Source organism: Zingiber officinale, chromosome 2B, assembly GCF_018446385.1.
Source record: "Zingiber officinale cultivar Zhangliang chromosome 2B, Zo_v1.1, whole genome shotgun sequence".
NCBI classification, from domain to species: domain Eukaryota; kingdom Viridiplantae; phylum Streptophyta; class Magnoliopsida; order Zingiberales; family Zingiberaceae; genus Zingiber; species Zingiber officinale.
In genome coordinates this window covers 63,817,817-63,889,905 of record NC_055989.1, presented here as the reverse complement: position 1 = coordinate 63,889,905, position 72,089 = coordinate 63,817,817, and the positions used below count along the sequence as shown (strand labels likewise).

Genomic DNA, 72,089 nt, shown 5'->3' with positions numbered 1-72,089 from the left:
GGCCGTGAACGGTTTCAGCCGAGCACATGACCGGGAATAGCCCGAGCGGACCAGTACCTTCGTCCGGTCGGACGTGATGGGACTGGCGAGCGGCCGGGAGCTAGGCGTGGGGAGAGAAAAGACAAAAGGACAAAGGAACAGCTTCTGACAGCAAGCATGTTCGAAGACCAAGCCATGCACAGAGTCTTAGGACGGAAGGCTCTACTGTCCCATCAGAGAGGTGCTCGGACTGTAGCAGTATGGTGTCAGGCAAGCTCCTCTGACAAGCTCATACTGAGGTATGGTAATAGGACACGTATTCACCTCGGTATGGGTGCATGAGCCTCTTCACAGCTCTATATAAGGGTCCTCACACTTCGCCGGAGGTACGCATTCTCTGATATTCGAAGTCACTTCCTAGTTTCCTCTTGCCTGACTTGAGCGTCGGAGGGTCGTCGCCGGGAACCCCTTCCCTGCCCGACTTCCTTGCAGGTTCGCCGGAGACCCCTACGACCGGCCAGAGATCCACGTCATCAGTTCAGAGAGCGCCACGTGCCCAGCGTCCGTTGATTCAGCGTTCGGACATGATCAAATTGGCGTCGTTTGTGGGAACGCACCTGCATCCGAGCGGAAGAGAAGGACGAAGCTGGACGACTGCACACCGTGATGCTCTCCCAGGAGGAGATCGACGCTCTAATCGAGGCAAGAGCAGCTAAGCTCGTGGAGCAACAGAAACAGAAGGCGCAAGCCGAGCGGATGGAGCAATAAGCGACGTCAACGGCAGGAGGCCGAGCGGCATCAGAGTTCCGACCGGAGAATATCTCAACATGGGGCCGAGATAAAGATCCCGTCGGCATTCAAAGGAAAAGAGGATGGCCAAGTGAACCACCTCCAGCCGTACCGAGCTGGGTGAAAGGTGCGCCGATGTAATTCATTTTATGTATGTCTTGGTCGCCTGTGTCCTTTTAATGCAGGAAGCAAAGTGATAAAACGCATTTTGGAATTATTGGCCGAACGGCCGACTACACGAAGACCACGTGCCGCTCGGACCGTGTTGAAATTAGCCTTGAAGGCCGTCAAGCTCCGACATTAAAAATTGAGAGTCGCGCCGGCGACTATAAACCCTCCGGCCGGAAGACCGTCGAGCTCCGACGTTAAAAATCTAGAGTCGCGCCGGCGACTATAAACCCTCCGGCCGGAAGACCGTCGAGCTTCGACGTTAAAAATCGAGAGTCGCGTCGGCGACTATAAACCCTCCGGCCGGAAGACCGTCGAGCTCCGACGTTAAAAATCGAGAGTCGCGCCGGCGACTATAAACCCTCCGGCCGGAAGATCGTCGAGCTCCGACGTTAAAAATCGAGAGTCGCGCCGGTGACTATAAACCCTCTGGCCGGAAGACCGTCGAGCTCAATGTTAAAAATCGAGAGTCGCGTCGGCGACTATAAACCCTCCGGCCGGAAGACCGTCGAGCTCCGACGTTAAAAATTGAGAATCGCACCGGCGACTATAAACCCTCCGGCCGGAAGACTGTCGAGCTCCGACGTTAAAAATCGAGAGTCGCCCCGATGACTATAAACCCTCCAGCCGGAAGAAAACAATATAGAAGTCGACTTTTAAGTCGTTTGGCCGATCGACCAAGTAACCAAAGGTACTTCATGAACATCTGGCGGAAATCCAGTTTGCGAAACAGGATATATTCAGCCAAGCGGACCATCTATGCAAAATACTTCGTAAAAAACCCCTTTCGAACACAAGAAAGGTGGGATGAAAAGCGAATAGCGAGGGGAAGTGAAGGAACATGAACGGTAGTTGGCGAGCCGAACGAACATCACTCGTGTTGATTAGCAAAAGAAAAAGCAAGCAAAAGCATAGCATTAGAGAAATTATGGCCGAACGGCCGAATTACAAAACAAGGATAGTTTTTGGCCGAGCGGCCGAATTACATGAAGACTTCTACTCAAGAAAATCATAAATGTCCTTTGGGATGGTGCCGAGGAGCGTCGCTTGAACTTGGGCCGGGATGATGACGGAGTCGGGAAGATGACCCTTGGACTTTAAGTAGGTTGTGGTGGCATTCATAGCAAGCTCGAAGGCAGTGTACATCTGTTCGCAGACTTTTTAGGAGAATTCGACCGAATGGATGTAATTTTGCCTCAAGGCGGCAACCCGGCTTGGCTCAGCCTCCTGGTATTCTTTGAGAGTCGCTCGAGAAGCATCGGCAACTGCCTGATGTTCTTGCAAGGCAGCCTCAAGCTTCTTCACTTCATCCGATCGGGCCACCTTCTCGCCAGCCAGATGATCCATCAGCTCCTTAACCTTTTGCTCCAGACCCCGAGCCTCGACATTCTTCTTCTCCAGATCGGAAATTGCCGTTTTCTTCCGCTCGGTGGCGAGGTTTTTCTTCCGCTCAAGCGTCTTCACCTGCCTTTCAAGTTCTCCCAGAGTGTAGGCCTGATTGGCCGTCTTCTTCTGCTCGGCTGCCAGTAGATCTTGGGTCTTTTTGAGCTCCCTCTGCAGCTCGGCGTATGATGGACCCTGAGAGGGCGCGCCACCCGAGCTCCTTAACCTTTTTAGCTCCTCATCCACCATCGCTAAACGGTTGGAGACGGCGATCTCCTCCACCCATCTCTGTCAATAAATAAGATCAGTAACAGCCGATCGGAAGAGGCGTATAAAAGACTTGAAGAAAACAAACTTACCCCCGTGGCCTGTTGCATATGGCTGTTAGCCAGATTGTTGAGTGGAATCAGGGCGACGCGCGCCCGAGCGTCGGCCCACATCTCGGCTAGGGGCCCCTTCATTGTAATCATGTGCTCGGGCGCAGTTGGCCGATCGGACTCCGGCATCAGCTCTTCGGTGGGGAGATGCAAGGAAACCCGGATGGTACGGTGCCGACCGAGAGTCGTCTGAGCCGAAGCGGGAGACGGATCGGAGGCCGGTGCAGAAAATTGCGACAAAATGGCTGAGCGTTGGACTCGGCGGGAAGCGGGCGGAAGAACGCTGACAGGAAAGGCCTCGAGGGGGTCCGCGGACGCGTCCAACTGGGAGGGGGTCCGATCGGAAGAGATCACCTCCACCACTGGGGCTTTGCCTCGAGAATCCGCGGTGGTCCGCTCGGATGGCTGGACCGCAGACGTGGCCGATCGGAGGGGTGTCTCCACTCGGCGCCTCTTTTGCCTGAGCGGACGCTCTTCCTCCTGAGCCGAGCCTTGCTCCCGGATGGAAGGCTCTCGACTAGCAGTTGCGCCAGCCGTTGGCTCCGGGAGAGAAGCCTGAGCGGCTGACTCTCCCGCATTCGTATCGCTCTCCCCCTCATGCGAGCCGACCGGCTCAATGCCAAGCGTCTCCATTTCTTTGGCAGCTGCGGCCTCGAGCGCCGCCGCTTTCCTCTTCAAAATGTCGGCCATCACGGACTCCATGACGATGCCCGCTGCAAAGGAAAAAAAGGAGAAAATCAGTTAGCAATCAAGACAAATGCATAAGTAAAATTCTTACCGAAGCCGCTTGGAAGGGGGGTCCTGATCGGACTCAGGCCAAATATGTACATCACCCCTTCAGGCAGGAACTTATTGATGTCAAACTTCAGACCGGCTAACATGTTGGCAGCATGCAGATAATCCGGTCGGGTCTTGAACCTTTTGAGCTCTGGGGAGATTGGCTGTCCGACCTGCCACTAGGTTCGGAAAGTGACCCGCTCGAGCATACGAAGGTAGAAGTAGAATTCTTTCCAATGCTTATTGGAAGAGGGCAGCTTATTGAAGAAAACTAAACCGGGCCGAGCCTGGAACATATATGTGCCCAGCTCGGACAGTTTAGGGTAATAAAAATAATAGAAAACCTCCGGTCGGAGGGGGATATTGTGGATTTTGAACAAGACGACGGCGCCACATAAAAGGCGGAAAGTGTTAGGGACTAGGCTTCCAAGCGGAATGCCGAAAAAATTACAAACTTCAGCGATGAAGGGGTGAATTGGAAATCGCAGACCGGCTATGAATTGGTCGCAGAAAATACAAAAAGCTCCGCGCGGCGGTTTGTGTGGCTGAGCGGAGGGGGAGGGTAGGATAATTTCAAAATCAGAAGGAATTTCGAAAGAGTCCATCAGAATATCGGCGTCACGCCGATCGAAGCGCGACTCCATGGTAGTATACCACGGGCCGAGGGCTCGGTCTTGAGGCTGAGAGGAAATAGCCATTGTCCGAACGGACGAAACCAAAAAAAAGGCGAAGAAAGGCAGAGGAGAGAAGAAAGAAGATGGCAAACGAAACAGAGCCCCGAGGACCAAAACTCGGGAAAAGGAAAGGCGAAGAAAACGCAAGAACCAAAGATAGAACAGAAAAAGAGCCTTACAGAAAAGAAGAAGGATCGACGAAGAACGCGGGATCGCCGGAAAAAGAGAACCGAAGCTGCCGGAGCACTGAAATGCCGAAGGAAGCTTCTGGGCACGAGAGAGCAGAAATGCGGCGAAGGCGGAGAAGGCGAAGGCTTTATAGGGTTGAGCCCGAGCGGCCTCCACCGTCGGATTCAGGTCGCGAGAACCGAAGCACGCATCGCGTCGTCTATTTCAAGCCGCCTCGGTCTCGTCACCTGCGGCGCCGCCGCCGTACGATGACGGCAGCAATGCCACGTGGCATTCCACCACGGGAGAACATTTAATAAGCGCCTTAACGAGGCACAGAGCGCGTGCCTGGCCTTAATGTCGAAGATTGGCACAAATTCCGAAGAGATTCGAGGAATATTGTCGTTGACTGAACGTCGTAGCTACTCACGTGGGGGTCGAGCGGAAGATAGTTTCACGGAGACGCCGCCCCGCGCAACTAACGGTCTAGTCAGTCGGACTAATCGCCTTCTTCGACTAGACTTGAAGGGGAGGCAAGTGATCCGGCAGTACAGACAGGGGACCCCTTTGAGGGAAGTCAATGACACGTAGGGGTCAAAAGTCTAAGGGCAAGACAAGGTTCGGCCGATCGGGTAAGGGTCCGGTCAACCGGCCGAACGGGTCAGAACAGAATTCAAGACAGCCCGGCGGGGAGTCGGGTTTCCGACGCTCATGGTGAACAAGGTCGTCGGGCCGAGCGGGTAGCCCGCTCGGCCGAGGCATACGGCAGCAAGGCCGTGAACGGTTTCAGCCGAGCACATGACCGGGAATAGCCCGAGCGGACCAATACCTTCGTCCGGTCATACGTGATGGGACTGCCGAGCGGTCGGGAGCTAGGCGTGGGGAGAGAAAAGACAAAAGGACAAAGGAACAGCTTCTGACAGCAAGCATGTTCGAAGACCAAGCCATGCACAGAGTCTTAGGACGGAAGGTTTTACTGTCCCATCAGAGATGTGCTCGGACTGTAGCAGTATGGTGTCAGGCAAGCTCCTCTGACAAGCCCATACTGAGGTATGGTAATAGGACATGTATTCGCCTCAGTATGTGTGCATGAGCCTCTTCACAGCTCTATATAAGGGTCCTCACACTTCGCCGGAGGTACGCATTCTCTGATATTCGAAGACACTTCCTAGTTTCCTCTTGCCTGACTTGAGCGTCGGAGGGTCGTCGCCGGGAACCCCTTCCCGGTCCGACTTCCTTGTAGGTTCGCCGGAGACCCCTACGACCGGCAAGAGATCCACGTCATCAGTTCGGAGAGCGCCACGTGCCCAGCGTCCGTTGATTCAGCGTTCGGATAGGATCATATATATATATATATCTATATAAATTAAATATGAATATTAATTTAAAACATATGAGTATGGATATTAAATATTTAAAATTATGGTTAAAATAAGTTTTAGTCTAGATTTAGTTTTAACAGTCATTTTAATTTTTTACTAGCTAAACTATATTTGGTCAAAAAATTTTAAATTTTCTATAGATTAAATTTGGATCATTTTTATTTTTTTACTCGTGTTAGATTTAATTGATAATTTTAATTTTTTATTATTAAAATTATATTTAGTTGGTAATTTATTTTTTTTATTAAAATTTAATTAGTAATTTTAAATTTTTTAATGATAAAAATGTAATTTATTAATCAAAATTAAATTTGGTCAATAAATTAAAAAGATTTATTGGTTAGAGCATCCACATTGGTGGGTGTTATAACACTCACCATCTCAACAAAAAGTGTGGGACCCACATGCCACATATATATCATATTAACACATCCATTCTCTCACATTCGTTTTAACAACCACCTTCATTATTTGTGGGATCCGCTGTCCATTTATCTTTATTTTTATTATAATTTCAATTATATTTACACAATTTAAATAATTATTATTTAAAATAATTAATAATATTATTTTAAAATATATTATTTATGTAAAATTAAAATATATTTATTTAAAATTAAAATAAATAATAATATAGAAATTAGACTAAAATATTTGGTTCATTGAAAATTGCAATAATAAAAAATTAGACTTAGTGATCAGTACAATAATTGAAAGTTACATTAATTGAAAAGTACAATAATCGAAAATTACCTTAATTGAAAATACAATAATTGAACATTACAATAAATGAAAATTACATATTCCATCTCCCCTTAATCTCTTGGCATAGATGTTCATGGATGATTAATTGCTCCTCTGTCATTTGCGAAGTGTCCTTTGAAAGGATTGCATATTCTTTTAATTGAACTTTGGCTAAGGCAGCTTTTGCTTTCATCTCGGTAGCGTTTGCTTTCATCTCCTCAACTTTGAGTTGTTTTTTCATTTCAACTTCAGCCATTTTTATGCTTGTATACTCAGTAAACTTTGCAAACATATTGTCCAAATTTGTTGTCATACCTTCAATGTCTGATTTCATTTTGCCTTTCCCCTTTCTTTTTGCTGCCTTCTGACCCATTGGATGAGTTTCTTCTTCATTTAGGTCTACATGCTGACCCATTGGACAAGTTTCTTCTTTATTTAGGTCTACATGTAGACTCGCATCTTGGTTAGATGAGGTATTGCTTGCCGCCGACTCCGAGGTCCTTGCCTTCTTCGTGCCAACAAGGTGATCAACGGACTGTGGAGTAAAGCTTGGACGATCTTTTATGATTCTCCATACATGCTCGAGATTAAATGCAATGCCATTATTTTCCTCGCGATACTTTTCATATGCAAGCCGTAATATGTCCTCATCACTGTGGCCGCTACGATACACACTATAAATACTATTGTAATTTGCGTTGAAGCGATATACCTTTTTTTGTATGGTATTGTGCCAGTGCGATCGTATGACACTAGCAATTCTATTGGGTGTACCTGGAGGACGATTCTCATTGTAGCAGCTTGCAATACGTCCCCAAAAAGCATCCACCTTCTGATCATTGTCGATGATTGGATCATCACTGATAGTAACAAACGATCTTGCTAAAACCTCATCTTCAACCTTACTCCATGTTGACCGCTTTCTTCTACCTGCAGTGTCGGAATCCACCTTCTCCAAATTTACGAGCTCAATTGTGGATTCACGGTCAGACAGTTGAGTCTTTGGAACAAAAGTCGGATTAAACGGCTCATTTTCCGTCGGAGATGTAAAAGGCATACCGGTTGCATGTGGAATAGATGGATAATTTTGTGGATATGGATTATACGGATAATTTGGTGGATATGAACCGTATGGATTTGGTGGATATGGATTATGTGGATAATTTGGTGGATATGGAAAAAAATGGATAATTTGGTGGAATTTGTGAATTGTGAGGAGAAAGATTTTTTTTCTGGCAAATTTTGGTAATTCACAAAATTTCTAAAAAATTCTCGATTATTTTCATCCATTTCGGAGGAAAATAAGAGAAGAATTTTAGAGGGATTTAGGTGTTGAAAGATTGAAATAAGGTGATGAGTATTTATAGATGAAATTTTATATTTTTTTAAAAAATTATCTGTTGAAATTTGAAATAGCCGTTGAAAATAAAAAACTATCCATTGCGTTGCCGTTGTTTCCCAACGTCTAATTGATTTTTTAAATTTTTTTAATAGATTATATATATTGTAGAATAAGTTTATGGTGGGTCATAGAGATAATAAGTTTGTGGTGGGCCATAGGGATTTTTTTTATTTTCCTCAACGTTATTTCCTCTCTCTAAAATGCTTGTGGTGGGCCATAGGTATTAAAAAAATAAAAAAAAAAGACATTGAACGCGTTCATGCCTTTGTGTGGGCCCAACCCAATTAATTCCTGCGCTACACTGGTTTTAACGTTCATTGAACGTTATAACAGTCCATGAACGCACCAATGCAGGTGCTCTTACACTTAATTTATATATATATATATATATATTAGTTTTGATAGCCTACGGACCTTCTCCTATAGAATGCTACAGATTGATTAGGTGGAAAAATCCGCGTCACTTTATTTTTTTTTTTAATTCCGCGTCATTTTTTTTTCTTCCAAATTTGCTTTTCCTCCGCCGAACCCTCCTCCCCACACGCGATTCCTCGCTTACGCTGCACCCTTCCCTCCCTCGGCTCGACGCCATCTCTCACTGCGACGCCGCACCCTCCTGCGAGTCTAGGTTTTCCATCCGTGCCCTGCCCTCCCTCACCGCGACTTCGACCGTCGCCGCGCCGAGCCTCCCTCCCTCGCCTGGAAGAAGCTAGGTTTTTCCTACACTGCGACGAAGCTAGGTTTTCCCTTGCTCTTGACAACTTGAATTAAATGCTTTTTTGGGGGGTTTGTGTTTGAGCTTTGTCCTTCCTTATCATCATCTCCTCATGTAACATTATTCAACAGATACACACCATTTTCTGGCTTCTATGGGATTCTCTCAGGTTTTCTGGTAGGCATTAAACAAATTTTACCAGATCAGGAGATTTTGAAGATCAAAGCAAAGGTAAGCTTTGCTTCATAATTGACCAACTTCTTTTATCTTCCTAGTGATTACTAACATTTTCTTTTTAATCTTCGCTTCCAAAGTGGATACCAGCTCTTTTTGGCTTGATCTCAGTTGTCACAAGCTTCTTCACGACAAACTCTGTCTCTCATTTTCCAACTTTATTGTTTGGCATGTATATGAGTTGGATATACCTACGGTACTTCCAAAGGCGGGTAGAAACAAGTCTTAAGGGAGATCCAAGTGATGAATTTTCTTTCTCTCTCTTTTTCCCTGAATTTTTACGATAATCTTTGTGTTTCAATGGTTTAATTTTTGGACCTATATGTTCTAATCTAGAACCAGGATCTATGTATTATACACGCAGGCCAATTTTGGATCCTATTGGTTCTCTATTTCATTTGATTTTTTGTGGAAGAAGATCCAATAGCTCTGGTGAATCAAGAGGTTATGAACTTGATGACTCTCCATTGCCTGGTTCTGATTCAATTGAAGCAAACAGGCGGAGGTTTGCTCTGTGTTGTTTTTGATGGGAATTTGGTTACTTTCTGTTTTTTTTTTACGCCTGTGGTTGATTTTCCAAATATTTTAAATCTCTATATAGTATTATACTAAATGGAACTTTGATGTTAGAATTCAAATCTCCTTGTTGCTGCAGAGAACGGGGAGCACGGGCACTCGAACAAAGATTAGCTTCCGAGAAACCATCTGCTGTAGAAAAATCAGATGGAGCTATTGAATCTGTGTAGTTTCTGAAAGAAGTCTGTTGCCGATTAATGTGCTTGTTATTTGTAGAATGTTATATTTTTGTCTGGGCAATCCTTTAATCTTTCAAGATTACTCAAGAACTATAACGATTCATATTGCAACCATGAGAGTTAAAATGAGAATAATTTTCATCGACCGTTTGAAACTCAAAGTGCATAAAATTCTAGCTTTGTGCTTCCATGAGAAGGCCTTGTGCTAACAGATGGTTTGTTATTCTTTACAATACTATTTACAATGCCCGGATTAGTAGCGATTACACTTCTATGTCCAAATAGCAATTCCTCGCTACTAAATAGCAAGAGAAACCTCGTTCGATCTTGATTCAAATGGTGATATCCAAGCTGCCATGTTATCCAAACTCTCATGCTCTCAATACATCTTTTACTCTCATTTATAATGATTATTTATGATTTCCAGTGAAAACTTACTTTCTTATGAAGAATGAAAGGGCAACGCCTTCTCATCAGATATAAATTATTGAATAATCCATAGTGTAACAGAAAAAACTTCTCTAATCATCAACTATATTTTTATTTCCTAGAATATGAGATGAAGTTTGCCTTTCAGATGATAAAGTTTAACCGATACCAGAAATCTAAGAAGAAAATTAACTACAAGAAAATTTTCAACCCAGACATAAACTTGCATTACTAAGCAATGTACATGGAGACCAGACTCCGGCTTATTGTTGATATAGTTATTTAATTAGCTTAGAAGTCACAATCAAATAGCATACAAATCTCAACAACATGTTAAAGATCCTCTTCTGGAGATTTAGTTGCTAAAACAAAGTAGATTGGAAGAGGAGCCAAATGCAACTACAGCCCATGCATTCCAGAATTGTGAACAGGTAGCCCAACCTGCGAGCACAAATGAAGACAAGTGCATAAAATTTTGCTATTCTAATATTGGAAATGCAACCAAATCAAACACCATATAATAGATATTACCAGATCATCTAAGTTTGAAACATTTGAAAAGAGAGTACATTTCAGTTCTTTTCCCATATACCGCATGCAAGTTGTAAGCAAGTCATTGAAGTGTATTTCAACAACTAAATATCAAAAAGTAAAGCACCAGTTATCTACAAAAATTAAAAAAGCAAGTTAGTAATTATATTTGCATTACTGAACTAGCTCAATAAAAGAAAGATAAAATGTACTTTTCAATTGTGCAAACAAAGGAAATAGATAATTACCGGTCGTCATAGATAATTACAAATATCTTACTGCATGTTGTTAGAACCTGCAACCATAAAGATAATTATTAACTTCATTTTCTCAATGATCAACTATAATTTAATAAAATAAAACCTTGACAATACCAGCTCTAGATGTCAAATCTACTTCATATGTGTCGTCAATGCTGTTATGATAATTATCTTCAGTTGATCTGACAGTCGACACATCGTCATATTTACAAAATGTAATATAATAAAAAGAATTTGAGTTTGCAAGTAAAATTATAATAGAAATGCAGAATTAATTGACACATACCTTTGCTGTAAAATTGGGCACTTGCGCTTGTCATGTGACACACCTTGATGTCCACATCCACGACATATCCTGGACTTTGAGATTGACTTCTCCTTTGATGATTTCAATCTTTTCCCACATCCCTTTGTTCTTACTGAAGAAGGATCAATAATACCAAGACCTTCATCCATGGATTTCTTCCTTTTACTTCCACCACCGCATGTTTTACTAATGTTTATCTCTTGAATTTTGTTGTAGATACAATCGAATTGTTCATCCAAGAAGTTTGCCCCCTCAGCAGTCAAAGATGCATCATCAATTAACACTGAAGCTTTATAGGATAATCTCGAGTGTCTCAACATCAAAAATCTTTCTGGATCTGGATCATTGACGAAATTCTGCTTCCCCAAAGCATATATTGCTCCAACCTTTGCATCTCGTGTCCATCGTTTGAGTATATACGTATCAGGCAAATGAAACACTTGGTTGATATGAAAAAATGCTAACATATGTCTGCATGGAATGCCCTCAAACTCAAATTTCGTGCAACTACATGATATATAGTCCCTTTGTTTGTCATGCGTAAGCATCCTTGGTTTGGAAGAAGAAGAACTTTGAAATTTCATCACATGATAAACCACTGAGTCAACTCCTGTAAATGCTGATTGTACATAATAACCATGACTGTCGGTCATTTCACTTTGAAACTCCAGCCATTTCTTTTTTGTATACAACTTAACCATTTGAGTTTCCATTGGCCAGTTTGTCTTAATCTTAGGACGCTCATTCATATCAATATGGTCTGCAACTAACTCATAATGTCTTTGGTGTCTCAGTGCCCGATTGAAACGGGTGATAAAATCCATCAATGAGTTCTTATTTGAAATATATCTTTTGAAAAATGAATGCGAGCTTTCAGATCTCTGACTACTTGACATTCCAGCACAAAATACATGCCTAAAATATACCGGTATCCACTTGTGTCGCAATTCATACATCGAGGATAACCAATCATTTTTCTCCAAGTTAGCACACTTGATAACCTCTTCCCATGACTTCTCAAAATCTTCAAGTGTTGTAGAATTTGCAATGACATTCTTTATGTTTTAATAATGATTTTGAAAAGTCAAAGGGTCTAATTTATCTGGAAATTTATTCAGTATGTGTCACAAACAATATCGATGCACTGTTTGTGGGAAAACTTGTGTAATGACTTTTGTCATAGCAGGATCCTGATCAGTGATGATAACATTTGGTGGACCCTTAGGCATGACTTCTATGAACTTCTGAAGTAACCAAACAAAATATTCAGTTTTTTCATCACTTAGAAACCCACAATCAAAAATAATTGTCTGATTGTGATGATTAACTCCTACAAATGGTGTCAAAATCAAGCCATATTTGTTGGTGTTATATGTTGTATCAAAAACAACTACATCACCAAATACACTATATGCCCTCCTTGATACATGATCAACCCAAAAATACCTACTAAATTTGTTATCTGAATCAGTCTCGTAATCAAAGAAAAAAGATGAATTCTTCTCTTGCTCAGATGTAAATAACTCGATCAGTGTTTCGGCATCGATACCCTTTTGATCATCTCTTAGGGTTTTCTCAAAGTTTCTAATATATCTTTCTGTGCAACCTACCCCCCTCAGGCCCTCCATATTCTATCTCTAATAATCGTATTTGTTGACAAGTTGGTACATTGGCCTCTGAAAACTGTTTAGTTAATGTTTTCTTTGCTGCTGAAACATTACGATGTGAGCGTAACAAATGCACCTTTGAGGGAGTCGAGAGTGGATGATTATGGATTTCTACGAAGTTACTGACAACCCAATTAGGTCCGGTTTGTTTCTTAACAAACGCAATATTTGACTTACAACCTGTTCTAACTGTGCCACGTGCTCTTTCCCTTATCAGTTGATCAGTTTTTGCATGTTTAGCATTCCGCATTAGATCAGTATGCCCTTCTTTAAAACATACAATTTGTTTCCACATCACTTCGTTTGTTATCTTATTTTTCTTGCTTGTGTTTATCCTTGAACTAAATCCGGCTTCTCGTGCATATTGGTTATAGAATGAATATGCTTCCTCTAGCGATGAGAATTTCATCCCAATTTTTTGCTTTTTAACATCTGCAACTTGAGGAATGAATTCCTGATCCTCAACTCTATTTTCGTCCATTTCTAGAAATGTCACATTATATTTGAGAGCAAATAAGTATACAAATAAATAAAAAATATAACTTATTTCAATTTAGACTCAAAATTGCAAATTTCAAATCATTTGATAAAAACTAGTTTTTATTTCAATTTTAATTTCTACCATTTTATTTTTTGTCTACTTTGATCAAAAATATATCTAATTAGTACCACTATCGGAATTTCAGAAAATGATGATCAAATCAAATCAAATAGTCATAACAATAGCTTGGTGGATCATGATATAGAAGGAAATGTTTTACAAATAAAATTGGAAGAGACTGAACCAGAAAAAGGAACATGATATATAATTATTCAATCAAATGCTTCTCAAGTCATACTCTTTTTAATCAATACTTTAAATATATTTGTAAATCAACAAACATGTTGTGTGTCTAAATCTACAATAGATTGAACAAGAAGAATGGAATATATATGTATGTGAATGGAATACAACCAAAATTATGTAAGTATGATTAACATAGTTTACACCATATATATATGTTGGACATAATATGACAAATCCATGACTGTGAGTATTCTGTGTGAGTAAATGTAAATACCAGGTTAAGTATAACTAGTTTCTCAGAGAAGAAGTTAAATAGAAGCAAGAGGAACATATGATTCGATACCAAGTTATGCACCATAAATAATAAAACTACTAGAACCAAGAAATTTAGAGATGAATGTCTGTTAAGACTTACATAGTTATACAGTTTTGTTGCTGTCACTGGTTGAGAGATGAACCAGAATTAAGATCTTCATATCAAATGCAATACCAACACTACTATAACCAAGAAATTCTCATTGGCTGTGAGTAAATAAGAACTCACGGTGATGGAATAGAAACGCCGTCAGGTTTCAAGAACCTCAGAAATAGAAATGCCGGCAGGAGACGGATCGGCGAGCAAGGGAAAATGAGAGACAGAGTTTGTCGTGTAGAAGCTTGTGACAACTGAGATCAAGCCAAAATGAGTTGGTATATATCCACTTTGGAAGCGAAGATTAAAAAGAAAATGTTAGTAATCACTAGGAAGATCAAAGAAGTTGGTCAATTATGAAGCAAAGCTTACCTTTGCTTTGATCTTCAAAATCTCCTGATCTGGTAAAATTTATTTAATGCCTACCAGAAAACCTGAGAGAATCCCATAGAAGCCAGAAAATGGTGTGTATCTGTTGAATAATGTTACGTGAGGAGATGATGATAAGGAAGGACAAAGCTCAAACATAAACCCCCCAAAAAAAGCATTTAATTCAAGTTGTCAAGAGCAAGGGAAAACCTAGCTTCGTCGCAGTGTAGGGAAAACCTAGCCTCTTCCAGGCGAGGGAGGGAGGCTCAGATGGAAAACCTAGACTCGCAGGAGGGCGCGACGTTGCAGTGAGAGTTGACGTCGAGCCGAGGGAGGGAAGGGTGCGGCGTAGGCGAGGAATCGCGTGTGGGGAGGAGGGGTTCAACGGAGGATGGATCACGTGTGGGGAGGAGGGTTCGGTGGAGGAAAAGCAAATTTGGAAAAAAAAATGACGCGGAATTAAAAAAAAAAACAGAGTGACGCGGATTTTTCCACCTAATCAATCCGTAGGAGAGGGTCCGTAGGCTATCAAAACTGACTTTTGAAAGTAAAAACATATTCAATAATGTTGTATTATTTCTTTCTTAAATTTTATTTTTCTTTCAATTTTTTTTAATAATTCACCATTAATATTTTCTAACTAAATATTTTTGAATAAATACATTTTATTAATAATTTATCAAAGTTAAAATTGATAAAAAAACAGCTTAGTTCACGAAACTTCCGTCAATGAGAGATTTTGAGGAAGAATCTATTATACATAGTGACTATATCTAGTATTCGAACCTATTTCCTCTAGGTCACACAATAATTTTATTGTTGTGTCGAGACTTTCCTTCCTCAAAGTTAAAAATGATTGATACTTTTTTAAAACAAATTATAATTAAAATGTATATTAATAGTATTACAATAATTTATTATTGTTTCTAAATTAGATAACATAAAATATTTTTTATTTTTTAAATTTTACTAATAATAAATTAGTGAGGTTTGATATAAGATAAAGTTATTAGTATGTGACCTAATTGTTCACTGCTTCTAATTGTATAAATAATCATTGGTAATATATGAAGCTGGCCTTTTAAATTTTACTAACAAAATTAAATGTCACCCCCGGGATATGGTTGAGTTGCTAATACGGGGTAGATATTGTTACAATGGGCAAGGTGTCGAATTTCAGCAAAGTCAAGAAAAATGCTCTCCTCGCAATGACGAACTGTAGCTTCCTGATTTACCTCCTCATAGATGGTCGTAGGATCGGTCTTGTTGGGCTATTAGGATGATAAATTTCACCTTTTACTATAATTAATAAAATTAAATGTTTCTAATATTTATTTTAAAAAATATTAAATTCTTTTTTTCGCCTAGGACCTCAAGAATGATTAAGACGGCCCTCATCTAGTGTTACCATTCTCTCTTTATTTTCATTGCAAATACATGTTAACACAAACAATCGGTTCACCCGCGTGTTAGTACAATCATTTCTAAGTGGATGTCCAGTTCCTTGTTTGCGCCATAAGGGAGCGGATCAGCGGTAATAACATCGCAGGCATCTTCTAAAGTTAAGACTTCAGAATCTTCTAGAGACCCAGAAACTTTAGTAGCGTAGCTGGAAAACAACTTAAATTTTGGTTCACAAGCCAAATTGAGCCATTACTAAGCCCAAAACTGGCCCATCAGCTGCTTTTGTTCCGCCGTACTACGAATCCCTTCTTCAATATATTAAATTGAGAAACACCTACCGCTCTCCGCCCTGCATCAAGGATCCGACGGTTACAATTCAATTCGAATTAAATGACATCCCAGAGGGGGTTACCATCGACCGTACCCGGACACGTGGACGTCAGGAACGCTGGGAGACGCGCGTGTAGAACACGGGTATTAGGTCGCCGAGTGAGAGAGAACGGTGTTCGGATCCGGGTCGCTCCCATTAGCTGCCAACGTTATATCTGACCGTTAAATCTCCGCCCTTCCTCCCTTATCACCCCACTCTCGCTATCCTCCTTCCTCTGCTGCTTCTATCCATTCACCCTCTTCCTCCCCTCGCCACCAATGGCGGTTTCCTCTCCTCTCCGGCGAGCTTAGATTTCATCTCCGGCGTCATCTGCGTCCTCTCTTCGCTTCCGCTGTGAGCGTCGCCGAGTTCTTCAGCTCATGGCGTGCTAATCGAATCCCCCATTCGCTAATTCGAGATTGGCTACTCTGCGATTCCTAGATAAGTTGAAGGAGCGGGCGGAGCGGCGAGTCGGTCGTCCTCATGGCGCCCAAGGGCGGTCGAGGAAAGGGCAAGGGCGAGCGGAAGAAGAAGGAAGAGAAAGGTTAGTGCAAACAAACGATCTATTTCTCCTCGTTCTCTCTCTCTCTCTCTCTCTCCCCTTCCGTTTGATTTCGATTTGATGACATAAACTGTCGATCGATTTCTTGTTGTTCTCGCCCAGTTCTTCCTCTGGCTCTGGACGTCCGGGTGAACCTTCCAGATGAGTCTCATGTCGTTTTGAAGGTCGTCTTCTTCTTCTTCTCCTCTCTCTGCTTAATTCGCATTCAGATTTGAATTTTGAAAAGGTAAAGACGCAAACACCGAGATATTTCTGAACCTCAGCCGGATCGAAAATATGCTTCTCAAGAACACTTGATTCCGCGATAATGTCGGCGCTCTGCTATCGAACAACGAAATCAAAATTAATTTTCCCTTTTGTAAAAAAAAACAAAATCATTTAATAATCCTCCTGCGTGAATCATTTGCAGGGAATCTCCACTGACAAAATCATCGATCTGCGGCGGTTGCTCTGCGTCAACACCCTCTCTTGCAGTATCACCAATTACTCCTTGTCCCATGAGGTAATTAAATGCATTTTTTTTTATTTTATTCTCTTTTTTATTTCTTATGAAATTCAAAAAAGTCGGAGATTAATTGGAAGTACATAGGTAGCGTATTTGAGAAAATCACTTAGGAAATTATCAGAAAAGAAATTGAACGGTCGATATAATCCGTTTGACGGAAGACGGCCTAGTTGAACAAGCATTACATATCGTTGTTGAACAAAGAGTAATAAAAATTTATATTTTACATAAATATGCTACGGTTTAAAAAAAAAAATCAATGCCAATCAAATCAAATGCAAGATTATATATTTTTTTAAAAGTTATCAAAATAACATTTCGTCTATACCTGAAATAACCTTTTATATTTAATAATTTTGATCAAAATTGTATCACTTTAAACCAATTTTAATCAAAATTCTTTCACCTTGAAAATACACTAGGACGGATCCGGGGATTAGAATTGTCATAGGTAATAATTTTTCTTTTTTGTCAGACTTGAAGATCCGTCTTTAAAATACATGAATAAATGTTGATCAAATTAGGCAAAATTATTTTAAAATTAAATAAGAAAGTACTTTAAAGCACTGTTTTTAATAATTTTTGAAAAAAATATATATTTAAATAAATATTTTTTCTTAAAACTAATATTCATACGGAGCACAAGTACCATCGACGTCTGGAACCACATCGTGTGGCTCTCTTGATGTGCATCACGTTTGTTTGTTGTGGGAATTAATTGTGTTTAATGAAGTCGTGTATAGTCTCTTTCAAAGTCTTTCTTTTATTTATGTAGAAGGTCCCCTTCATGATCTACACAGTCACCTCACAGTACGTAGAGATGTAAATCAGAAAAATCAAGTAAATCATTACATATATGAAAAGGTATTTTCATAAATTTTATTGAGAATCGATGCTTCTTAATTTTTACAAATCTACCAACTCGATAATGGCATGTAACTTTTTCAAAGTCTTTTATAGTCTTTCTTAATTTAACAAAATAGTACTATCGAAATTAATGAATAAAGGGGAGTTTTTTTTTTTAATCAAGATTGACAATTTTTCTTTTATATTTTATGTTCGGGTAGCATTTATGATAATTATAGAAATAACACATGAGTAAAATAATATTATTATATTTCACTTCTTAGTCACACCACGCTTTTTAGTTGTATTTTACTGTTCGATAAGAGATAATTTGACAGACAAAAAACTTAAAATAGTTCATCGAAGAATCAGATTAAATTAAATTAATCAGAATCATAATGGAATGTTTTCTGATGTCAGCAGACAAAATGTTTGGATTTTATTTATATAAAATTGGAACTTTGCCCATGCACGTGTAATTTGTCGTACCCTAAACTTGGAGTAATTGAATTTCTTATATACCGTGCTGTTTTTCCTTTTCAGGTGAAAGGATCAGACCTGAATGAGTCCGTGGATGTCGTAGCTCTTAAACCATGCACTCTCACATTGGTCGAAGGTAATTCAAATATGAACATTCGAGTAATGATTATCTATAGTTAGAGGCGTAGAGTTGTCAATTTAGTTGGGTTCATCATTTAGCCCTTTATGTTAAATAATTTAAATATATTGAATTTAAATTTTATCAATTCATTTAAAAATATATATAAATGGATCAGCATGTGGATTACGGATCTAGACAGACCGATCTGTAGCATACTTGAGTTGGTTTAAAAAAAATCTAAAACTTAATATTAAAGTGAAAATTTTAATGGACTCATGGATCGACTTGCCTAATCTATAACTTAAACTTAAACTTAAAAATTCTAATATTTTTTATATTTTTTAGTAGACTTGTGAATTGACATACCTAACCCTTGATTTATCTTGGGCTGGATTAAAAATTTCCAAGCTAAATCGACGGCCCGACCTACCCTAGTTCATCAAATGATGAATTTTTGACGGACCGTTCCATCCCGTCCCGTCCCATACTCCATATGAAACTCTATTTGTAGGCACACAAAATGCCCTTGAGATGTATAATGCCAAATGCGTTCTAGTTTGGCGATACCTCTCGACCATCCATTAAATATGCAAGTTTCTAATTATTGTTAATTTTGAACTAAAGTGGGAGGCAAGGAATACTATCTAAGAATGAAGTCAATTAACTACTTCCCGCGGACTTCTTCATTCAAGAAGTAGTTCCCTCTCCTTTGCCACTGTTACATTGATGGGTGTGAGAGTCGGCTTTTCCCTTGTCTCAACCGTACCTTAGGAAATATATTGTTACACTAAAATTAAGATAATTAAAATTAATAATAATAAGAAGAAATACCATGAAGATAAATAACAACATAAAAAATGCTAACACACTTCATTAACATGTTTAAAGACTCCATTCCACTTCTATACGTCCCTTCATAAGGATATTTACAATACCATAGTTCTTTCGAGCTCCAACCTTTAACCTTGTCAATGCCGTTAATGTATTAAGTTAACTTATGTATAGAGATTCCAAAAGTGTTTCTATAGATTTGTACCAGCTCAAAGCTCCCGAAAGCTTTTATAAAGAGCCCGGTAATGATTCTGTTTTGCACGTCTCTAATCAATTATACCAACCTCTAGTCGAATAATCAACAAAATTAATTGTATATGTATACAATAAATGCTGTCTGAATCATAAAAAGAACATCATTTTTCATTAATCATCAAAATAACATCTCCCCTTAAATTTGATCGGTCTAAGTAATCATATATTATAGCAGTTATCAACTGTAACTATTATAGTAATGCTGTTGATTTAAATTGAGCAAGATCTTACCTATGCAAATATTGTAAGATTTATAGTTTATTTTTACTTTTTTTTTACAATTATTTTTGACTGTGTTTTTAGGTGTTATGTGTCTAAACACCTATCATTTTATTTTCAACCATTATCCTAGTAAACTATTTAGAGTAAACATGCCATATTATTTTATGAGTTAAAAATTATTATGTTATATTTTATTAATAATTTTAACCATGTGAATAATTAGGAGATCCAGGATAAAAAATTTTAAACACTCAATATATGATGGCGATTTAAAATATTGAGGGGACTTTTTAATAAAATGGGCAGAGGACTACGACGAGGAGCGTGCCATCGAGCACGTGCGGCGCCTTTTGGGCCTTGTCTCCCCCACCACCTGCTTTGGCCCGCCTCCGCCGTCGACGTCGCCGTCGCTGTCTCCGAGTGATGCCGCCTCCGGTACTGAAAAGGATGGGAAGAAGAGCCTCAGAGGCCCTGACGCTGCGGGAACCCGGAAGACCTCTTCGGAACATCAATGCCAAGGGTCACCAAACTCTCCCTCATCCTCGCCGCCAGCCAAGGATTCGTCGGATGATATGGAGGCCGAGATGAGTGGCGCTTGCCCTCGGCTGGGAGCCTTCTACGAGTTCTTCTCGCTTGCCGATCTCACCCCTCCCATCCAGTGTGAGTTTAATCTCTTCCCTACTTGAATTTAGAATCAAGCTGCTTCCTTTTTTGTTTTCTTCGGCCTTTCTATGGTCGATTACTATTTTGCAGTTATAAGACGGACGACAAGTCTTCGGAAGGATGAATGCCCATCCTACGACCATCTCTTCTTCCTCGAAGTACGTATATTTTTTCCCCCTAACATGCTTCTCTGTTTCGAATGATTTGATCCATGTTCATTTCGTTATTGGGCTAGGTGAAGCTATGTAACGGGAAGCTTGTGATCATCGAGGCTTGTGCTAGGGGATTTTACAGTCTCGGGAAGCATCGCGTCCTTTGCCACAATCTTGTCGATCTCTTGAGACATCTCAGTAGAGCATTTGACAGTGTCAGGCTTTCATCCCTTAACAGATTATATTTGATCTTCAATAATTTTTCTTCTACTTTATTCATTCCTGGCAATTAGCTGAAATAACAATGCTGGAGATTTTTCTCCCAAAATAATGCTAGAACAGTTGATTTTGACAATTTTTAACATATTGTGAGTTATTTCTTATGCGTTAGTGTTACTTCTAACATAGTCATCATCCCAATGGTGTGTTCTTTGCAGGCTTACGGGGATCTCATGAGAGCCTTCATAAAACGTAATAAGGTTGGTTTATTTTCTATCTTGGTAGATTCAAGTTTTTTTTCCCTAAAAAGTTCCAAGGAAATATTTTTATCGTTTCTTTTTGTATGTTTTGGTACTTCATTGTTCTAGTTCCCTTTCCTTTTTCTGAAATGATGCACTATTACTTCTTTTCATATCAATTTGTTGTATGATTAAATTTGTGACTCACAGTTTGATTGTGGTGTCCTCTTCATTTATGATACAAAATATTTTTCAATGTGAATCTTGACCAAAAATAAGCAAATCATCAGGTTTTCATACATAATTATGTTTGAGAATCCCTGAGTTTGATCCGTAGCTATATCAACTTTATTTCCCTGTTACTATAATGTGCCTGATTACTGTTCGGGACCTCTTAAAATTTAGCTGACTCTCATTTTGAATTATGCTTGCAACATTTAGACTGTAGCTTATGTACATTTTTTTATTATATGTGTCAATCTTACAATTTACAATGCTTTATTTTAGCCATGGATATAGTATTGTCATTCTTTAGCTACTCTATCATCTCATTTCAGTTTGGAAATCTTCCATATGGATTTCGTGCAAACACATGGCTTGTACCTCCAGTTGCTTCTCAATTGCCATCTATATTTCCTTCCCTACCCGCTGAGGATGAAACCTGGGGAGGGAATGGAGGTGGATGTGCAAGGGATGGCGAAGGGGAAACTATGCCTTGGGTAAAGGAGTTCCTTTTTCTTAAGTCCATGCCTTGTAAGACAGCAGAAGAGAGACAAATACGTGACAGAAGAGCCTTCCTTCTTCATAGCTTATTTGTTGATGTTGCAATATTAAGAGCTACTGCGACAATGAAGCAACTTATGGAGAAAAGTCACGACAAACTTTCACTAGGGGAAGATGAAATACTGCACTTTGAGACAGTGGGAGATTTTAGCATCACTGTCACCAAAGATGCTTCAGATGCAAGCTGTAAGATAGACACAAAAATTGATGGGAGCAAAACTACTGGAATTGATTTCCAGAATCTTATCCAGAGGAACTTGCTAAAAGGAATTACTGCTGATGAGAATACATCAGCTCATGTAAGAGAACTTGTATATTGTTAGTAAATCTTATGAAACTATGCAATTATCTATTTTGGTTTTTAATGTTTGTTGTCAATCAACAAAATTGTGGGTTTTGACTGCAGGATATTGCCACTTTAGGGGTCGTTACTGTGCATTACTGTGGTTACATAGCTGTTGTGAAAGTCAATTACAATGAGGAAAGTGAAGTAAATTTACCTTTCCAAGGTGTTGAAATCAAGGATCAACCTAACGGTGGTGCAAATGCTTTGAATATTAACAGGTTCTTGTCGGTATATAGATGTATTTGTTTCTTTGTCTGAACCCATTTTATATGTTTACATGCCTAATATGTTGAATCTATTATCTGTTGTTTCAGTCTCAGAATGCTTCTTCATAAGAGCCATACATCACGAGAGAAAAGGGATCAAAGCTCAAAACAGGAGGAACTCTCTGAAGCACAAATGTTTGTGGAGAAATTGCTGAAGGAGAGTTTGGTTAAGCTTGAGGAAGAGAAAGCTGGAAGCAATGCCTTCATGAGATGGGAACTAGGGGCTTGTTGGATTCAACATTTGCAGGATCAAAATAATGGCGAGGAGGACAAGAAACAAGCAAGTGGAAAAAGTGAAAAACAAACAGGAGAAACGACCAAAAATGAGATAAAAGTGGAAGGCCTTGGGAAACCTTTTAAAATCCTCAAAACCCCTTCAAAGCAACCACATCCTGATGAAGAGAAAAGTTCAATTGTTGACAAGAATTTAACAACTAAGACCCTTGACGGGAAGCAAAACGTGAGCTTGCCATTCAGTGAACCTCAGAAGGAAAGCAGAGAAGCTGAGAAAGCTTCCATGCTCAAAGATTTGCTACCTGAACCAGCATATACACGGTTAAAAGAATCTAATGTTAGACTTGATATGAAGGTATTTATGGGATAAAGGATTTAGGGTGGCTTTTTTTATGTCAACTTTTTCATTTAGCTAAGAATTCCTGAAATTATCAACCCTAGACATTAGAGTTGCAACAGAATTTTGAGAAAATTTCTGCAATATTGAGACAATAATGCTTCTTTACATCATTAATTATGATTTTTGAGTTTTTATCGTCAATGAAATGTTCTTTCTGCTCAATTCTCAAGCAGAAGAAAAGTGAAAATAACTTTAACTGGAAGTTTGACATTCATGCAAAATTCAAATTCTTGTTTACCAATCAATGTTAATCTCTATGATGTATTCCTTTACTCAAAATATTTAAGATCAGCAAGACTTCTGGAATCAATTTTCAGTATAGCAGAATTTGTGTGCCATTAGATTTCTGTACTCCTATTCTGGCCTTTGATTTTATTTTACAAGTATGTTTTTTTTTTTCACATTTCAATGAGCATGCATCACATGCAAGTTCAGTCTGATTATGCTGTTCTGGGAGCAACAGATATGAATAAAGTATCTCTATTTAGATTTTATTTGATTTTACATGAATGAATTGTATTTTTTTTTTATCTTAAATTCAATTTATGTGGAAGTTCAAAGAAGACATTATCCAGTCAAACTGACTACTTATCTAACATTTAGATGAAAGGTCAGCTTCAATGGTATAGCATTTTGAGGTTTTGGTTTTAGGTAGTGGTTTATCCTTTAACTGATTGGAAATTAGAGTCTTATTGGCTGCAAGCCTGCAACAAGCAACAAGTTGTACTATCATGTGCATTGTTTTGTTAACCTATCTCACTACCATGTAATAGAACTTTTGTGACTTCCTACTTGATAACTAGTCTTTCATTCACAATTACAAATTGGTTAGCCTCAATCAGGTTGCTACTTTGAGAGAACTTGTGTTGCTTACTGTATCTAAAAGTATAACTCATAGGAAGTGCAGAGCATGCCCCTTGTTATCCTGATGTAGTAAACTAATCAGCTAAGTCAGTTTTAATTTACTACTGATAAGGTTAGGATATTCCCAATTCTGGTATAAACATATGGAAGGTCAGGCATTATGGTGATGTTTTATTTCTTGAATGTGTTCAATCTTTACATATTCTCTTTCTCAATGATTTAGAATTCAAGTTAGGGTAAAGAATATTTTCCTATCTTGTGTCCTTCATATCACAAGAGAACAATTTGAAGTATGACAACAAATCCATAGAGGAATAGATAACTTGGGTGCCTTGAGTTTGTCTCTATTAACAATTTAACGCCGAGCAGAATATAGATTATTCTGGGGCGTGAAGTTACAGAGGGATTAAAAAAAAACAAAAGAGAAATAACGAAATAAGAAGTAGCTCAAGATAGGTTTAAAAAAAAAACCTTCTTGAGAAAATAAGAGTGGGAAATAAAGAACAAAAGAGATGTAGCCGTAACGTGGCTTAAGCGAAACATTGATTCAATATCAAAATAACTTGCCCCCAAATATCATCTAAGCATAGGTTTATATAGCTCTTAAAACCCTCAAAAAAATCTAAACAGAAAAATAACCAACTAGACTTATTCCCTAAGATTTAGGATAAATTTACTATCAAGACTCGGTTCCTAAGATTTAGGACAAAATTAAATATAAAAAATAAACTAAACTTAATTAACGGATAACTACTTAAAAAAATCCAATTTTGGATTCTCTCCTGCATCAGTTGCTTGGAGTTGAAGAGAACTCGTCCTCGAGTTTAGGGTGGGTGTATCCGACTCTAGAGCACAATGACTTAGGTGTTTTACATTAAAAACATCGGAAGTTTTTAAATGGTTAGGAAGTCCAACCTGTAGGCATTGTCATTAATCTTTTTTAGTATCTCGCAAGGTCCAATCTTTCGATCTTTGAGTTTGTTGTATTCACCAACAGGGAAGCGGTCACGAGTTAATACAACCCAAACCATATCACCAATGTTAAAAAGAACCTGACGTCGATGCCGATCTGTCCTGATCTTGTATTCGGTGTTGCTTTCTTGAATAGCTTGCTTAACCTGCTCATGAATAACTCGAAGATGCTCGGCCATCTCCTTAGCCTTGGGCCTAGTTTGTCCGGGACGCGGAATAGGGACTAAATCCAGTACCCCAGATGAGTTTCGTCCATAAACAACTTCGAAAGGACTTAAACCAGTGGTCCTGTTCTTTGATCTATTGTTTGCGAATTCTGCTTGAGGTAAAACTAGATCCCATTGCTTCGGTTTGGTTTCTGTGAGACATCTCAGAAGATTTCCTAAGCTCCAATTTACTACCTTGGTTTGACCATCTGTCTGAGGGTGATAGGCGTTGCTGAAGTTTAGCTTTGTCCCTAACTTTTCCCATAAAGCCTTCCAAAATTGACTGACAAATTTAGTATCATGGTCCGAAGTAATAGTTTGAGGAATATCGTGTAAACGTGCAATCTCTTTAAAGAAGAGGGTGGCAATCCGAACAATATCTATAGTTTTTCTGCACGCCACAAAGTGAGCCATCTTGGAGAATCTGTCCACCACAACTAGAATAGAATCAACATTGGTGAGGGTTCCCTTAGATTGCTGACAAACAAAACAACGGTCCACGAAATGAGCTACATCACTTGTTAGCTTGGTCTAATAGAAGTCGAAAGAGATGAGGGCTTATGTCTTGTCTCGGCCAAAGTGTCCTTCGTTATGCAATTCACTGATAATGTGCTGCCTTAAGGAACAGTTTGGAATGCACAATCGTAGTCCACGAAATAGATAACCATTGTGCAAAATAAAGTCGTTGTGAAGTCCATTAGTTACCTCCTGAAATATCTTGCTAAAGGAGGGATCACCAACATACATATATGAGAAAGATCCAAAGCCGGTAACCTTAATACTCATGGTAGTAAGTAGGGAAGAGACTGCACAAGGGCGCATACTCTCACGAGTATAACCTTGTCTCAATAGCTCCACAACTTGTCGTTGTAGTTTTTCAGCATCCTTAGGGCTAACATAGTATGCCGGCTAGTTAGGTAAGATTGACTCCGGAACGAGGTCAATCTGGTGTTGAATGTCTCTCCTAGAGGAAAGTCTCGGAGGAAGGTTTTCAGCCATCAAATTAGCAAAGTCGGATAGGAGTTGTTACACCAAGTCTAGGTCTATTTTATCGCTTTTGTAAGGAAGCAAAGTATAGACCATGTCTTCGTGCTTCATCTTGTTCAAAAATCTGGACATAGAAGGTAGTGTAGAGTTATTAGTTACCAAATCTGAAGGGATTCCATCTCGCCCAGAATCCGAATAGAGTGCAACCACATCAGAAGACCACGAACTCATCATCTTCCTTGTAAGTAGCCTCGATCGTCCTTCTTCTAGATTCAAAAGGAAAGTTGGTAGCTTTATTTTCTTCTCGTAACAAATCCAAGGGGAACATAGCCATGTTGGATGGTACGAGATGATTGTGTCACTGGATGCTCCTGCATCACAATTGAAGATATCTGTGCACCTTTCTCCTATGTTCTAGCATAAATTTTGTAGACAGAATGACCTAGGGACGAAAAAGGAAAAAAAATCCAACATCATTACCTTTCTCCATCTATCATACATCATGAATTTTGTTTTGTTTCAATCATTTGAGAATTACCAATTTTGCATAGTCTTTTAACTAACTTATTCATTTTTTCATCATCAGTCTCCACAGGAATTAACTGAGATGGCAACAAGATATTACAATGAAGTTGCTCTCCCGAAGTTGGTATGTTCATAGGATTGTTTATTTCACATCTGTTGCATGCTTCTTTTTTTTTCTTTTGTTGATGATTTTAACAAGTATGAATTGTTCCTTGATATGTGCTAAAGGTTTCAGACTTTGGATCGTTAGAGCTTTCCCCTGTTGATGGTCGAACTCTGACTGATTTCATGCATACAAGAGGTCTACGAATGCGTTCACTTGGTCAAGTTGTAAGTTACCCATTTAGCTTGAAGAGATTCACTATACTTACATTTTCCAGATGTATTTCACTGCTAAAATTGTTAAAATACATTTTTTATTATGTTCATTGTTCAGGTCAATCTTTCAGAGAAGCTATCTCATGTGCAATCACTCTGCATTCATGAGATGATAGTAAGATCCTTTAAGCATATTGTACGGGCTGTGATTGCTGCTGTTAATGAAACCAGTGATTTGTCTGCATCCATAGCTGCAACTCTTAACTTGCTCCTTGGGATCCCTGATGCTGGACTTTCACATTGTTCTGTTCATGTGCATTCCCTGGTCTGGACATGGCTTACACTATTCTTGAAGAAGCGATATGATTGGGAACTTACAATCTCAAACTATCAGGACATACGAAAGTATGCCCTCTTGAGAGGGTTATGCCATAAGGTAATTATGATTTCACCTTTGGAAAAGTTTTGCATGACATATTGTTTTCCTTTTTATATTACCTTCACTCTTCCTAGGTGGGGATTGAACTGGCACCCAGAGATTTTGATATGGATTCAGCTTCTCCGTTTGATAAATTGGACATCATCAGCCTTGTTCCTGTTCACAAGGTAAAACAACAAAAACTGATTATCAGCTAAAAATGTTCCATGCAATGGAAGGCCTTAATTTCTTTCAAATCTTCTGCAGCAAGTTGCATGCTCATCTGCAGATGGTCGACAACTATTGGAATCTTCAAAAACAGCCCTTGACAAGGGAAAACTTGAAGATGCAGTCAACTATGGGACAAAGGTCATTTTTTTTGTAACATACATTTATGTATTTCCTTCTAAACCAAGCCTTGGTTTATCATTTTCTCGTGCCTTAAAGTGTATATGGATGCAGGCTCTGGCAAAACTGATTGCAGTTTGTGGTCCCTATCATCGGATGACTGCTGGAGCATACAGTCTTTTAGCTGTAGTCCTATACCATACTGGTGATTTTAATCAGGTGCATTTTTACTTTATTTGTGCAACTTAATGTTATGTTTCATGGAATTTGAGTATCTAATTTGTTTTGTACTTCATACTTGTGACTATTTATTAAGATTTTCAACCTACAATCAATCTAACACATGTATATGCATGTGATCTATACTTTTCTTTACCTGCGTTAATCCTTCATTCTCACTATGCATGAGGAGCCAGATATCATGATGAATGCATGTGTCTATTGTATTCTGTCAAAGAGATTGAACATTCATCTGAATAAAAAAAAAATACTGCAATGCTACTATATTGACAACAAGTCCATGGTATCAACCTTTCAAGAAATGGTGAACATGAATTTGTATTTATGCAATTCAGACTAGATCATTGATTTGGTATTGACAATATATAATTCTATTTAATCAAAATAACTCATGCATCTAGTTCCAACTATGGTCTTTGAAGCTGCTTGTGTTTGGTTGGCATTGAGACTATAGGGTCTACACAGCCCCGGTCCTTCGACTCAGGAGGCCCCGGGCGAAATAATAAAATAAGATCCTAAATAAATTTTTAATAATATATAATTTATCTACAATGACTTCTTCTAACATTTTTATTTGTAAAATCTTCTATAATATTATCAATTTCAAAATTTTTCAAGATGTCTTTCTAATACATAAAATTATCAATTTATTTAATTTTTCTTGAGACATTGACAATTTCATATATATTTTTAATAATTTTAATTTTAAAAAACTTCTTTTAACCGATGCTACTGTAACAGACATAATTAACAAAATTCTATAAACAATTACTATATTTGAATAACAATCTACACCTTGAAAAAAAAATTAAAGAAAACAAAAAAAAACACAGTTCGCTAAGATCTGAAAATAAAAAAAAAACAGGTCGCTAAGAAAATTCTGTAATATTTTAGAGAGTTCCCACCTCTGGAATGTGCGGTGGAGATCTGAAAATAAAAAAAAAAAAGAAAATAAGCAAACATCGCTGGTGAACTGAGACCAGAGGAGAGCTCCAAGTGCAGCAAAAGAGTTCTTCTACTTGTTAATAAACGTCAAGGCCTTCGACCATAGGAAGAGCGTGAGCAAAGAGATGATGAGGCCATGGGAAATTAAAGGAAGTAGATGGTAGCAGACGAACTCGGACAGAATCCAAATAGCAGTGGCACCAACGAGTATTCCGGCTAAGATCTTCTTGAGGATACCAAAATGAGTTGGATCGAAAGGTAGTAACGTACCTTGGCCACCGCCGAGGACGTGGTGAACGGACTTCTCCCTGCCGAAGAGGCGGAAGACCTTGGCTTTCTCAGGCAGCAGGCGGCGCCGCACGGCCGCAGCAAGCTTTTCTTCGCTCAGGCGGCGGCAGAAGCAAAACGGAAAGCCCTAAATCTGATTTTAATTACTGATTTCCTGCACTACACCTATTAAACTTAAGCATAATATTTTTTAAAAAAATTTGGACCCCTCAAAAATCTAGGCCCAGGGCCATCGCCCAGGATGGCCCTCCTCCAGGGCCGGGCCTGGGTCTACAGCTTGCTTCACCCTCTTGGATAGTATATCTGCATCCATTTTCAGTCCCATGTGGTTAACTGCACTCCACTTGGTGATTCATGAGTGCCAGAAGGCTTCCTACAAAGTGCATTGACATTTTTGGTTGGATTGGACTTCCATCTTGTGCCTTAACATGGTATCAGTGCCACCTACACTATTGACCTATGGCATGTGGATTGAGTGATCAGGTTATTGCTCCTGTCCACTTGAGGAGGGTGGTTGAAGTGCAAGAGTTTGCACCTCATTTTCCATCCAGGAGAGCAGGATTTGCTCCTATATGGATTCACTAGGTTGATGGATATGCTTTGTGATAGATCTGAAATTTCTTTTCTATTGATATATTAAAGCATTATCAATAAAATTAAGTTTAGGTATCTTGAATATGGACCACTTATATGAGAGAGCGTAGCACATGTGATATAGAATGGTCAAGTGTGTGTTGTGTACAACTTTACATATCTTGATTAAGAGATAAACACAAAATGTTCCATGAAAATTTCCTCTTCAAACCTGAATAATAATGGCTCTGTTTTTTTATCCATCATTGTTATTATTTGTGTATCACTAAAATATACAACATGGTAATCGTTTATGATTCTGTTTTGACACATCACAACTTGTTCTCACATTTTTAATTGGGAGTCCACTGAGTTTTTTTGCAACATTTAGGCTACAACTTATCAGCAGAAGGCATTGGATATAAATGAGAGGGAGCTTGGTTTGGATCATCCAGACACAATGAAGAGCTATGGTGATCTAGCTGTATTTTATTACAGACTTCAACACACTGAATTGGCACTAAAGTAAGATCCAATTTTATCTCTTTTATACTTCATGGATTATTTGCATTCTTCCTAGTGCCAAAGCTTCTCTCTCTGGAAGTATAGTGGACATTTGTATCCTTTCTTACAAATACATGGCTTTAAATGCTGGGTATCATATCTTATGACACATCATATCTGTGTTGTCAATCAGACTTGACAAAATACTTCTTAGCCTTGGTTCATGTTCTGAATAGAGGGAGACAGAATTTCAGTAGTGTTCATTAAAACTTTTGAACTAGGTTATCTGCATGAAATAGTACTTCCCGAGTTATAACACAGGAGTAGAAACCTTAATTTCAGTAAACTAGGATAGTGCATTGGTAAGATATTCTTGATATAGGGCACTGCAAGGAAGAAGTCTTTCTTTGTAATGTGTTGGAAAGAAGTACACTAGCAAACAGAATATTGAAGAGTGTAAGTTCATCAGAAGCTATTGAACTTAAGATATAAGATTTCTACTATGGCAAACAATGATTTATGGTACAAAATCTGCTTGGTTTGAACAAAGATCAGAGCTATACATGTAAATTTTTTTAACTAAACATATTGCCAAAAAGAACCTAGAAGAATGTAGATCCCAATAGTTTGGACTTATTATGAAAGAACAGAAGAAAACTGTATCCTGGCTACAATGAGGATGAAGTCTTTGCCTTGAATGTTCGAGTCAAGTTCTGCTTACTTCATTTAAAGCTTTGCTAGTGTCAAAGGGTTCATTGAACATGTTGATGTCATAGATTCTTTCATTTATTTTGGGGCATTATAAAAGAAAATTAAATGTATCTGAATTTTGGCTTTTTCTTTGAGAAAGTAGATAGCTTTATTCAGATCAAATGACAAGCTATTATGAAGTTTAACAACCATCATGAGAAAAGGAAACTTAAAAGTTAGCACTTATTCTCCGATGGTTGCAAAGTTGGTCCTTTGTCATAAATCTGTGGTCTGCCATGGTTGTCAGATTGCTAGATAAGTTGAATTTCTTGTTTTCCCTTTATTCATGAAAGGAAAATTGTCTACATATGTTGATAAAGGATATTAATAAGTACATTGTCTATTCTTGATGTTTGTCATTATGATCTGGCTTGAATACTCAGTACTTTCGTCATTCTGTTCATTGATGATGTATGGTGGTGTTATGCATCCAGTGAAAGTTGTTATTTATCTACTTCAAGTATCTAGACATAGTTGCTAAATGAATATTCTCCTTTTAGTTAGGTCAATGTCAATGCAAGTGTTAAGATTGATGCAGAAAAAGGTCATCAGTTTTTAAAATATGTTATAACTTGTACCGGCTAATAGATTTCAATAGGTTTACTAAGAATGATATAGGGTGACCATGCTCCAGAACATGTTGCTTACTATCTTCCATAAATTATTTTGTTTAATTGTAATCAGGTATGTGAAGCGTGCGTTGTATCTTTTACATCTCACTTGTGGACCATCTCATCCAAACACAGCTGCTACATATATTAATGTGGCTATGATGGAGGAAGGTCTGGGAAATGTCCATGTGGCACTTAGATATCTTCATAAAGCTTTGAAATGCAATCAGAAGTTACTTGGCCCTGACCATATTCAGGTTTGTTCTTGTTTTTAATTTTTCTCTTTTGTCTCATTTTTTTTTTGAATAATCCGTGTGCACTTACTTTTCATTTGGTAAAACATTTGGTTGATGTAATAAATCCCACAAATAATTAGTAATTACTTCTTTCTGGTTCAGTTGGTACTTACTTTTCATTTGGTGTTAATAGAGCATGGTTCGTAGGTTTAGGTGGTATCAAGAATGGAACTTAAATCAGAAACTTGATCTCCGTCAATACTAGTAGGGTAAATTCATGTTAAGGTAGAAAATTCTCTTCCTTTTCCTTGATTCATGAGGGATAGTGCTGCTCATAATGTGGAATGACCAAACATGACCCATAGGTTTCAAAATGCCAAAATAAGGCCCCTTTCATTTATTTGGGCTAAAATACCCTTCACTTTTGAGGATGACAATTTATTTAAACTAAGCTATTTGGTGAAACAACTTGAGTGGCTAAAGAGGATTTAGAAAAAAATAATAATAGGAAGCAAATGCCCATTTAATAGGTAAATTTAGTGTTTAGTTTTTAAGAAATATAAAATTAGTTAACTCCAATTAGTCAAGTTGTGCAAGTGAAATAGCTTGATTAATTGAAATTGGTTATATATTTTTTTCTTTAGTAATAAATGCCGATCGATTTAAATGTTTTAAATTAGAATTATTTCAAAAAAATGAGAGGGTTCGCATTTTGCGGAAAGAATTGACGTGGAAAATTCTATCTCATTCAGAATGGGAATACCCATTATTATATACAAAAATTACAATAGAAGAGAGAATAGGAAACTAATAGAGAATAAGAAACTAATTCTTCCTAAAGATATCTCTCTAACTAAATCCCCTGATTTCCTACTCTGCTCACAGTTGTTTATTTTTGTACAAGTTGGAAAATTGGTCACAGCTGTTCGGCATAGCTATTTATTTTTGTACAACTGTGAAAACTGTTCACAGTTGTTCAACACTCCCCCTCAAACTAAGAATAGATGTTTTCCATTCCCATCTGACTATAAGATCATGAAATTTAGAACTGTTAAGTCCCTTTGTTAATACATCAGCCAGTTGTAATTCTGAAGGGACATATGACACACACTAAGCGAGTAAAGTCCCCTTGGCTTTGGTTACACCCAGAGTTCTTCATAACTTTTGTAAATCTTCCAAATCATGCCCTCGGAGATTCTTTTAACCATAAAGAGCCTTCCTCGGTTTACATACTCTGTTACCAGTATCCCCTACAAATCTTGGTGGGAGGTTCATATAAATTTCTTCATCTAAATCTCTATGGAGAACTGCATTCTTCACATCATATTGTAGAAGTTGTTAGTTGAAGTGTCCAACCAAAGATAGTAGAACTTTGACAGTATTCATTTTTGCAACTGGAGCAAAGGTCTCCTCGTAATCTACCCCATAAGTCTGCGTATAATCTTTTGTCACCAACCTAGCTTTATATCTCTCAAGAGAGTCATCTGCTTTATATTTTAGTGTGAAAATCCACTTACAATCAATAATGTTCTTCCCCTTTGGCTTCTCAACAACCTCCCATGTCTTATTCCTTTCTAATGCATTTTCCTCCCTCATGGCATCCCTCCATTCGCTTTTTGACAATGCCTAGTCATGGTATTTAGACTCACAATGAATCTTTTGTGAGCTTGTGATAGATGTTTAAGAGAAACATTATGAGATAGAGATAGAGGGTAGAGAGGGTATTTGGTGCATTCTCTGGTACCTTTTCTTACATCAATGGGAAGGTCAAGGCTATCTGTTAGGTTAGTGGATGATTCAGTAGGTTGTAAAGGTGGGTCATATCTTACCATGATCCCAGCATCAAGGTCGGAGGTATGTGGTTGAGGTTCTTGGACTTGTATCACTTCTAGAGCGGTCTTTCTCCTTGAATACACTTGAGGGATACTTGGAGTATCACAAGAAACACTTGGAGGAGACTCACTAGATTAAATAGGAATAGAAGGTGATTTGGTACGGACTTGAGTAGGAGGAAGATCAAAAGCGTTAATGGGTTCAAATGACTCACAAGTGCTATCTTTTGTCACTAAAATCTCCCCCTAGGATAGGACTTGAAAAAGAATGGGGTATGTTCAAAGAAGGTAACATCAACCGAGATGTAAAACTTTTGAGATGAAGGGTGGTAACACTTGTGCCCTTTTTGAGTGGATGCGTAACCAAGGAAGACCCATTTGATGACACAAGGGTCTAGTTTACCTTGAAGTGGATCGTGGATATGGACAAAAGCAGTGTACCCAAAAATCCTAGGAGTAAGTCCATTTGTGGTTTGGAAATGAGGATAAAAAGCGTTGAGGAGTTGCATGAGACTCTTGTTATCTAGGACACAAGAGGGAAGTCTGTTTTTCATGTATGTAGCATTAAGGATAACCTCTCCCTAATATGATTTAGGGACATTGTCGTGGAAAAGAATAGCACGAGTAGTGTTGAGTAAATGCCCAATTTTCCTTTCTATTATTCCATTTTGTTGGGGTGTATAAACACAAGACAAATCATGAATAATCCCCTAGCATTGGAAATAGAAGGGCAATGTTTGGTTAAAGTAATTCTAGCATTATCAGTTTAACGTTTTTGATTTTCACCCCAAATTGATTTTGAATCATCGAGTAGAAATTAGGAATAATAATACTGACATCATAATTTTTGTTTGAGGAGAAAAACCCATGTAACCCGAGTGTAATCATCAATTAAGGAGACAAACCATCGAGTCCCAAAAACATTGGGAATATTAGAAGGACCTCATATGTCACTATGAATTAAATGAAAGAGTGTAGAATTTCTTTTATTGCTAATAGGAAAGGGTAAATAGAATGTTTTGCCAATTCGCAAACATCACATTGAAATTTAGAAACATCAAATTCTTGAAAAAGTTGAGGAAACATGACCTTTAAAACTCTAAAAGAGGGATGATCAAGATGTTTGTGATACAACCAAATGTTATCTTTATTGAAAGAATTGTGAAAGGACAAAGAAATTATTCTTCTCAGGGGATTCAAGGTAGTAAAGACCACTATGTTCTTTAGCAAGTTCAATCCTCCTCCTCAAGTCCTGATCCTGGAAAACACAATAAGAAGGGGAAAAAAATGACATGACAGTGAGTAGCTAATTTTTGAACGGAAACAAGGTTGGCAAATAGTTTTGGCACATGGAGGACGATTTTAAAGATAAGACTAGAGATAAGGTGAACATTTCCAAAACCAGCAATAGTAGCTGAACATCCATTAGCTATTATAATTTTTCTATTACTTCGGCTGAGGTTATAAGTGTGGAAAATTTGAGAATTGAGAGTCTTGTGGTCTGTGGCATTGGAGTATATTATCCTTGAGTTATAAAAAAAAATTGCTTGAGGTATTCATATAAAAAGGGAGTGAGGGGATACCTAAGAGAGTCAAAGAACACACGCCAGACGGTTTATCAAGAGAACCCAATAATCCTCAAAGTTTCTCAATTTCTACATTGTTGAATCCGCCCAGGATTGAGCTGTCTTTAGTATGGGATTGCTTGATCAGGTGTACTTAAGGTTTGTGTTGCCCATCACGACTTCTCTATTCTCGACTTGGTGGTTTACCAAGTAGTTCCAACATGTCTCTTTGGTGTGGCGTGGTTTCTTATTGTAGTTGCACTAAAGATGAGCTTTATTATCTTTAATCGGAATCACACCACACTTATCTTTCTCCTGCGAATCCGTTTTGGCAGCAAGGGTTGGTCCAGCCATGGGTTGGGTCTTGAGCATCACACTTCATGACTTTCCTAAGTAGAGAAATCGCCTCTACTAGGGTCTAGGGACAATATGCAGTCTTTGACAATGATTTGGATCCGGACCCGGATTTAAGCCGACCAAAAAATTATATACACACTCCTTTTCAATAAAATTCTTTAAAACAGTAGCATCTGCAATACATTGCATTTCAATTACTTGGTAGTAATTAAGTTCTTGCCACATATTTTATAAAAATATGGCATATTTAGTGACTGATTTATCTCCCTGCTTAGTAGCACCGACTTTGACTTTGAGTTCATAAGCTTGGGCAGCATTACGGGCTTTTGAGTAAGTGCGGATAATGCAGTCCCAAATTTCATTAGCAGTAGAGAGAAACATACATGTATTTGGTTCTATCAAATCCCATAACCAAGACATAACCATAGAGTCTTCTTCATCTCATGCCTAAAAAATTGGATTAGTTGTGGCCGGTCTTGTCCCAAGGATATGGCTAAATTTTCCTTTGTCGTTGAGATATGTACGAACAACCTGAGACCATTTCAAGTAGTTCTTCCCGTTGAGTCAATTGGAAGCCCGAATACACAATATATTGGCTAGGATTGTTGAAGATGGTTATTTGAGAATTCGTCATGATGAAGAAATGCATAAGTAGAAAAAAGAAGAGAGAATTAGCAATGAAGGCTAAAGCTCTGATACCATGGGGAAAGAATTGATGTAGAAACTTCTATCTCATTCAAAATGGGAATACCCATTATTGTATACAAAAATTACAATAGAAGAGAGAATAGGAAACTAATAGAGAATAGAAAACTAATTATTCCTAAAGCTATCTTTCTAACTAAATCCCTTGATTTCCTACCGTGTTCACACTGTTTATTTCTGTACAAGCTGGGAAAATTGTTCATAGATGTTCAACACAACTATTTATTTCTGTACAAGCTATGAAAGTTGACACATTTTATAAAATTGCTAGGCTAAAATAATTCATTTGTTCAAAATAATTGTTTATCTAATTCTATAAGGAAATCTATAAAATTGCTGGGCTAAAATAATTCATTTGTTTAAAATAATTGTTTATCTAATTCTATAAGGAAATCTATTTCTATTGTTTAAATTAAACATGATTAAACTTAATCAAATTTATTTTATCAAGCTCTTGATTAAAAAAGTTGCTGGACTGAATTTTGAAAAATTATATATATTTTTTTTCGAAAAAAGGATGTGTCATCTAATTAAAATAGTTTTTTTTTAAAATATCAAGAAAGGATAAATTTAATTTAAATGTAAATTTTTTTAAAAAAAAACTGATTTCAGTTACTCAAGTTGTTCCATCAAACTATTTGATCATTTGAATTAATTTATTTTGCATTTTTAGAAATTTTCAAAATAGATTTGCCTATATAATTAAATCAATATTTACTTTCATTTTTTTTAAAAATAATTTTTTAAACAGTTTGTTTTTTTAACATTCAACAAGTCAACTCATTAATTTATTAATTAATTAATATTTTAAATTAAAAAATATATTTACTTGTAAAAGTTGAATAGACATTTACCTCTTTTTTATTTTATTTTATTTTTTTCTTTCTATTTACTCAAGCTATTTCACTAAAATAGCTTGATTCAAAGAAGTCAAATTATTTTCAAAAGTAGAGGGTCTTTTGGTATAATGAAATGAGAAGGGCTGTATTTGGGCATTTTAGAATATAAGAGCCTGCTTAGGCATTCCTCTTTTTAAGGCACTCTATTTGGGCGTGTGGTTATCAGTTTGATGGTGGCAGAACATAGAAGCATTGGGCAAAAATTGTGTGGGTGAGATGGGATGTAAAATCCTCAACCCATCTCATATCTTCCTCTCACCTCTCCTTGGTTGCTTTTTCTACTTGTCCTTTACATTGTCGTCCTGAATGTGGATATGGTAAAGCATGATAGCCTAAATTAAGTGGGTTTTTTGGGGTCTCCATTGTTATTGTACTTTTGTTTGATCTACTATGAAGATCTTTCAAATGAACTCTTACTAACCAAAATCACTTTCCAGTCCATCTGTTGTAACAAAGGTAGATTTAGTTTGCCATAAAAAAAACAGTTAGATTCTGCTGCTCCCTTTCACCTGAAAGCTTGATAAATTTAAATGCTATCATCATTATTCCGTATAACAAGTTTTGCTATTGCATTGATTATATCATCAGACTGCAGCAAGCTACCATGCCATAGCTATTGCACTATCCTTAATGGAAGCATATCCTTTGAGCGTTCAACATGAGCAAACAACACTTCAAATACTTAGAGCAAAGCTTGGTCCAGATGACTTGCGTACTCAGGTAATTTAGGTGTCTTTATGAGGTGATATGTTGTAAAGCTTATTTTCTTTAGGATCGTGTACATCATCAATGTCTGCTTTGTGGAAACTGTTGTTTGGTTTTGCAGGATGCTGCTGCCTGGCTTGAGTACTTTGAATCAAAGGCTATTGAGCAGCAAGAAGCTTCTCGGAATGGTATGCGAAAGCCGGATGCATCTATTGCCAGCAAAGGCCACCTAAGGTACTACAACAGATAGAATAATTGTTCCAACTCTATTGCAGTCATTGAACACGAATATTCTCAGATATATGAATGCACTGCCAACGTAGGTCCTGTCTTGTAGCATTTGCTTATCCTGATTTAATATTTGGGCATTTATCTCTAGGCTTTCCTGAAGGGGTCACCTATGTTTCTTTTAAAAAAAATTAAAATCGCTCCCTGCTTTTTACCTTATTTCTTTTATGCCAAAATTTTATTTTATTTTTATCAGAAATTATCTAATTTCTATCAAGTTCTAACTCATCTTGAAACTTGACAAAAATTCTGTAGAACTCACGTTCATTATCCATCGATCCATAAAAATGGTTGATTTTACATTTTGAACGAAGGCAAATTAGTGGTTTTATGAAAAACTATTTAATTTGTCAGATTCAGCTAAAAAATTAAACCAACATTAAACTAATTTCGATGAAATATTTTGATGAATTTGATTATATAAAGCTGGTTTGGATGTTTTGTTAAACAATTATATTTTTTTGAAAAAAGAAATCTGATTCTACATAAGAGGGATAAACAAGAGATGCACATTTTTTATTAAAGAAATAAGAAGGGGGTGCCCCCAATATGTCTCAGATAAAATAGAGAGTGCTCCTGAGATAAATGTACTTTTTTTAATTCGAGAGATATGCAACAAAAAATTCCTTCAATTTTTGTTTATCTAAGAAAACTTGACTGGTTATGTATTCTGTTGGGCAGTGTGTCTGATCTTCTTGATTATATTGATCCCAATCAAGATGATAGAGCAAAGGAGGCTGAATTATTGAAGAGGAAAAATGTGGGTTTGAAGGTCTGTTGAAAGTCATCTTGTTTTCATTCTTCAATGAAGAATGATTATTATTATAATGCTTAATCTCTGCATAATTCAAACGATGGCTTGCCAAAACTGTGTTGGTTTGTTTTAGTACTGGTTTCAATATGCTCTTGTAAAATAATGGATATTTGTTTGGTATTCACACTCATCTAGTTATTGATAACATGAACATGCATCTTCTTTACCATGCCCGCCTTTCTGATGAGCATCAAGAAGATAAGCTTGTCGCATAGCAGCATGTTTCTTTGCAACATTTTATTCATAACAATGACAGTCCAACATAGGAGTATAATTGCCTCATGACAGTTGGATTTTCCTGTGTTTGAACTTTGAATAACCTAGATCCCTAGTGTTGTACTTATAAAGTAATATTACAGTTTGCCAAAAATAATTCTTGAGAAACAACATATATTCAGCCATATTCAATGAAAATGACCTTGAAATACTACAAAATTACGATTTAAGAAGTGTTCTTAGATGAAAGTATCATTATTATTTATTAATTTTGGTCAGATACTTATTTTATTTCTTTGTTCCAGAATAAACTCTTATAAAAAAGTTTGGATAAATGTTCAATGAAAGTAACCTTCAGACCTACAAAATTTTGACTTGCGAGTGTTCTTAGAATAATGTATGATAAATACATCATTCATTTAGGTCGATGCTTATTTTAGTTCTTTATTCCAGAATATCCTCAATTTTTTTTGTAAATAATCTTGGATAAATACTGTGATGAATATTCTCAAATTGTATGGTAAACGGCCAATTTACCCTGGAATTTATATTTCATGAAATTTGACTTTACCTTGTTTGTAATTTGTTTCAATTCTAGCAATTCAATTTCCTACTATTCAGGTCAAAGTGCTATCTTCTCAAAACTTGAATGTCGCTGATTCGTCATGCCAACAACAAAAACAAAATCTTGCATATGATGTGAAACTGGTGAAAGATGGCATTCGCATTGTCGATAATGAAATCGCCAATGCAGGTCGTGAACAAGCTGTTATTGAAGCAGTTTCTCAACAGGCTAAATATGAAGAAGTTAGCAGAAAATCATTAGCAGGTCCTCAACAATTTATGGAGAGAGAACAGAATCTCAATTCATTTAGTGAAGGTGTAAGGGAGGCAAATACAGAGGTAGAAAATGGTTGGCAATCTGTTCAAAGGCCAAGGTCCACTGGAGGGTCATTCCACCGAATCAAACATCAATATACAAATATTAGGAAATCCTACAATTACCAGATGAATAATGTCCCTAACGAGATGGTGCAATCAAAGATACAATCTTCTTATTTGAGCAAAGGGTATTACTTGCTGAGAAAAAGAACTGTGGTTCCTGGAAATGTCAATGAGGATGTTAACATGAAAGTTCAGTCACCTGGAACCAAGTTTAGTCAGAAGGTATACAGGGCTGTCACTTACAGGGTCAAGTCATTGCCTTCATCCACCAACCAGGAGAACTCGAGTAAACCTGGGAATGCTTCTGAAAGCATGGCAGTCATAGATTCACAGTCATTCTCTGTTCACAATGATAACCAGGAAAATAGTATCTCTGAGCCTCACAATCAATTGCTTCTTGGTCTATGTAACTCTCCATCATACAAAGATGTAGCATTGGCGCCTCCAGGAACCATTGCCAAGATACAGAATAGGAAATCCCTGGAGGATATGTCATCAAAACAAGAGGAATTTGTTGGAAGCAATGTACCAGAAGTAAAGGACTCACTTCCATTTGTGGAACATGAAAATTCTACTATGCTACCTGAGATATCTAGCGTCGCTAAGGAGGACTTGGCTAAAAAGGAAGAGGTTTTAGACACAGTTGGAAATGCTGAAATTGAGAAGGAAGAAGGAAGAAAGCAAGATTGTGAAATTTATAGTCCTCTAGAACTTTTATCTTCTGTTTTGGAGGTGGCCTCTAGTGGGAGCTTGCCTACCAATAATAACGCTGTGACTAATGTGCTTGATCATGAGATTCACGAAGTTCAAGAAAATGTCGATTGCAGCCTGAATTCACCTAGAAATATATCTGCGGAAGCATTACAGTGTTTTATCACTGCTGAAAGTGAGGGAAATAATGAGGAAGCCTCATGTAGCATTGCTCAAACCACTTCATACTCTAGTGTCCAGCAAGATTTCGAAAAGGTTGACAATGACACCTCTGACAAAGTTTGTGCCACTGATTCAATAATACAATCACAAATTAGTATCACCGACGGGAGAGAAATCCCCTCCAAAAAGCTGTCTGCCTTTGCTATGCCATTTAATCCATCTCCTGCCCCAGTACTTGGTCCCATTCCTGTAAGTATTGGTCTTCCTCCTAGTGGTACAATTCCTGCAGTTGCCTCGTGGCCTTTGAGTACTAGCCTTCATGCTACACAGACAACTGTGATCTCATCAAGGTCTCCCATATGTAGCTCACCTCATCTTCCTTATCCTCCTTCTCCTAGGCCTCTTAACATTCTTCATACCTTCCCAATAATGTATCCACCATACACCCAACCTCCAGTCATTCCCAATTCCACTTTTGGTATGAATAGCAATATGTTTCATGGAGACTGTTATCCATGGCAGTGCAATGCTGGCCAAAATGTACCTGATTTTGTACCAGGATCATGGTCTGGAATCCATCCAGTGGATATTTGGCCACCTGTTGTAAGTTCTATTGCTGAATCTATATTGGCACCAGCGATAGGATCTGAAATAAGGACTGGCGTCAGCACAAGGTCTCAGTCGGATAACAATAATGAAGAAGGAAAAAGGACTGAAGAGAGTGATGGAATTACTGAGTTAATAAATGCTAGCAAATCACTGGACGTAAGCTGGATAGAGAAACAAGAATCAGAAGAGTCCCAAAGTAACATAAAGGCTGGTCAACTGAATTCTGAGACTGTTTTAAGAGAAGACACACAGGATGACAGCACAACAAGTGTCAATGGAAGTAGCAGAAAGAATGAGAACCAGGGGAGGTTTAGCTTATACATCAAGGGTCGACGTCGACGTAAACTGACATTAAGGCTTCCCATAAGTTTGCTCAATAGGCCTTATGAATCACAGTCCTTCAAAGTTATTTGTAGCAGAGTAGTAAGAGTAAGTGATGTGGCAAGGCCAGAAATTATGTCTTCCAGCGAAAATACTAATGCCAGTTAGTCACACAAGAAAGAAAATCCATCATGACTTCATATGCTAACTGGCTCAAAAGATTTTCTTATTCTTCAATCAACAAAAGGAATATGTTATCTTACAGTTTATTGGAATTCTTCTGTCACTGCTTTTGATAAAGAAGTTGGACCAATTTTGGTAGATGAGATATTGAGATAAGAAGGGTTGTATCATCTCATTGTCTGAGGCAGGTAATTTATCTGTTAATGATGTTACTTATCTTCATAATCGCGCATAAAGCAATAATGCACTTTTTGTTTCATTGCATTAACTTAAATCAGAAACCTAGAAGTCTCTTTGATATTAACCAATGGTGATTATACCCTGGTTCACTATTCTATTAGGACATGAGACTAAGATTTAGAAATTTAAAATTTATCTTAAACTAAGAGTAGCCTGCTCATTTTTTCAGGAGATGCATACACCTTGGTTCTGTATATTGTAAGTTGTCCAATGTTCAGCCAACTTGGCAAATAGTTGAAAGCATCAATAGACTTGATTATTTGGCTATTATTAGTGAAAATTATTTCATTATTTAGGACAAACTTTCTTAGTCAATTCATCATGAAATGGCACTTTCACCTTATTTCACTGAATGAAATTACCACATTTTTATGGTTGCCTCATGTTTCAGATTCTTCTTTTTTCCTTCTTGGCTTGTGGTTATTAAACAATTGTCTGGTTGTCTGACATGTAGGATTAATTCACAAACTTTCCTGTTGCAAATGACTGATTTCTGAAATGTTACCATTTTGTATTCTAATTCTGGTTATTTTCTCTCCTAATTGTCTCAGTGAAGATATCAACTCTAATTCTGTTCTTGTAATATCCAAGTCAAGTTTCTGTAAACTCGGATCAAAATTATAGTAATTTCCATTTGATTAATCTACATCTTCTATTTAGGTTTCTGTCCATATAATGGTACGTGCATGATGTTTCAACTTTTCCTTTTTCAAATATTTTGTATTCTTCAAAGTTTTGTAATACCTGTGGCTAAGTTATATTCCAGAGTTAGATCTAGAAACTCGACTTCATTTTCAAACTCTAGGAACACGTCTTCTTGTCACACTTCCAAATACGCTTTGCTTCTGCACTGCTCTAAGGGTAGTTCATTGTAACCTCCTATAAATTATCATTTTCATGTATTTGCAAAATTGTCCAAGATTTTAGTGCCAAGTTAGTAAAGGAATCATACTGATTAAGGGAAAAGTTTTCATCATTTGTTTTAAGGTCAGAAGATTTTGCATTCCTTTCTGGTTGCGTTTAAATTGTTCTAGTGAGAATGGAAAGCCAAAAGCTTACCTAAGAAATATTTGGTGGGATAGTAGCAGTATCAGAGATGAACAATTATGTACATTAGCAAAAGCACAATGGTTAGGAAGTTAATTAAACCAAAGATAGAACACTTTAGTCGATCGCTATGGGAGTTCTGAAACACTGATCTGAAAATATGGTTTTACTCTAATTGCTCAAAACCACCTAAGTACTCGTGTTGTTTTGTTTCTTCCTTCATTATGCTTGTTTGGTTTGCTGCCAGACTAGAATTCCAGCAAACTTCACAGGGAACTACTCACTACAACATTGTGTTTTTTTATTTGCAAGTTTTTGGAATCTCTTCTTTGATTACTTAGCACTGAACAACATTTAGGGCATTCTGGAGATTCTAATCTGAACCGAAAAAAAAAATGCTGAAGTTTTATTTTCATGAAAATCTACAGGGGATGCTGAAAATTTCCTCGTACACTGGCGACAAAGCGAACAAGACAATGACGAGATGTGGCAAAAGTTACTTGAGTTTCCATTCATGCACTAATTCTATTGAAGATCTGCTGTTTATTGTTAGGTAGAACTTCATATCACTCTGGAACTTATTTTTTAAATTAGAGTATTTTGTTAAACTGATTTTTTCACATCACAATAAAATGTTCCTTTAATGTTTTTATTTCATTAGTCAATGTAATGATGAATAATTTGATTTTGATTTTAAATTGAATTTGTCTTTCTAAGTAGAACTGATAGACTTGTTCAGATCGACCAATTCAACTAGATTGAATTATTTGATTAGCTCGACCCAACCGATTCACTTGGCTTGATTGGCCTAATTAGCTCGACTATCTCACCCACCCGACTAGCCCACTTGACCCTAACAAGTTTAGCATCTTGAGCTTATGTTAAGACTTAAGTCTAGGTCAAAAAAAGTGGAATTAAATATCATGCTATATGTGATATATATGCCTCTCAACATAATTTACTCGTGAAAGAAAAAGATGAACAACGGACCATATATTCGTTCGACAAGAAATAATAAAAACATAGTTAGGATTAGGTCTAGATATGCCCCTAAATATATGCTCGATTCCATCATTATCTCGCAACCCTTCTCATAGAAGACTCAATAATTAAACATGTCGAAAAGAGGAGCATATTGGTGCACTAGACTAGATAGTGAGTTACATGTGGAAAGGCTGCCCTAATGTAGGTTTGAGAAGATTAAGAGCCTCTCAATGTGGCCTCCTAATTTCCTTGGTCCAACTCTAAGAAAGCAATGTGCATGCTTCAATCAAGTTGACTCTTATCGCAACTACTTATTTGATTTCTCCTAATCATGATCAAGCTCTCAACTATATCGCTTTCATGCATGTTATATCTTTCTACGAGGAACTACAAGTTACGATCACGAGAGAGCAAGTGAGATAAAGTACGACATATGATGGTAGTCGATAGACCGTAAGCTTAGAGCTTTGGTGGTGAGATTGAGGAGGAAGGTCACTAGTCGTCGTAATATGAAAGTATGAAACAAATGAATGTCGTGTGATATCGTCTTTTATTATTACATCATAAACAAAAAAAACGAGTGCTAATTATTAGACATTCAATGCCATTTAGATTATGACATCCATAGAAGAATTATATATAGCAACTTTTAGTTTCCAAAGATAATTAACCAAAGAACAAATCATTAAGGCATAATATTTTATTCCCTGTTAATCACAAAGTGTTATTAATTTATCTCTTCAACCTTGATCGTAGAAGGATTTGATTTCAATATCTTGTACTTTATTCAAGATAGATATAGATGCCATCCAATTAAAGCCTAATGCGCGTGCTTGTACAAATATACTACTCGATAAGAATGACTCACTGGCCAACATTATGAGTGTGCCAAAATTAATTACCATAATATATATATTCATATACAAGCCAAGAAAAGTCCATATCGAATATTTTAGACGAGATTCTTGGGCCCTACAAGGAATCGAAGCAACTAAGTGCAAGATGTCTTTGTTGAGCACACATGCCTTTGTTAAACAAATAATTAGAATATGATTAGCGCTTGTCGTATACGGTTAGTTGCATGAGAGTGCCATTAGATGTCCAACCTATGCCAATTAGGTATCTAGTGAGCCATGAGTTAAATTTTCTGAAAGAGCACTCTAAAGTTGATAATTTTTTTAATTAACATAATTAATTTTAAAATTTTTAAAAGAGCTTACTTTCTCCCATTGAGGTGATAAATGATGTTCTGAATTTATTTGATATGTGAATCAATGAGGAAGATCGCCTATTTCTAAAATTAGTCGGTGAAGGTTGGACACATGAAATTACATTTGCATGTCGAGCTTCATGGACGATGAATATACAAATGTTACTATAATAATGTATCGTTGGCGAGCAAGTGAATGTTGACTTTGCAATCACAATCCAAGTCACTTTGATAATATAAATGTGTGGAGCTCATCCAACATTAAAGATGGAGATCACTTAATTCATCAAAAAAAATAATAAAAAATAAAAATTGACACAATGATAATGTGAATTTTTAAAACAGTAATAATGATAATTTGAGGTTTTAGCAACACAATTCTCATGCTAAATCATACATATTTTTTTTAGAGTATGAGCTCATTTGAATTAGATGAAAGGTATAGATTTTTGACAAAAAGTAAAAGGGCTCCTAATTTTTTTCGAATCATTATTTAAATGGGTGTGCTATTTTACTTTTTAATCAAAAAAATTCCTCATGTCACTTTTTAGTCGTACATTTCCCCCCTAGCCTGAGTAATGTTCCCATTATCATTTAGCCCATGTCTATTATTATTATTATTATTATTATTTCTAATCTAAATCTTGAGTTAGTCCGACGGATTATAGTAGCTACAATTTTATAGTTATTATATATATTATAATAATTACAGTTCCATAACTACTACACCACATACTTAATTGTTTAAAAATATTCATACTATAACAACTTTAATTGTATATTTGCTATAATGCGGATTCAACTCTATTTATCTATCATTCACGTTATAACATCTAGGATTGTAAACAAGCCGAGCCAAGTCGAGCTTAAAATGAATCAAACTTTTGAAATAATTGTTCAAGCTTTACTTGGTTTATTTTTGATGAGTTTGAGCTTGTGTGAAACTTGGTTTGAGCTTGGTTTGTTTAGATGTTATCGAACTCTTAATTCAAACTTGGCATGAGTTTGGTTCAAGCTTGGTTTGTTTAGATATTATCAAGTTTTCAATTCAAGGTTGTTTAATTGTTTGAAACTTTTAATTATTTAATTGGTTATTGAGCTTGATAATTTAAATTTATTTTATTTTATTATTTATTTAGCATATTAAAAAGAGTTTTATTAATAAATATGGTTTATGAACGTTGTTTATGAACGTTATTCATGAATATTAACAAGTTGAACATATATGTGTTCAAACTTTTTTATTTAGCTTAATGAGTTGTTCAAACTTGTTTGTTTAATTAATCTTGTGTATATTGAATGAATATAAATAAGTTCTTATTAAGCTGAATATCAAAGTTGTCTATAAATATTTAGTTCATTTATAGCCCTAATAACATCTACGGTTTAGTAGTTACTATAATATAGATTTAAATTCGATCCATTCAGAATTTTTTAAAAAAAATTTAGACGATAATAGAAATAATACTAAGGATATGGGGTAAATATATACGACTGAACTGACCGTGACTCCGTGAGACCGGCTAAAAGGCCAATGGACTTGGAAAAACAATGCCTTTCTATTTTGTCTTAGTTTTTTTTTATAAATATATTTTTAAAATTGTAAAAACAATAGCCTAAAAATCAAGCATCAAGATTCGTGGAAATGCAAATCTGACACGTGGTGAAGCAAAAGCCGTCGGATCAGTATCCACGGTCCAATTCCTGAAACCAGGGAGTCAGTGGCAAGACCGTCATTATGGCCTTCTTCTGAGGGCGAAGTGTGCTCGCCGATGGGAAGATGGACGGTGGCGATGAGATGGAATGGGATGACTGACGCCGTCAGATGCTGTCCGGGCGACCCCGCCCGTCATCGGAGGCGACGTGAGAGAGGGGGAGCCGAAGAAGGAAATGGGGGCGGTCCGGCGACGGCGTTCCCCTTTTCCGTTCCGCTCCAAGTAATTTAGTTCCTCGACTATGCTTCTCTCTCTACCTTCTTCCTTTTCTCCCTCGCGTCGGCTTGTCCAACCAAGACCTTGCCTTAACAACCCATCCGCCTGGCCGCCCACCACCTGTTTGTTATTGGGTGGCACAGCGAACCCATTGCGTAGCTGCGTACGCGTACGGATAAGAATGGTGTTTTGGTAGAGTAATCTATAATCGATAATCTAAACCAAACATTGTAGTGCGTGGCGGGCGAAAGGCGACGAGAGTGAGAAGGAGGCGCAAGCTGCTCGCTTTATTGAGCTCACAGTTCTGCAGCGTCACTGGCCAGGACAAAACTGACTCCGAAAGCATGTCCAGCGGGGGACCAAACTACTGAACTAGAGTCTAGACTCTAGAGGGAAGAAGATAGGAAGAGCAATGGTGGGTGGGAGGGAGGGAGAGTGATGACGGAGGAGTTAAAAAAATGAGTTTTTTTATGCTTAATAAAGGAGGCGTTGTTTTGGCGAATATGGTAGCGCCGCTGCTTTAATGGAGTAATAATAAGATAACTGCCGTTGCTGCTGCTCGTGCAATAGGACCTCGCGTAGGAGAAGGGAGGAGAAGGAGGAGGAGGAGGAAATTGGGATCGCCATCGGCTGGTTATTAGCTTCTTCTTCTGCTGCTGACGGTGATGGCGGAAGGGCGCGAGAGCAAGAAAGGTGCTTCCTTTGGGGCTTGTTTGGGTCTCTCTCTCTCTCGATTGTTTCTAACCGTGGAGCGCTCTTGTTAAGGTCTATATGCAGGGGATCCGCTCTACGAAGAGCTGTGGAGGGCTTGCGCTGGTCCTCTGGTGGAAGTACCGAGGGCCAAGGAGAAGGTCTTCTACTTCCCACAGGGCCATATGGAACAGGTGAACGCACGAACTCACCAAAAAAAAAAAAGCTACAAAAGCAAAAAAGAAATAGAGTTCTTTTGTTTATGGTTGTTATTCTTGATGGTGTGGTGTCTGGATGTAATTATAGTTGGAAGCATCGATGAATCAGGAGCTAAATCAGCAGATTCCTCTCTTCAATCTCCCTCCCAAGATTCTCTGCAGCGTTGTGGATGTTCGACTGAAAGCGAGTTCATCTATTTCTTGTCTATTGTTTTAGTTACAATGAATTTTTTTCCTTGAACTCATCAAGTTTCTGCTCTTGCTACTCTTCGATTACCATACATGTTAGGCTGATACTGAAACAGATGAAGTGTTTGCTCAAATAGTTCTTCTTCCGGAAGTTGATGTAAGGACTCGAATTAGTTCTTGTTCTCACTTTGAGTTTTTGAGATTGATTATTAAGCAAAAGTTACTCTATCCATACAATTTTAATGAGTACTCATTTTTTTTTGGATGGGGCTCTGATAGCAATATGAAGTTCCAAGTCCTAATGAATGTCCCGTGGAGGCCAGACCTAAAGTGCACTCTTTCTGTAAGATTTTGACAGCCTCAGACACAAGCACTCATGGCGGATTCTCTGTTCTTAGAAGGCATGCTACTGAATGTCTTCCTCCGCTTGTGAGTTCCATTTCTTTTATGCCTTCTCTATTTAGCCTGTTTAGGGGCTTTTAAAGATCATTTTGTTGATCGCGAGATACTCTTACTACTGCAGGACATGTCACAACAAATTCCGACTCAGGAACTTGTGGCTAAGGATCTCCACAACTTTGAATGGAGATTCAAGCACATCTTCAGAGGTAAAAAGCATTCCACTTCTTCTCAAGCACTCTATTTCTCATTGAAATCACTAGTTTCCTTCAATTCTTTTGTGGCCATCTTCACTTGAGCTATACAGGTCAACCGCGGAGGCACTTGCTCACCACTGGATGGAGTACCTTCGTCACAAGTAAGAGATTAGTTGCCGGAGATGCATTTATTTTCTTAAGGTATTACATGTACTTCCAAAAACAAGAGTTTGAGGAATTGCAAGGGTCTCGAGTATTGAGGTTTTTTATTCATCAGAGGGGAGGATGGAGAGCTACATGTTGGGGTAAGACGCCTTGCTAGGCAACCGACGACAATTCCAGCATCAGTCATATCCAGCCAGAGTATGCACCTTGGTGTGCTTGCGACTGCCTCGCATGCTTTCACAACTCATACTCTCTTTACCGTTTACTACAAGCCAAGGTAAGCACGGTGTTTTCTCTTTTTTTCCATTTTAGGTTGCACTGATGAATGGAGAAACTCTTTTCTTCTATTACTTTGGTTGTTGTATTCTTATGATTGCGGTTTGTGGTCCATACAACAGGATGTGCCAGTATATCATAAATGTCAACAAGTACTTCGAAGCTTTGAAAGTTGGATACATGGTAGGGACTAGATTTAAGATGAGATTTGAGGGTGAAGATGTTCCTGAAAAAAGGTGATTCGGAACAGAAAATATATCTCATTTTGCATCCTCCGATGTATTTGCTAGTCGTTTGTCATCTCTCTGATGGATATAATGTTTAACCTTAAGGTTTTTGGGGACCATTGTTGGGATTGAAGATCTTTCTTCTCAGTGGAAAGATTCTAAATGGAGATCCTTGAAGGTTGATTTGATTTAATATGATTTAATCTTACCGTAATAAGTTGTTTCGCATGATTTGAATTTTCATCTATAATGTACATATTTTTCAGGTTCAATGGGATGAGGCAACTAATATTGAGCGACCGAAGAGAGTCTCTCCTTGGGAGATTGAACCTTTCAATGCCAATGTTCCTGCTGAAAATGTCCCAATACCGGTGATTGCCAAGAGCAAAAGATCGAGGCAGCCCAGTGATATTGATGATATCTCAGTCTATGGTAGAGAAAGATTAGTTCACTTTTATCGACTTATGTCTTCCGTCTGTTACTCTATCTTATATTTTCAGTTGTTTATTCTTGCAGAATCTAATGCTTCATTCTGGTACTCCGAAGTGTCTGAGCCACAAGATTTAGCGGCATTAATTGGTAGAAATGCAGAAATTGACGAAACAGGAGATACATGGCTATTGATACCAAAAGGACACCAGAGAAACAGTATGTTACGCATGACAAGTCCACAGGATCCTTTAATGTTTGATGGCTGGTTGAAGGAAGCCCGATCTCCAGTGAAGAGCTCAGCTTCATCACTAACTTCACTGAAACTATCCCAAGAAGCAAGTGAAGAGACCAAGTACACTACTTGCAGTATGACTGCCCTTAAGTTAGGTAATGCCATAGAGGACTCGAAGAAACCTGAAAGTAGTGCTGCTAATTACCGCCTATTTGGCATTGATCTATCCAATCACTCAAAGCTATCTACTCCTTCGGAGGACTCCGAACAGAAGTTGGGACTTTCCAAAACTCCAAAAGAACAAAAACAATTCCCCCAAGATGGTCCAAAGGAAATTCATGGTCAACCGAATTGTCTAGCCAGAAGCCGCATCAAGGTGAATACTTCTTCGGTTATGCTATCTAATTTATTCAGAATTAGCTTGTTTAAACAAACTATTGTTAAGTTGCTAAAACAATTTAGTATCGTGAATAGGTTCACATGCAAGGCATTGCAGTAGGCCGAGCTGTGGATCTGACCATGTTAGAAGGATACGATCAACTGATAACAGAACTGGAAGAGATGTTCGATATCAAAGGAGAACTTCATCACCAGAATAAATGGGAAATCGTCTACGCTGACGATGAGGGTGATATGATGCTAGTCGGAGATGACCCTTGGATGTATTTCCCTCAAGTCTTGTTATAGTTAACATGTATAATTTGTCACTGTTATCTAAAATCGCATTATGTGAATGAAACAGGGAATTCTGCAACATGGTTAGGAAGATTTACATCTACCCTACTGAAGAGGTGAAGAAAATGAAGCCTATGGGCAGTCTTAGGCAATCTTACTTAAACAGTGGATGACGGCAAAAGAGGATCCTGAACTGAAGGATGAGTGCTAACCTCATTTGTTTACTCAACAATGCAGTTGACATCGAAATCACGACAGTTGCACGAACATTGCCATCAATGTTGATCACTACCGCTTAGTATCATATATATATATATATATATATGTATCTATGTATATAGAAGATAATATACTTCTGATGTGTCGAATCTATAGTTTGGAGTTGCTTGTTTTGCTGATTCTGCGAGTCTTAGTGTTGCGACCTTGATGCATTTGGCTTGTAAAAATATGGTATGAATTTTTTCTCAGTTAGCATTTGTAGCTAGTGCTGTTCTTTGAAGCTCAGTCAGCTTTCGAGGCATGACCGAAACAGATTCATCGAATGCTGAGTCATTCATGAATGATTTTTCTATCAAAATTTGAACTTCAATCTACTTTCTAAAGTGGATGAATGCAGTTAAACATACTAAGTATGTACATAGTGAAGTAGTAAATATTCAACTAATTAAAAGTGATCATGAGCAAAAAGTCTCAGTGAATCAAGTCTTCCTTCCTCCTCCATTTCCAGGCTTCCCTTTCCTTGGGTCATGCCTAGGGTTGGGCCCTGTCTCGTAATCCTGTGTGTCCACCATGAGCTTCCTCGGTTGCACCTAAACACCAGTTTGAAATGAAAAACCAATTAAATTGACTGCACGACCCTTAACTAAGAATAAATCTTTTATTGATCAATTAGAAAACAAAAAGTATACATCATAGTAAAAAAAAAAAAACACCAAATTCCTAATAGAAATATCAAAATTCCGATGCATCAATAAAAGACACGATACATCAACCTTTCACCAGTACAAGATCTTGAAGAAAGATGATTGTACTATATTGGGTCTGTTATTGTATATAACTTTATCTTATATTTTGCAAGAGGCTGACACAAGATGAAGCGACGTGTTAGCTTACTCAGGTTTTAGCTCGGGGCCTAATGACATTGAGGAGGAGCTGCAACTCAGATTTGCCACGGGAGAAAGGAAGAACAGAGAGAGAGAGGGAGAGAGAGAGAGCTCGGGAAATGTGTGAAAGAGTGTGTGTGAGAGAGAGGAAGGTAGTCCGGGAAGAGTGTGAAGGCTATAAAATGTAATCACATACTTATAATCGAATAACTAGTTTCGATCAGTAACCAAGCTAAGTAACATTGGCTTCACCTGCTTTGCTAAATCTCTGTGTTCGTTCTCATCTCGAATGGCATTGGATGGAGCACTGATGAAGAGGAGGAGGAGGAGGAGGAGGAGGCATGAGGATGCTTTCGCCATTGTGGATTATGTCAAGACTTGAGTATTTGTTCAGTGGATTTGATGAGAGGAAGGAAGGTGAAGAGCTGTTCTTTTATAGAGGAGCATATGGCAAACTTGGAAGGTCAACTGATACCCATCAACCCTCCTCAAGTGTACAAAGTCAACTGTGGTTCAACTTTTTACAGAAATATTATATCTCGTTTTGCATTCTGATTCTAATCTTAAACATGAAGGCTAAGGGGAGAACGAATGAATGATCTTACTTCCGTGAACATAAATGTGGATGTGCTTTGGAATTCGGCGTCTGGGTTTTCCGAGAAACGATTCGTTGACTTGTTGGGTTAAAGGTATGGGTCTGATAAAAGAGTTGTTGACAAGGGAATTAGGCGTGCCATCGCAAAGTCAAAGATGATTTCTATCCTCCACTAAGTTCATATTTAACAGAGGATGATCCTGAAAGCAGTTGTGAAGTGTTTGAACTCCCAAACGGACATATATATTGGGGAGATTGCAGTCAATTATTATCAGGTAGAGGGTGTAAATCTAATACCTAAATTACACTGAACTCAATTAACTTATGTGATCTACATACATTGAATGTCAATCCGGTGCTAAAGCTCAGAGACATCTCTTTTCCAAGATATATTGGTCGGTGGTTGCAAGTCACGGTCATTAATATTAATATGTCTGCACCCAATAAACCAGTGGTACCTATCAAGAATTAAGTTAAAACACGTGACTTTTAATAATCCTTAGGCTTTCGAGTGGAGTAATACAAGTTTACTTTTAATTAAGACATCACCTATGTGAGAGAAAAATAAAACCTCTTTTAAGAAAATTATCAAGTGTAATTTTTAAAACTTTTAACTAGAGGAGGATTCATGCCAAACATAAACACAATCATAATTACTTAAGGTAAAATAGTTCAAAAACATTATTATATTTATTGGGTAGTCAATAAAGTAAGCATATCTTTACAAGAAAAAATTAGGTAAAACTTATCAATCATATAATTGTAATAAATATAATAGCGCTCATCCCGAGGCTATTCAAGGACTATTTCATGCAATATGAAAGAGATGTAAATCATAAAAGGAGATGAAAGGGGATTAAATGATCCGCGATGTATTTTATACATATTGAAAATCAATCCTATAACTAAATCTTGCTGGCCAAAATCTGGCTAGCTAGAAATCTCTATCTCCCAATTAAAATGTATGTATGGACATGCATATAATTAATGTGGCCATATGAAATTACTAAAATACCCATGCATATGCATGCATGCATATATTCTAGCTGGCCAGATTTTGGCCATTTAGTAATACCCTATCACAAGCAAGCACTTGTACTAGCAGCTCATGGGGATTTATCTATCATATATATATATTTGATTCAACTATTGAATATATTATACATGTGGCAAAAGGCGATTCGCTCGCCCCCAGCGCCCCTGTCAACCCGTCCCTAGGCCAACACGGAGGAGGTAAATCACGGGTGACTACTAGCCATTAGTGCAAATGGCCAAGACATGGGGGAGGTTATGCTCGGTCACGCCGAGTTTCGACCCTAAGACCTCATGTGATAACACCCCATGTCTTAACCATCGCACCGCCCCGAGAGGACAAAAATACATTATACATGATTCAACTATAGAATACTATCACCTACATTCTCATTTTTCTTAATGTGGGAGATTATTCAAAAAAGTGAATGAAAATTAATTTTCATGGAAGAATAGTCCTATATTATAATGAATAATGAATGAAATTGACTAGGAGAATAATCTAATATTAGGATATTGAATTACAATTATAAATATTTAAATATGTATAAATGAGAGGTCAATGAATAATAATATGATAAAAGATAGAAGTTAATACGGAGAAAGATTTATATAATCGATTCTATTTAATATGATAAAATTTTACTGCTGTTATTATATAGATGAGAAGCCCACTAATAAAAAAGTGTAAAATTAAGGCTCACATTATACTCCACTTAATTAAGTCGTATGTGAATACGACCCGCGTTAAATATATATATCAGATTGATCTAGATTTTTTTTCCTGTTTAAATATAACTCTTATTTCGATAAAGGATCAATAGTCCAACGCAAAATGAGATTTCAAACTCGGATCTTATCGCCGGTCACCGGTTGATGGTCGTAGTTTGTTGACTTTTTAAAGCGTGTATGAACAGCCCTTTAGTGGGTGTGTTTTAGTGGGAAGAGGCCACCACCGCCACTACCACCGCTTAAGAATTGAAGCTTCATACGAAATCTTAGGATCGTTCCGCCTTTAGTCATGAACGGCCTTCTATATGATTCGTCCACCGGATTAATCTGATAGCGCGAGAAGGGAGCAGTCAGGAATTTTATATTGAGCAAGCCAAATGTATGTATTTATATTGAGGGAAGATGATGATTTATTTTTATATCTCCTGCACTTTTATATTTAAAAATTACGAGGGATGACCGCCGTCATTGTCCCCTTTGGCTCCATCCCTAAGCGCGAGGCAACTCCTGATGCAGCAATCCAATATTTCAATACTTGTAGCCCTGCAGACATGATATGATGGTGAGAATAACTTCATATTGTCACTTACCAGCTAAATGGAAGTATCATTTCGCAAAAATAAAAGTTGACTGCTTTGGAACGGTCTATTCGATAATTATTAACAATTCGACTCTTAATCTTAATCTTCATCTTAATCTTAATTATTTAAGACGGCTGTGATTCACAGTTAACTATCGATTCATGGTTTAGCTCATTGATTTTGTCCGAGAGTTGAGTCGACGGACACTGGAGACATGACGCTTGCTGCTGTCTTCAGATGACCTCCAAGATGACGTGGACCTCCGGCGAACCTGCAACAAAGCCGAGCCGGGAAGGGGTTCCCGACGACGACCCTTCGACGCTCAAGTCAGGCATCGGTGAAATAAAGTGGAAGCAGAGTAACGAGACTGTAGCTAAAGTGAAGAATCACACATACCTCCGTCGAAGTCTGGGGGTCCTTATATAGGATCCAGGGGGGGTGCGTGCACACTTCTCGAGACGTGCACGCTCCTCAAAGCATACCTTAGAATGGCCGTGTCAGAAAAATATGTCTGACGTCATACCGCAACCGTCCGAGCATATCTCCGACATGACAGTCGAAATTTCCACTGTATGATCTTCTGTCTGGTTTGACCGTCGACCATGCTGTCTGTCGACGGCGCATGTATCGAGAAGGATATCACCAGCTGTCCAGTTTGTCCTCTTCTCTCTCATCTGTTACTAGGCCGAGCGGGTGAGCCGCTCGGTCGCACACTCGGACGAGCATGCAGCCTTAGTTGTTCGGTAGCTCGGCCAAGCGGACATGCCGCTCGGCGAATCGCCTCTTTCATATGAGAACCCCATAGCATCGGAAACCCAACCTGCGATCAAGCTGTATTCGCGTCGGCCTGGGCGCTATCGCGGCCGATCGGCGAGGTGACCTCCCCGCTCGACAAGACCATTGGGCTGACCATCTTGACTTTGACTTCCACGTGTCGTTGACTACTGTATGGCCGGACCCCCTCCTTCACCATCGGATCACGTGCCTTCCCCTCAAGTCTAGTCGAAGGAGGCTGAAAATCCGACTGACTAAACTGCTAGTTTGGTGGTGTATCGGCCGCTCGGCGCCAGGCACTGTGAGTGATTGATTCTCTGTTCAGGCACTGTGAGGGCGCCAGGTAGCCGCTCGACGACCTACCTACTAGGCCTTGGAAAGTTTTGCTTGTCGCTGATTGCCTTGCCGATCCGAGGGCGATTAATGCTGACTTCTTCAGGATCTCCTCGGAATTCATGCAAATCCTCGCCCTTAATGTCGAGCATGCTTCCACGCCTGCGTAATGGCGTTCATTAAATACCGCCCCCTAACCTGTTGCCACGTGGCACCACCGCCGTCATCGTACGGTGAGGGCGTCAGCTCCGATGAGACAGGCGGCGGTTTGAATTCAATGGTCAGATGCCAACTTTGATCCCGATGACCTGGATCCGACGGCTAAGGTTGACCGAGCCCCATGTTTATAAAGCACCGGCGCCGACTTCTATTCCATCGTCACTGCCTTCGCGTGCTTCTTCGTCTTTCCTGGCCTCTAGCGCTCCGGCGATCATCTACCTCCCTCTAGGTTTTCTTTTGTAAGCTCTCTGACCCTCTCTTGCTTTCGCGTTTGCTTCCCTTTGCTTTCCTTGGCATCGCCTCTATCGTTGCTCTTTCCGTCAATCTTTTCGACGAACCTTTTGTGTTTTCATTTTCCGATCATGGCCAGTTCGTTCGCCCCCTCTCCCGACCTTTGGTATCAAACCATGGAGAGTCGGTTCGACTCGGGAGATGCCTTTAAACTGATCAATGCATATGACATCCCTGTTGACCACAAACTCATCCTGGCTGAGCCGTCCGACCGACCTCATGACCCGCCGGCCGGAACTGTTACCTTCTTCCGTGACCAATTCGTAGCTGGCCTTAGGTTTCCCATCCACCCATTCATCCTAGAAGTGTGTAACTGCTTTCGCATTCTGCTCGGCCAGCTCGTGCCCAACTCCTTCAGGCTGCTGTGCGGCGTAGTTGTGCTCTTCCGAGTGCACAACATCCCCCTTAAGCCTCAGATTTTTCATTATTTTTACTATCCTAAGCAGTCCGAGATGGGCACCTTCTTATTTCAAGCTCGGATCGGCTTGGTTTTATTTGATAAAATGCCTACCTCCAACAAGAACCGGAAGGACTATTTTTTCTTTTTGAGTTTTCCCGAGCTGCTACCTTTCCGAACCCAATGGCAAACTTCGCTGTCGCCTCCCCTCGACCTGAAAAGGTATAGGACCGAGCTCGCTTTTCCACGTTGCTAACCTGCTGGCCGGGCTGAAGCTGGACAGCCATAAGCTACTGCTCGAAGGGATGATGTATCTATTCGGCTTAAGCCTGATCCGAACGCGACTTCCGAACTGCCCTGGTAAGAAAAAACTTTCTCTCCTTTTCTTTGGGGTCTAACTGATTTCTTTTCGCTTTCTTGCAGCTGAGACCATGATGAAATCGGTGGTGCTCGGCATGCTGAAACACAAGGCTGACGAGATAGAGGCGGTTGCAGCGCAGGAGGCGGAGAGACTCGGCATCGCCCCAGTCGGCTCCCATGAAGGCGAGAGCGAAGAGGTGCAGCCGGCGGGCGATGCGTCTGCCGCTCGGATCGCCACTACTGAGGCGACAGGGGAGACCACTCCTTCGGGTACTCAACTGGCCACTTGACCCGAGGAAGCCGGGTCTTCCGGTGACGAACTCCCTTTGATTGGACGCAAATGACGCCGAACGGGCACCCCCACCCGCTCGGCCACCTCAGCCGTACATGTGTCCGAGTTGATGGACGATCCCCCTCTATTGGCTCCGGCGACTGTGGAAGCGCTATCATCCGATCGGACACTATCTCAAGGCGATTGGCCTTCCGACCCCCTCGCGGCTCATCCCCTCAGCTCACTTCCTCCTGCTCAGCGGACAATAAGGCGATCTCTCATTCGCTCCGAGCCTCCGAGCCGATCGGCCAGTCCCCTGCCCCTACAGCGTCTGCTCAGTCCGCACCGGGCGGGCGCAGGACGATCAAGGCCATACTCCACCTACCGACGGAGGAATATGTGCAGGCAGCCGACCGACCAATGAGCCCCGAGCACCAAATAACCATCCGGGAACCGCTGGTGAAGGTCTGGGAGGACGCTCGGGCGCGTATTGCCTTGATGCCCCCGGGGCTGCTCGGCAACAGCCATCTGCAACAAGCCACCGGGGTAACTCTTATCGTAACCTTCATTTTTTCATCTTCGTTCGGTACTGACTTTTTCCCTTTTGACCTGGTTGCAGTATTGGGTGGAGAGCATAGCGGTATGCGAACGCCTGGCGTCTTTGGAGGAGGAGTTCAAAAAACTCAAAGTTTCTGGTGGGGCTCCCCTTCAAGGCCCTTCTTATGTCGAGCTGAAGGCCGACCTGGATAAGACCAACAAACTGCTAGAGGTCGAGCGGCACAAATCTTCGGGCCTACAAACTATGGTAGACTGGCTCGAGGCCCAAGTGAAGACTTACGACAAAAAGATCGACTTGGCTACCTCCAGGAAGAATAGGGCCATCACCGACCTGGAGGCAAAGAATGTCGAGGCCCGAGCGCTCGAGCAGAAGGTCAAGGAGTTGACTGATCTTCTTACCGCCGAGAAGGCTGGCCGCTCGGCGAAGGTGCTCTCTCTCCAGGCTGACCTGAAGACCCTTCAAGATGCGCTGGAGGCTTCCCGAGTTGCCCTCCAAGAATATCAGCCCGAGTCAATTTACTGTCATGCAGCATAACTACATCCGCTCGGAGAAATTTGTTGAAAAAGCTTGCGCTCGGCTCATCCATGCGTTCGAGTTGGTCATCACCGCCACGGCTGACTATCTAAAGACAAAGGGCCAGCTCTCTGAGGATTTCACCATCCCCGTCCGTGATCATGCCGAGCTGCTTACCACGATTCCAGATGAGATTTTTGATTATCTAGAGTAAGTCATGGATATGTACTGGCCGTTCGGCCTCTTTCCCTACATGTACTTGCCATTCAGCCTATTTTGGTTAATGAATTTTTGGCTTTTCACTGTTTGTTTCTATCGTTGCGTATCCGAGCGAGCTATCTGTTTCCTTGATCGCTATCAAATCCGTGAGAACCTCATTTTGATCTTCGAGCTACTGTTCGACAAGCGAGTACCAGACCACCCATTTCCCATCGGGCCTATGTCAGATTGAAGTGATGTCAAGGCGCAGCTTTATAGTCGCCGCTCGGCGGACTGTAGGCCGGGGGGTTTATAGTCGCCGATCCGACTCTAGAGTTTAACGTCGCCGCTCGACAGTTTTCAAGCCGGGGGGTTTATAGTCGCCGGTCCGACTCTAGAATTTAACATCGCCGCTCGATGGTCTTCAAGCCGGGGGGTTTATAGTCGCCGGTCCGACTCTAGAGTTTAACGTCGCCGCTCGACGGTCTTCAAACCGGGGGGTTTATAGTCGCCGGTTCGACTCTAGAGTTTAACGTCGCCGCTCGACGATTTTCAGGCCGGGGGGTTTATAGTCGCTGGTTCAACTCTAGAGTTTAACGTCGTCGCTCGACGGTCTTCAGGTCGGGGGGTTTATAGTCGCCGGTCCAACTCTAGAGTTTAACGTCGCCGCTCGACGGTTTGATGGAGTGTAGCTGCTCGGCGAAAACTAGTTATACTCTTGTGTTTCATGAATTCCTTCCTGCGATCAAAGGATACCGAAGGACGGAAATACACTTAATGAATTACATTGGCGCACCTTTCAACCAGCTCGGTACGGCTGGAGATGGTTAGCGCTCTATGGTCGCTCTAGCTGCCGTTCGTCTTCGTCTTCAAGGTAATAGGCGCCCAATCGGAGCTTTTTGACAACCTTGAAGGGCTGGCCTAGGGAGCCTCCATCTTGCTCACATCACCGACCGACTTTACTTTCTTCCATACAAGGTCGCCGACCTGGAATGCCCTGGGAATTACTCGTCTGTTGTAATTCTGCTTCATTCTCTGCCGGTACGCCGTTAGCCGGACGACTGCTTTGGATCGCGCCTCGTCTATTAAGTCTAGCTCCAGCTGCCTCCGCTTGGTGTTACTCACGTCGTACTGTTGCACCAGATCGGATTCTACTCCGACCTCTATGGGAACGACAACCTCTCCTCCGTACACCAAGTGGAAAGGCGTGACCCCCGTTCCTTCCTTAGGGGTAGTGCGAATCGCCCATAACACGCCTGGGAGTTCATCTGCCCAGCTGCCACCAACATGGTCGAGTCGAACTCGAAGAATCTGAAGGATCTCCCGATTGGCGACCTCAGCCTGCTCGTTGCTTTGCGGATAGGTTACATATGTGAAGTGTTGCTGAATACCGTACCCCTCGCACCATTCTCGGAGCTGCTGTCCGACGAACTGCCGTCCATTGTCGGACACGAGCCGTCGTGAAATGCCGAACCGACATATTATGTGCTACCAAATGAACTTCTTGACCATCTGCTCGGTTATTTTCGCCAATGGCTCGGCCTCGACCCATTTGGAGAAGTAGTCCACCGCCACAAGTAAAAACTTCCGCTGCCCGGTCGCGATCGGAAAAGGTCCCACAATATCCATGCCCCACTGGTCGAACGGGTAGGACACTGTAGATGCCTTCATCTCCTCAGTGGGTTGGTGGGTGGAGTTGTGATATTTTTGACAGGAAAGGCAAGTGACGACGGTCCGAACGGCATCTTCCTGAAGGGTTAGCCAAAATTACCCAGCCAGCAGAATCTTTCTCGCCAGTGAGCGACCGCCCGGATGCCCTCCGTAGGCTCCTTGATGCACTTCCTGTAAAATATACTCTGCATCTTCCGAGCTGAGACATTTCAGGAGCGGTCTGGAAAAAGCCTTTTTGTAAAGCTGATCCCCGATGAGGGTGAACCGTCCGACTTTCCTTTTTAGCAACTGGGTCTCTTCCCGATTGGATGACGTAGCTCCCGATCGCAAAAATTCCATTATGGCCACCCTCCAGTTGCTCGAGAACGTGAGACCCTCCATTCTGTCAATGTGAGCCACTAAGGCTACATGGTCAATCGTTTGTTGGATGACGATCGACGTTATTGAACTTGTAAGTTTGGATGACGACCGCCTGGTTCTCCGCTCGGGGGATCTTCTGTATGACAACCTCGCCAAAGTTGGTTTTGAGCCTTTCGAAAGCTTCCGCGTAGAGCCTGAGTCTGGGGTTGTTTATATCGAAGGATCCTAAGAGCTGTTGAGTGGCAAGCTAAGAGTCTGAGCAGATCATTACTCGGCTCGCTCTCACATGCCGAGCGGCCTGCAATCCCGCTATGAGGGCTTCATATTCTGCTTCGTTATTGGTTGCCGGATAGTCCAGCCGGACGGATAGATGCATCAGCTCTTCTTGAGGGGAGATCAATAGAATACTAATACCACTCTCGAGCCGAGTGGATGACCCATCCACATATACTCTCCATAAAGCTTCGGGCTCAGGATTCTATACTTCGGTGACGAAGTCCGCCAGTGATTGCGCCTTAATGGCCGTGCGGGGTTGATACTAGATATTGAATTCACTAAGCTCAGTTATCCACTTAATCAGCCGTCCGGATGCCTCCGGGTTGAGGAGAACTCTCCCTAGAGGGCTATTCGTCATGACGTTTATCGTGTGCGCGAGGAAATAAGGTCGAAGCCTCCGAGCTGCGACGACTAGCACGAAGGCAAGTTTTTCGAGACTGGTGTAGCAGGACTCAACATCCTTTAGAATGTGACTCAGGAAATATACGGGCTATTCTTCGTCGTCCTGTCGTACTAACATCGAGCCTACAGCATGCTCGGTCGAGGATAAGTAGATGCGGAGCGACTCGCCAATGTTGGGCTTAGCTAATACAGGTAAAGAGTTTAGATAAACCTTTAATTCTTCAAATGCCTGGTCGCATTCTCTGTCCCACTTGAATTTGGTGGCTAGGCGCAGAATCTTGAAGAAAGGCAAGCTCCGATCGGCCGTTTTGGTGATGAACCGTGATAAGGCCGTTATCCGACCTGTAAGGCATTGCACTTCCCTCAAGTTTCTGGGAGGCGGCATGTCCTACAGTGCCTTCACTTTGCTGGGATTCGCCTCTATGCCCCGCTTGGTGATGATATATCCCAGAAAGCGACCGCTCCTTGCTCCGAATAGACACTTTTGGGGATTCAGCTTGACTCCGTACGTCCTCAGCGTCTGGAAGGTTTCTTCTACATCTGCACAAAGGTTGGCCGCCCGGATTGATTTAATAAGTATGTCGTCAACATATACCTCTAAGTTTCGCCTGATCTGCTTCCGGAACACCTTGTTCATGAGCCGCTGGTATGTGGCACCAGCATTCTTCAGTCCGAACGGCATTATGTTGTAGCAGTAGGTGCCGTCCGTCGTAATGAAGCTCACTTTCTCCTGATCCTCTCGGGCGAGCGGTACTTAGTGGTAACCCTGATAGGCATCCAACATGCATATCAGCTCACATCCAGCGGACGAATCCACCATCTGGTTAATTCGGGGCAGAGGGTAAAAGTCTTTCGGGCACGCCTTATTCAGATCCCGGAAGTCGATGCAGACCCTCCACTTATTGCCCGGCTTGGAGACCAGTATGTGGCCGGCCTCCAGGAGCTTCTCCACTTCCGCTCGGATGATGACGTTCTGCTTAGCACTGAAGTCCCTCTTTCTCTGCTTCACGGGCCAAGCGTCTGGCCGGACGTGGAGCTCATGCTGTGCGACACTTGGTAGGACACCGGGTAGCTCGTGAGTTGACCATGCAAAGACATCGTGGTTTCGTCGCAGGAAACTGATTAGCTCTTCCTTCTGGTTCGTCTCCAGGTCGGATGCAATGAACGTGGTGGCTCCCGGTCTGTCATCCTGGATCTGTACCTCTTCCTTTTCTTTATAAACTAATGACGGAGGATTTTCGATTATGGAGTTTACCTCAAGGCACGACGCTTTTCGAGTGGACCTCGATTCATCTCGGATTATCTCCACATAACATCGCCGGGCGGCCAGCTGTTTGTCGCGGACTTCTCTCACCTTGTCTTCGACAGGAAATTTGATCTTTTGACAGAAGGTTGAGACGACTGTCCGGAACTCATTGAGAGCCGGTCGCCCAGTATCACATTGTAGGCGGAGGAGGCATTGACCACAATAAAGTTTGTGGTCCGCGTCCTCCGCAGCGGCTCCTCTCCGAGCGAGATGGCCAACCTGGTTTGCCCGACCGGCAGAACCTCATTGCCAGTAAATTCGTATAGCGGGGTTGTTATAGGCAACAACAATATGCAGTGAATAGTATAATTTGCTATTACCGCTCGGATGTTGAGTGCGTCGTCATGCTCAACTCCTTCAAGGTCTCTGGGTCCGAAGCTGATCTCAAGGCCATGCGCTTGCTCCTGATCGCAGCCTACTGCATGGATCCTTAGCTGCCGAGCGTGTGACTTTCTGGCCCGATTTGAGTCACCGCCTATTGGTCCGCCAACAATGATGCTAATCTCGCCCCGAGCCGTGCTGCTCCTGTTTTCTTCCTCCCGAGCGGACGGTCTCACTCGCTCCTGTGAGACTCGGGGATTGACCCTCGGCTGATGATGATGTTGTCGTTCGGGGGACTCCCTAGCCACCCGCCGCCCGGTACTCTGGCGTCGACGGCGTCAATCGGGTGAAGGTGAACGGCGTCGATAGCTACTCGGCGTCAGGTGAGCAATCGGGCCAAGACTTCGACAGTCACGGGTGTTGTGGGTGGCTGACTAATGAAGCGAACAAAACATGGGAGTCCATACCTTCCCCTTTGGCTTGGGCCGATCGATCGCCACATGTTGGACGACGTGCGGCCTTGTTTCCTGATGAGGGCGCGTTCCCTCAGCACGGGGTCCTCTTGGTGGCTGATGACTGGCCAGCGACCTCCGCTCAGCCGGAACTGAAGGCTCGGACGGGGTTTCTTTCCTCTTGGCAGCCTGAGCTTCTTCTACGTTGATATACTCATTTGCCTTCTTTAGCATGTGGTCATAGTCGCGGGACGACTTTCGGATGAGTGAGCGAAAGAAATCCCCGTCGACCAAGCCCTGAGTGAAGGCATGCATCATTGTCTCGGATGAGATTGTGGGGATATCCATGGCCGCTTGGTTGAAACGCTGGATGTAGGCTCGGAGGCTCTCTCTCGACCCTTGTTTCATGGAAAATAAGCTGACGCTGGTCTTCTGGTAGCGTTGGCTGCTGGCAAAGTGGTGGAGGAACGCTGCTCGGAATTCCTTGAAACTTCGAATTGATCCGTCCGGCATCCTCCGGAACCAACGTTGTGCGGAGCTGGACAGGGTGGTGAGGAAGACCCTGCATTTGACTCCGTTAGTGTATTGGTGGAGAGTAGCGGCACTGTCGAACATACCGAGATGGTCGTCCGGGTCGGTTGTGCTGCTGTACTCCCCGATCGCAAGTGGGGCGTAGTGCCTTGGGAGCGGGTCATGCAAGATTGCTTCGAAAAATTAGCGATTAATCCGCTCGAGAGATGAGTCGGTCTGAGGTGTCTTGCCCTTCTTAACATCCCGGGTGGAGCTTCATCAGATGACCCCTGGTTAGCTTGAGCTAACTCGGACGTGGTTTGGAATAGGGCCCGATGGAACGGAATAGGGGCGGGCAACACATCTCTTGGTATGTCAGTCTGACCTTTATTCTATGCCCAAGTGGAGTATTGCTCCGGTCGATCTTCTTGGGCCGCTCAGCCGCCCAACGCCAAGGTCGCCTGCTGCGCCATCCGTTTGGCTAACGCTTTTTGCTGCTGCTTCACTATCTTTGCCGCTCGTGCCTGGATGAGCACGTCGAGTTCTTCGGGAGAGAGCTGTTGGATTTTTCGGGCCGCAAAAATCACTTTTTACGTTGCGGAAACCCCGAAATTCCCATGCCACGGATCCGTGCGAAGAAATAAAATTTCGTAAAAACTTTCACGTACGAGTTTTCTAACCTAGATTTACTTTAGATCTACAAGATAAGAATTTACCCTTGATGCGAAATCCTTCGCTTAATCCCGCTCGTCCAAGGTTCGCCGGATCTCGAGAGTATCAAAGTAGATACTCCTCTATGTGTATCCACACAAGCAAGAGATGGAGAAGAAATCTTTAGTGTGCTAGCACTCCAAGAAGCCTCGGCCAAAGAGGAGGAGAGGTAGAGAAGAGAAGAGAGCAATGAGGAAGAAGATGAGAGTTACTCCACAAAATGAAAACTCCCACACAAGAATGAATGTGGCCGGCCACTTCATGGAGGAGTTTTAACTCCATGGGATACCAAGAGTCACAACTCTTGGTAACTCCCATGAGGTGGCATCCCACTTAAGCAACCATGATGATGTGGAGCATCATCATTGGTCCACTCTTTGCCAACTCACCAATGAGGTGGCAAATGGTCAAGTCAAACTTGACTCTTCATCTTCCTCTCAAGTCAAGGAAAACTTGATCACTTCTCTCCCTTAGTTGATTTAATCTAACCATTGGTTCAAGTCAATTTTAATTTAATGAATCTCTATTCATTGAATTAAATTAATTAAATGAGTCTAAGTCCAAATTAGACTTAGACTCACTTAACACATGAACCAAATTGAGTCCAACTCAATTAGCTCAATTTGGATTACTCTTAATCCAATTTGGTTCATCACATGGACCTAATCCTTTAGGTTCATCAAATGAACCTAATCTCCATCTAATTGTCCTTCGTGTGTGACCCTATAGGTTCTTATAACATTGGTGATCCTGTCCGAATTGCTGAACCAAAGGACGCTGGGCACGCGGCACGCTCCTAGTCGATGGGGTGAATCTCCGGCTGGTCGAACGAAGCTCCGGCGATCCTGCACGAAAGTCTAGCCGGGAAGGGGTTCCCGGCGACGACCCTCCGACGCTCAAGTCAGGTAAGTGGTGGAGAAAGTGGCTGCCAAATTTGTATCACGCGTACCTTTGGCGAAGTAATAGCCTCTTTATATAGGACGGAGAAGAAACTGATGCACGCCCGCCGAGGTGCGTACGTGTCAGCAACCCATACCACGGTATGCACTTGTCAGAGAGCTTACCTGACACCATGCTGCCACAGTCCGAGCATGTTCTTTGATGGGACGGCAGGACCACCCGTTGTCAGACTAGAAGTATGGCATAGCCATACGACTTAACGGCTGTCAGAAGATGTCCCCGTCTTTTACCCACCGTCTGACTGGGGTGTCCGGCCCGCCGGGCGGACGATGAACGTCGTCCGGACGGCCTTGATTCTTTGCGCCGTCCGGGCGGCACCTCCTTCCGCTCGGTCATTACGCACTGCTTTATTTGAGCGTCGGAACCCTGGTCCCTGCCAGGGTGCCTTTTACTATCAAATTTCCCTTTCTTCTGAGTCCGGTCGGCTCGCCCTTTTCCGGCGAGCCACTGGACCCTTTGACCTCCCCTCAGCGTTGACTCCTTCTTATGGGGTTCCGGATTTTTACCGCCGGATCAATTGGAAATGCTCCTAAACCCATTTAGAAGCATAAGTAATGAGCGGTATCTAGCAACACATCATTACTACCCAAGTTATAAGAATGTTGAGATCCAACATCACATTGTGACTACTAATTGTGAGTCTTCACAATATATGACAAGTGTCCTTCTATCCTTGACATCTAGATTGATCAATATGAGGCATAGACCGTGTCATCCTCTAATCAATCTAAATCTTGAATCCCAAGTAGACTCACTCAATCAAATGAGCTCAACATCTCATATTGACTCATTTGGGCATGACCATGCACTTAGTGGTCTCACTCTATCAAGAATATCGATATCACTCCTGTCATATAGGAGGGATAGTTCTCATCTACATCACTCACATCCCTCCGCATAATTTGTTACATACCCAGTAATCGCCTTTATAGTCCACCCAATTATGGGTGACGTTTGACGAAGCCAAAGTGTGTAACTCCTTATGTAGGGAACCATGGTGACTTCAGGTCCAAGGACTAATAGTCATACTAATAGCCACATGAGAAAGTATATGACACTCATATAACGATCCATGATACTTTCTCATGGTGGGTCATTCAGTATACATTCTCCAATGCATACCCATGTGCCAACTTGATATCTCTATATCCATGACTTGTGAGATCAAGTCATCGAGTTGACCTACATGCTAGTCTTGTCGCATTAACATTGTCCCTGAATGCTAATACTTGACTAGGAATGATTAAGAGTTGTATTTCCTATATCATCTCACTATCGATTCAACTAACCGATTGATATAGGTAAGAACCTTCTACTCAAGGACGCTATTATACTTAGTTATTTGGCACCAATACAAGTAGGTATAATAACTAAAAACAAATGCCTTTATTTATATATACAAGAATATGATACAACGAGTCCATACAACAATCATCAAATGATTGGCTCTAGGGATCTAACTAACAATCTCCCACTAGCACTAGTGCCAATCAGTGTAGGCTCTAAGGCCTAATGACCTAGTGTGACCATCATGCTTTCTCTGTGCTAAAGCCTTGGTCAAGGGATCTGTGATGTTAACCTCTGTGGGTACTCTGCAAATCTTCACATCTCCTCTCTCGATAATCTCTCGAATGAGATGGAAGCGCCGTAGTATGTGTTTGGTCCGCTGGTGTGAGCGAGGTTCCTTAGCCTGTGTTATTGCTCCATTATTGTCACAATAGAGCTCTATGAGATCAGCTATGATAGGAACCACTCCAAGCTCAGTAATGAACTTGCGGATCCAAACTGCCTCCTTTGTTGCTTCTGATGCAGCAATATACTCGGCCTCTATTGTAGAATCAGCAACTGTGTCCTGCTTCGAACTCTTCCAGCTCACAACACCACCATTTATGCAAAATATGAACCCTGACTGTGATCGATAATCATCCTGGTCGGTCTGGAAGCTGGCATCACTGTAACCCTTTACAGCTAGCTCGTCATCGCCTCCATATATCAAGAAATATTCTTTAGTCCTTCTTAAATACTTAAGAATATTCTTGACTGCTATCCAGTGACTTTCACCTGGATCTGACTGGTATCTGCTCGTCATGCTCAAAGCATATGAGACATCAGGATGAGTACATAGCATGGCGTATATGATAGATCCTATGGCTGAAGTATAAGGGATCTGATCCATGCGGTCTCTCTCCTCTCTAGAAGAGGGACCTTGAGTCTTCGAAAGACTCACACCATGTGACATCGGCAGAAATCCCTTCTTGGAGTTCTGCATGGCAAACCAAAGTAGTACATTGTCAATGTATATACTCTGACTTAGGCCAAGCAACCTCTTAGATCTATCTCTATAGATCTGTATGCCAAGAATGCGGGATTATTCACTTAAGTCCTTCATTGAGAAACAAGTCCCTAGCCAAGTCTTGACAGACTGTAGCAAAGGGATGTCTTTTTCAATAAGTAGTATATCATCCATATACAATATAAGGAAGACAACTGTGTTCCCTACAACCTTCTTGTAGACACAAGGTTCATCTTCATTCTTGATGAAACCAAACTGTTTGATTGCATCATCGAATCGAAGATTCCAGCTCTGAGAAGCTTGCTTTAGTCCATAAATGGACATATGCAGCTTGCATACTCTGCCAGTATGTTGTGGATCTACAAAACCCTCAGGTTGTGTCATGTACACATTCTCGAGCAGGTTTCCATTCAGAAATACGGTTTTGACATCCATCTGGCAGATCTCATAATCGTGGTACGCTGCAATAGCAAGCATGATCCGAATGGATTTAAACATCGCTATTGGAGAAAATGTTTCATCATAGTCAATACCATGAATTTGCTTGAACCCCTTAGCTACCAAGCGACCCTTATAAATAAGTCCATCTATGTCAGTCTTTCTCTTAAAGACCCACTTACACCCAATGGGTTTGACCCCTTCAGGTGGATCAACCAAAGTCCATACTTGGTTAGTGTACATGGATTCCATCTCGGATCTCATGGCCTCTAGCCATTTCTTGGAATCTGGTCTCATCACAGCTTCCTGATAGGAGGTAGGCTCATCCTCAATAAGCACAACGTCATCATGGTCAGACAAGAGAAATGAATATCTCTCAGGCTGACGACGTACCCTATCAGACCTGCGAAGAGATAGGTCTACTTGAACTCGTTGTTGTTCCTCAACTCCTTGTGGAACAACATCATCCACAACACTTTGTGGTTCCAGTTCAACTTCCATCGAGGCTTCAGTGCTATGGTTCACATCTTGAACTTCTTCAAGATCGAACGTACTCCCACTAGTCTTTTTAGAAACAAAGTCCCTTTCTAGAAATACCCCAGTCTTAGCCACAACTACCTTGTGTTGACTGGGAATGTAGAAGTAATATCCCTTCATTTCCTTAGGATATCCAATGAAATAGCACTTGTCAGATTTGGGTCCCAGTTTGTCCGAGACTTGACGTCTAACGTAAGCCTCACAACCCCAAATCCTCATAAAAGACACCTGGGCATCTCTCCCAGTCCATATCCTATATGGTGTCTTTATTACAGCCTTAGATGGAACTCGGTTGAGAATGAAGGCTGCTGTGTCTAGAGCATAGCCCCAAAGATACATGGGAAGATCTGTGTGACTTATCATAGACCGTACCATATCTAATAGGGTACGATCTCTCCTTTCGGATACACCATTCCACCGTGGTGTTCCAGGAGGAGTGAGTTGGGATAGAATCCCACACTCAGCTAGATAGTCACGAAACTCATGGCTAAGGTATTCTCCACCTCGATCTGATCGAAGTATCTTAATACTCTTGCCAAGCTGGTTTTGTACTTCATTCTTGAATTCTTTGAACTTTTCAAAGGATTCTAACTTATGTGTCATCAGGTACACATAACCATATCTACTGAAGTCATCAGTAAATGTAATGAAGTACCTATAACCACCTCTAGCAGTGACATTGAAAGGGCCACATACATCACTATGTATAAGACCTAACAAGTCAGTCGCTCTCTCACTGTGTCCACTAAAGGGAGTCTTGGTCATCTTGCCTAGAAGGCATGACTCACATGTCTCATATGATTCAAAATCAAATGAGTCCAGCAAACCATCTTTATGGAGCTGGGATAAGCGTTTGTCATTTATATGACCTAAGCGACAGTGCCAGATATAGGTTTGGTTCATGTCTTTTGACTTGAACCTCTTGGTACTTATGTTATAGATAGGGTTCTCAAGGTCTAGAATATAGAGTCCGTTCATTAGATGTGCACTACAATAGAACATATCATTTAAATAAACTGAACAACATTTGTTCTTTATTGTAAATGAAAAACCTTTCTTGTCCAAACAAGAAACTGAAATTATATTCTTAGTTAAAGCAGGCACATAACAACATTCATCTAATTCTAATACAAGCCCATAAGGCAGAGATAGATGATAAGTTCCTACAGCAACAGCAGTAACCCGTGCTCCATTGCCTTCGTCAATGCCCTGCTATTTCTCAGCGCCTGCACATTAGTACAAATGTGAGAAGCACATCCGGTATCTAATACCCATGATGAAGAAATAGATAGATTGACTTCTATAACATATATACCTGAAGTGGAAGTCTCACTTCTCTTCTTCTTAAGATCTTCCAAGTAAACTTTGCAGTTCCTCTTCTAGTGCCCGGTCTGACCGTAGTGGAAGCAGGTAGCATCCTTGGCGACCCCTCCTTTGGGTTTCAGTGCCTTGCCTTTGCCCTTGGCTTGGGACTTTCCCTTACCTTTGGGCTTGCCCTTGCCCTTGTGTTTCTGAACCATCAGAATAGAGTTGAGCTTAACCTTCTTAAGGTTGAGCTCAGCAGTTCGTAACATGCTAAGCAGCTCGGGCAGTGACTTGTCAATTTCATTCATATTATAATTTAGAACGAATTGACTATAGCTATCTGGCAAGGATTGCAAGATCAGATTAGTGGCCAGCTCTTGGCCAAGTGGGAATCCCAACCTCTGTAGGTTTTCTATGTACACAATCATTTTGAGTACATATGAGCCTACGGGAGTCCCATCTTGCATCTTGCACTGAAACAGTGCCTTAGAGATCTCAAATCTCTCATGCCTCGCTTGTCCTTGATATAATTGACGAAGATGTTCAACCATATCATAAGCACCCATCAACTCGTGTTGCTTCTGAAGCTCAGAGTTCATGGTCACGAGCATAAGACATGACACATCTAATGCATCATCTTGATGCTTCTTGTAAGCATCACGGTCAGCTCGCGTGGCAGTGGCAGGAGGTGCCTCCGAGAATGGGCTGCTCCATAACGTACAGTTTACGTTCTTGTGTGAGAACGATTCTCAGATTCCTGTACCAGCCCAGGAAATTAGCTCCGTTGAGCTTGTCCTTCTCAAGGACGGAACGCAGGGAGAAAGAGTTCGTATTTGACGTCATGGTTATCTACAACAGAAAAATACAGAAAATAAATAAATATCATATTCTATTAATCATCTAATTAGGCCTTTAATTAAATGATGCTCCCACTGAATTATAGAATTCATGTGGGACAAGATCCACATCATACTATGCCCTGAGTTAGCTTTGGCTAAATCGCCCAAGACTTAGTATGATCGGTAGGTAATTAATTACCAATTACATCTCTATGCAACTCTTGTTTATAGGATCAAGATCCGCATTTATATTAAAACTCGAGTTAGCTTTGGCTAATACACCCAAGAGTTAATATAAACGTGATCTTGACCTATCTACCAACCATTGGAAAAT

At 40.3% G+C, this 72,089-nt stretch overlaps 3 protein-coding genes and 1 pseudogene across 3 annotated transcripts; 3 read left to right on the top strand and 1 right to left on the bottom strand.

The window, feature by feature from the left end:
* Nucleotides 1–6,493: 6,493 nt before the first annotated feature.
* LOC122048306 (glutathione S-transferase T3-like) lies at nt 6,494–7,498 on the bottom strand. Its single transcript, XM_042609894.1, has one exon. The coding sequence runs from the start codon at nt 7,496–7,498 to the stop codon at nt 6,494–6,496; it is 1,005 nt and encodes a 334-aa protein (XP_042465828.1).
* A 693-nt stretch (nt 7,499–8,191) lies between these two features.
* LOC122048305 lies at nt 8,192–9,690 on the top strand (annotated as a pseudogene).
* Nucleotides 9,691–16,299: 6,609 nt separating this feature from the next.
* Nucleotides 16,300–44,243, top strand: LOC122045710 (protein TSS-like). Its single transcript, XM_042606047.1, has 24 exons — nt 16,300–16,627; nt 16,748–16,809; nt 17,055–17,147; nt 18,540–18,612; nt 20,212–20,565; nt 20,659–20,726; nt 20,804–20,935; nt 21,158–21,199; nt 21,736–22,260; nt 22,368–22,525; nt 22,622–23,162; nt 26,823–26,885; nt 26,990–27,091; nt 27,198–27,515; nt 27,593–27,685; nt 27,765–27,866; nt 27,960–28,064; nt 30,283–30,416; nt 31,830–32,013; nt 37,939–38,070; nt 38,177–38,289; nt 39,025–39,115; nt 39,995–42,492; nt 44,020–44,243. The coding sequence occupies exons 1-23, from the start codon at nt 16,567–16,569 to the stop codon at nt 42,287–42,289; spliced, it is 5,841 nt and encodes a 1,946-aa protein (XP_042461981.1). The 5' UTR covers nt 16,300–16,566; the 3' UTR covers nt 42,290–42,492; nt 44,020–44,243.
* A 3,895-nt stretch (nt 44,244–48,138) lies between these two features.
* On the top strand, nt 48,139–51,883 carry LOC122045709 (auxin response factor 9-like). The gene is made up of 14 exons (XM_042606046.1): nt 48,139–48,409; nt 48,482–48,600; nt 48,713–48,808; nt 48,914–48,970; nt 49,093–49,242; nt 49,337–49,421; nt 49,520–49,610; nt 49,687–49,851; nt 49,973–50,086; nt 50,183–50,255; nt 50,344–50,509; nt 50,594–51,117; nt 51,216–51,403; nt 51,484–51,883. The coding sequence occupies exons 1-14, from the start codon at nt 48,382–48,384 to the stop codon at nt 51,587–51,589; spliced, it is 1,962 nt and encodes a 653-aa protein (XP_042461980.1). The 5' UTR covers nt 48,139–48,381; the 3' UTR covers nt 51,590–51,883.
* The last annotated feature ends 20,206 nt before the right edge of the window (nt 51,884–72,089 follow it).

What these genes read in the sequence shown, in the direction of transcription:
- LOC122045709 (XM_042606046.1), top strand. Translation starts at nt 48,382, where the DNA reads ATGGCGGAAGGGCGCGAGAGCAAGAAAG. An exon ending in CACAGGGCCATATGGAACAG is followed by an intron (nt 48,601 to 48,712) that starts GTGAACGCACGA and finishes ATGTAATTATAG; the next exon opens with TTGGAAGCATCGATGAATCA. An exon ending in TTGTGGATGTTCGACTGAAA is followed by an intron (nt 48,809 to 48,913) that starts GCGAGTTCATCT and finishes CATACATGTTAG; the next exon opens with GCTGATACTGAAACAGATGA.
- LOC122045710 (XM_042606047.1), top strand. Translation starts at nt 16,567, where the DNA reads ATGGCGCCCAAGGGCGGTCGAGGAAAGGGCAAGGGCGAGCGGAAGAAG. An exon ending in ACCATCTCTTCTTCCTCGAA is followed by an intron (nt 20,727 to 20,803) that starts GTACGTATATTT and finishes TTATTGGGCTAG; the next exon opens with GTGAAGCTATGTAACGGGAA. An exon ending in GCCTTGTTCCTGTTCACAAG is followed by an intron (nt 27,686 to 27,764) that starts GTAAAACAACAA and finishes AATCTTCTGCAG; the next exon opens with CAAGTTGCATGCTCATCTGC.
- LOC122048306 (XM_042609894.1), bottom strand. Translation starts at nt 7,498, where the DNA reads ATGCCTTTTACATCTCCGACGGAAAATGAGCCGTTTAATCCGACTTTT.